Source organism: Chenopodium album, chromosome 18 (genome assembly GCF_948465745.1).
Source record: "Chenopodium album chromosome 18, dcCheAlbu1.1, whole genome shotgun sequence".
Taxonomy (NCBI): Eukaryota; Viridiplantae; Streptophyta; class Magnoliopsida; order Caryophyllales; family Amaranthaceae; genus Chenopodium; species Chenopodium album.
The window spans coordinates 29770202-29842290 of record NC_137851.1 but is presented as its reverse complement, the minus strand read 5'-3'; the positions used below and the strand labels follow the sequence as shown (position 1 = coordinate 29842290).

Genomic DNA, 72089 nt, shown 5'->3' with positions numbered 1-72089 from the left:
CCGGTACCCCTTCAAGGAGATACTCGGTTAAGACAAGTTATGCAATGCCTCATCAACAGCTTCCTGGACCTCTAGTAGCATCATGTGTAGGCTCCTTTTTGAAAATTCTTTAGACTTTGCAGTTACAGCCTAAATGGAAGTTGTTTTTATGGAAATTGCTACGCCGGGCTCTTGTAGTCAAGGTGGAGCTTCATCACAGAGGGGTTCTGGTTGTGGATGTGTTTTGCGATCTTTGTAATACTAAACTGGAGGTTTACAGTATCTCTGTAGGATGTGCAGTAATGCAAGAACAGTTTGGAGGGGTGGATGCCTCGATATTCACTCACAACTGCTCAACCAAGGGCCTACTTTACGATCAATACAAATTGATGGTTCTTGGTTCAAAGATTCTTACCATGATGGGATGGGGTGGTTCTTAGATAATGTAGACATGTTGGATGACCGGATCGTTGGCGAAAGTAACTTCGGCGCTTGCACTTCAGCTTTACACGCGGAGGCTATGGCGTGCTTGTATGGATTACAATGGGCTTCAGATACTGGGTTTCAGTCCCTCACAGTCTTTACTGAATCCTTTAATCTTGTTACGCTTCTTTGGGGGGATGGTCAGGGTAACATTGATTACATGTGGCTTAACACTAAGATTAAGTGGCTTGGCTCAACCTTTCAATATTGTCAGGTTCATAAGGGAGATCTTCAGCATGTTCATCGGGCTCATCAAATTGCTGGAGAGGTGGCGGTTAATTTTATTTGCTTTAATATTAATTTGTAGTTTGTTTTTATCCTTTGTCAAAAAATAAATAAATAAATAAATAAATAAAATTATGTTTTTTTATAGGAATTAGAGATAATAACAATACTTAATAAAAGTAAAAATAACAATTTAAATAGATGATGCTTTTTATAAGCTAATCACTTAAAAATAGAACTAAATTAGAGAGATTTTAACTAAAACAAAAGATAAGAGGAGAATTTTTTTTAGAGAGAATTCTTAGAGAGAGAATTAGTAGATTTTTTTTTTGGTCTCCTAAAATGACAAAATTAGGGGGTATTTATAGGAAAACAAAGTGGTTATTTGTAAATAAAAAAAAAGTAAATAAAAAATATAATTCAAGGATTTAAATTGTAAATATCAAGATTTTGGTTGGAAATCTTGATATTAAATTCTTTTGTTTTTATGTAACAAACTAATTAATCAGTTTTACAACACTTAAACTGATAAAATAAAGAATACCGTAACTAAATCAGACTCTAATAATGATATAAAAAAGGTTCTAAAATGCCATGGTATTACAAAAAAGAGGAAAAAAATATATATAACCAAGTCATGTCAAAACTCAAAAATACTCACGTGGTATACATATGAAAAAGTATCTAAACCTAGTAGGTGATTATTCATGAATCTCTCAATTCATTATATCACCAAGATACTAAAACAACACTTATAAAATAAAAATCTCCCTAAGATGTCTGAAAGTTACTCAAAGACATAAGGTTACAATACTTGTAAGGTTAGACAAAATATTTTCAAAGCTTAAAAAAATGATAATAACTTTTGCCCTTATTAGACAGTACATATAAATTTACAAAAAAACAGCTAACCATACGACAAAATCTTATACGCACGAGCATTACAAACAATGACTCTTACTAAAAAATTGAGGTATAAAATAAAGTCATACAACATAAAATTGACATGGTCAAAGTAAAAAAAAACATACTATGTAAACCATACCACATAAAGTTGACATGATTAAGAGTAAAAATTATTCTCTTAACCAGGCAACCTTGAAAAGTATAAAATTTTAAACTATCTCACAAATTTACACTTATCACGGTCGTATTATTTCACTTTGGGTGATTAAAAAAAAGATAAAAAGATATAAAACTAGATCAAAACAACAGAAAAGCGAATAAAACAGAGATCTAAATTCACGTCGGCGATATAACTAATCATAATGGTGAATAGTGTTTAAAATAGTGTCAAATTGTGTTTGAATAATGTCAAATTGTGTTTGAATAGTAATATGCAACATGTGATGCGTACGAAATCCAATTATTTCAATTACCGTTTGATAATTTTTTATACAGTTGGTCCAAATTGAAATTTATTGGATACAATATTAATCGTGGGAGATAAAGAAAAAGGTAGCATTATTTCACTATTGACGATTGCTCATCAAAATTGACGAAAGAATACAAAAACTAGACCGAAATAAGCAAGACATAAAAAATAAATAAGATAAAAAAAAATGGAAAAGAACAAGGAAAAGGAAAAACAAAAAAAAAAAAAAAAAAAAAGTAAAAATGGCAGAAGACCCATAACCAGACGTTATGGTGTCCACCAAAGAAACAAAAGAACAAAAAGAAAAAAAAACAAAGCAAAGTGAATAAATGAGAATCAAAATGCAACAGAAAATGAAATCAGGCGTAAGATCCGAATTTCGCGCCGATGTTACTATTCCCATATACTTATTACTATTCATCTATGCGTTGTATTCATACATCCCACAAGTATTCTTCTTTTACTCTCGTTCATACAACACTCAATTATCCTTAGGTAAATATCCATGTGTTTGGTCCGAACTCATACTTATCGGATCAAGTATTAACTGCGGGACAAAAAAACAATATCATTTTAGTCTGCGGTAAAAAAAGTATATATCAAAGGAGGTCCCTTTAGTATTATGACGTGTAGTACTTTTTTAGGTGTGGCAAGCTTTATAGCAGGAAAGGTAATATTTGTCATTTCCCTACCTTGATTGGCCATGAGTCTTTGGACTAGTGGACTTCCTAGGTAAGCTGACCAAATAATTAAGTATTGCACAAGTCGTAAAAGTCACTAGATAAAATAAAAAAGTACTCTAACACTCTAAATGAACATACCAATATACTTACTATACTTTAAAGAGTTAAACAATACTTGTTTATAAAGAAAAGGAAAATTTGCCAATTACTACCCCGTATTAAAGTCATTTTGAAAATTAATACCGTGAATTAAAAATCTTGTAAATTATTACCGTAAAAAAATTTTAAAAAATTGATTTTACTACCAGACTCCACTTTAGACTATTTATGACGTTATTTTCTCCCCTAAACCTACGTTAACCATTGGTCAATTCTAAAAACGACCTAAAAAAATTTAAAATCCCCCCTAACCCATGGTTAACCCAACTAACTAACTCAACTAAAACCCCTATTTCCTTTCTTTCTCTCTCATAAATCTTTTCCTTCACCATTGAATTGGTAAAAACCTTTCAAGTTTCTTGCTCCAAATTCACACTAATTCTTCCCACCTATCCTTCAAAATCTTCAAAGTGCCATTTAATTTGCTTCTCATAAAGTTATTTTTATTGTTTTCGAATTTTAGGGTTTTAAATATTAGGGATTTTGCATTTTAGGATTTATAGATTATGATTTTGGTTGATTAACATAGGGCTTTTGTATTTTTCATTGAATTAAGCTATCAAATAAGTATAATTTGTGATTTGGTTTGGTACTTTTTAATCAAATTGTACTATAAATTCTTTCTTTTTCGGTCCTCCTCCATTAGTGGTCCCTCCCTTTTCCTCCATTGCTCAAATTTTCGGTCAATTTAGCTTTGTCAAAGATTCGTTGCAGATTAGAAAAGATGATTTTTCACTTTGCATACTATTCTTTGATGTAGTTTGAAGGTCAGAAGGTCAAAGAGAGGAAGTGGGAGAGAAATGTGGGTTAGAGTAGTTGGGTAACCATGGGTTAAGGAGAAGATTTTATTTTTCCTTTTTTTGGGTAGTTTAAATGGTTAACTAAGAGCTTAACGTGGGTAAAAGGGAAAGAGTGAAGTTATAAATGGTCTAAAATGGAGTCTGGTAGTAAAATCAAATTTTTAAAATTTTCTGCGGTAGTAATTCAAAGATTTTTAATTTGCAGCAGTAATTTTCAAAATGACATTAATACGCGATAGTAATTGACAAATATTCCCCTGTCGAGACAAAAATATTGTACTTTTATACTATATGATTGTTATATGTATACAAAAAAATACGGTATAAAATACCCATTTTTTACTATAAAAAGAAGATTACCCTTATCCAAATCTCCATTCACCACTTATTTCTTATCTTCTTCTATCTCCCTCCTTCCCGAAAAACCAAGCAAAACCACCATTAGTTTCGGCCACCATGTTTCAAGATAACTAGGAAGATCAGCGTGTCTTCACCTTCAAGGAAGACATGAGGATGATAAGGGTGTACTTCATGTACATTGTGGGGCTAGTGGTCCTCCTAATGACTGCATTAATTTACTTGCTAATCCACAAGTGAAGCCCGAAATTACTTCGGTGGAGAAAGATAAAAATACGTGTGGTGTTAGCTGTACTTCAAAGTTTTGTAATTTAGTAGTTTAGAAGTACAAATTGTAACATGTATTTTGGAAATTATGAAATAAAATCATTATTGTTACTCGTTTTTTTTTCGTTTTAAATAATTTAAAAAAAGAGTTATTAATTTATAAAAATATTTTAGCATATAATTACCATATAATTAAAAATAAAAAATAAAAAAATAAAAATAAAAAAAAGCAAAATAATGATAGTTATTGCAAAAATAACAATTATACTGATAAAAATAATAAATAATAACATAAATGGTAATAATAATAATAATAATAATAATTAATCACAACAATAAGATCAAATTTTAGTGTCTATAGTTACATGGACTTAATTTTCGTTCTTTAATCGCTGCAAGGTTCTCTGCTTGTGCCTATACGTATAACTTTCCAATTGCAACCCATAAGCCGCCTTTACTTCATTTTGTATTAGAAGTAATGTTCACACTTTCATTGATGGAGCTTGAAACAAGCGCCTTATCTTCAGCTATATATATATATATATATATATATATATATATATATATATATATATATATATATATATACCGATGCTGGAAGGTCGGAGGGAAAATTGTTATAAGCTTTGAATGGAAGCCCCAGTAAATGGCGGCAGTAACTCTAACTGTCCTAAGGTAGCGAAATTCCTTGTCGCATAAGTAGCGACCTGCACGAATGGTGTAACGGCTGCCCCGCTGTCTTCGACATGGACCCAGTGAAATTGAATTCTCCGTGAAGATGCGGAGTACCAACGGCTAGACAATAAGACCCCGTGCACCTTTACTATAGTTTCGCAGTGGCAACCTTGATCGAATATGTAGGATAGGTGGGAGGTGGTGACACACAACCATTAGGGTCTTTTCCTGAAATGCCAACATCATCATCGAAATCTTCTAAATGTTGAGCTTCCCCGTACATCTTCTGTTGGAGAAGTAGTGCTTCTATTATTTACTCCAAGGGATTGATCCATGGGTCAGGTGTAAAATGTTAGGACATCCGAAATAATGGGACAGGTTGTGAAGACGAGCTCCCATTAAAATGATGAGAAGTTTGAGATGTGTAAATTGGGTTGATAGGTTTTGTTGGCTACCATACCATGGCAAAGCAGCTTGAAAATGTGATTATTGAAAGTATTTGGAATAAAAGGGGGAGTGTTTGAATTGTATTGAGAATTTGGATTAATTGGAAAATTTTATATTATTCCTTCCATAGTTAGGATTATTTAGATACATTATAGAAGAAAATTTAAAAAGAGAGAAAAAATATGAAAATTTGAATAGCATAAAAAAATGGCCAAAATTAGGTTCATTTCGCAGAGAAAAAAAAACTGTTGGTAAAATCGGGGTTTTAAAATATACAACCGTTTGTTATTAATTATCGTTATACTCCGTAATATTTTTAAGCTAGTAAAATCTTTTTATTTTTTTTAGGAATTAAGCTAGTAAATTCTTGTAATAAATAGGAACATATCACTTGTCATGCAAATCAGTTTTAAAATATCATCGTTGCACTTCTTCTAGCCATTTTGATGTTTTAAGGGAAAGGGAAGAGGTGAGAAGGGCCCCCCTTCAAGTGTTAGAGGCTTTTACCTTTATTTAATTTATTTAGCAAAACTCAGTCATTTAGCTTGTACATTACTTCAAATGGTGTATTTTTGTTATTTTGCATCATCATTTCGACGTAAGACGAGGTGGAGAATCCTTTATCAGTTGAGGATTGTTGATCATCCTCTTCCCCTTGAGGATCCTCAACAGTAACCAACATCAAAGAGGATATGTCTAATTAAGCTAAAAAGCTATATAAGAGGATAAATATTCCCTTTAATATTCATGCTCTTAGCTCTAAAGCACCTCACAAGTCACCCTTTTAATTGGTGAGGTAACTCGATAGAGAGAGAGAAAGCGAGAAATGGGGTCATGGAAACAAATTTCCGGCCGTTCTGTTATGGAACGGGCGCTTTGTAATGGGTTTCAGAGAGACCGAACCGAAAAACCCCGTTTTATAACGGTGAGTCAAAAATCGAACCCAACACGGTGCATTTCCCGTTCCATAACGGTGGAACGGCATTCAGGAACCGTTATAGGCATATAACGGCCGTTAAATTTCAGAAATTCATACTATACTATTTATACTTTTGCGATTTCGTGGCTTCAAGCTTTTGGAGTTTCATAAATGGCACAGAAGAAGGTTGAAGATGTGTCACAGTCAAAACACTCAGACTATTCAACAGACAATAATATAGAGGAGAGAAAAATAAAAATGAGTGGATGAAATATTAGACTATGACCTCACCTTCAATTTAGTTCCTTTTCTTTTAATTTTTAATATTTGTGGACCACACTCCATTATCACTTTTTTTAATTTAATTTTTTTTAACTAGTACAATTATTTTTACTACTAAGCAGTATATCTTTATTGCACTATTACATGGTCTACATCATACAGTCTATAGTAAACTAAATATTGTTACGTCTCAGTAAATATTTTAATTACCACTAAAAATATGATTTATCATATGACTTTAATTAAAAATTAATTGTAAAAATCGTGTTTAATTTACACCTATAGAGTATTTTATTATAGTTTTGGCTATAATATGTTATAAAAACAAAGAATATAGGTCTACAAACTAAAAATTCTACTTATGTGAGTTTTTTTTTTAAAAAAAAAATTCACGCCGCGAAACCCGCAATCTATTCTATTTAACCGTTACAAGTCGTTTCCGCGACAACGCGACCGTTCCCGCAGATGCGACCGTGAGTGCGTTTTTTTTTTCCATGGTTGGGGTAGGGTGTGAGTTGTACATTTTGTGCGCTCTAATTTTTGAAAGCATTAACATAAACTGGTATTCTTCTTCTTACGGTCTTTTCTACCAAAAAATGTAAATGTCCATATTTTAGAATGCTTGAATTTTGTTACTCCGTCTGTCCCTTTTTTATTACCCCATCCCAATTTTCTACTGTAATTTTTAAGGCTTGGTAGAAGGAAAAAGAAGAGGTGGGGACCAACTACGTTAATTAACAACTTTGAGGAGAAAGAATGGGTCTAATAAAAAAAAATAAACCCACCATCCCAAATGCTCTTTACCTCCTAACCACCGGAGCACTTGCAGCTTCAACACCACCATATCTTCTCTCTCCTCCGTCAACCACTAACTAAACCACCAACAACTTACTGACCCACCACTGCTATTATTTATGTCATTTAGCATTCAATTTTGGTAATCATCGTATCATATGAATTAATGGTGGGACAAATTGGATCTTAAAAGAAATCAAAATGAAAAGGGAGTATTTTCTCATATCTTGGAATAAAAAAAAAAGGAATTACCAATTGAGGAACTGTAGGGAATATTTCAAGAATCTCACACTTGATCCCCACTATGATCATACACTTAAGTATAGTGGCGTCCAAAGGGAAGGAAGCTAGAGCAAAAGAGTCACCAACAAGTTTTAGAAACTTGTAAACCGTTCACCGGGTGAAGGTTACACCCCATCACGATCCAAGAGATCGCTAACACCATAATGGTCCTGAACCATGACCGGATATTCGGGGATGAAGGTACAAATCCAACCTAAAAGAGATTGGACCTGCCCTAAATAGGCCTCTAATTTATTCTTCTCATATTCATGTGCGATTTCCAATTAACATATGATCAATATATTAATCCTAAACCTGTTTAATCTACGTTGGCTGATTATTAATGCACAAACAAACCTATTATTGGTGATAGATCACTTGAATTAAAATCATATTAGCCTAATTCAAATTATTAATTATCTTATTAAGCGTGGTTTCAAGTACAAATTCCCTTTAAACCTACAAGAGAGGGCGTGATCAAGCAACAACAAATAATATATCAAGCAACATACTAATATTGATAAAACAAATCATCATCATCATAACAATCTCAATCTCATCAAAGCATAATATTATTAGCAAGATCCTAGGCGTGATACTTACATGATTAATAACAAATCCTAGCATGTCACTAAGCATTAAAAATTAAAGCTTTAGTCCTAACATGATATAAGAGACAAGAAGTAACCTAAACATGATACTAGGAATCAATAAAACAATCTAAGCATGATTTCTATATCAAAAGAATAATTAAGAAGTAATCTAATTACTTACTTTGATGCCTCGTACCTCTTTCTATCAAAACAATACACACGTTAGTAACTTCAATAAAAATATTAAATAAACAATTAAAAATATTAATTGAAATTAGCTTTGGGACCAAAACCTCATAAATATCAACCTTTTACATCTAGGGCAAAGGCAACTTCGAGCTGGGCTAGGTGTGTCTAAGTCTCGTGATGGACGTATGGTGTTTTTGAAAAGGCTAGGCTTAGAAAGAAAGAGAAAGAATAAGCTTTAGCTTAGAGAGAGAAGAGAATAGATTGATGATCATTGATGATTCCAAAACGGGGAATATCGACCGTATTTATAGAGAAAAATCGTCCATAAACGATAAAAAAGAGTCAGAATTTCAATCGGAGTAAAACTGGTCTGTCGCGATGCAACAGCTCTGTCGTTTAGCGATAGGGTTGTCGCAGCGCGATGGTGCTGCATGATAAATTTCCGTATGGTGTCTGTTTTCCAATGCAATTGGGTTAATAAGAGTCCGTACTTATCTTTAATTAAAATCATATTCAATCTTGTAAAACACTTATTTTATTCCAAATAAAATCCTTTATCTTTTCAAAATCAAATAAAAATATAATTAGTAATCCTAATCCCATTAGAACTTAGAATAACCTCCTAGATTATTTTAGAAGATTAAAGTAATTCCTAATGACTTTAGAAATAATAATTAATAGACCCTCCATATGATCATTGGGCCGTACATAAAACTCACTTAAGATCCATTTTAGTATTTTTGTCATAACTTCCTCATTATAACTCAGAATTGGGCTTATAATATATCGTTGGAAAGTTCTTTTTAAGCCCCATCCAACTACACAATTATTGGACCCATATTATGAACCAAACTAAGACTGGACATTTTTCATAAATAGGATACGAAAAGAAAAATTTTCGAAAACAGAAATAACTATTTTTTATTAAAAACAGAGGGATTCACGACACTCTTTCCCATTTCACCTCGTTCGATAATTAATGATGTGAAAGGTACTCATCACTGGGTTTCGTTTTTTGGGAGACACAATCAGGTGTCCATAGAAGCCCCCAGTTTAACTGAGTTTGGAGAAACGTAAGGTTCAAAAACAAAAGTCAAAGTAGCGATAGGGACGGAGAATGATTCAGAACATTTTGCGATCCCAAATCATTCTTGTAAGGCCAATACCTGCAAACTAGCGTTAGTAAAATAGGTAAGAGAGTTAGAAACGCGTACTTGCACCGTCGAGCACACGTCTCTGAAGTAACCGATTTTGTTGCTGCATTTTGTCGTGACGATCTTCCACATCCTAGGGAACACCATCTGAAGGTAACAGTGCCTCACTATCTTCATTTTTTGTGACAATCCTCCACCGTTCCTCGAGAACATCGTCGAAGGTGACTGTACCTCGTCATCTTCAGTTTGTTGTGGTCGTACCTCGCCACGGCAGTGCTTCGCCGCTTCTTTTGTTATTGTGGTCGTGCTTCGCCACAGCATTGCTTCACCGCTGTAGACAATATCCTCTGTGCTTCGGGACATCGTCGAAGACCGCTGCTTGTAGCTATCTTCAAAATCTTGTCTGTGCCTTGACTCGATCATTTGATTAACGATTTTCCCACCCTAGTGAAAGTCTTCGAAGACCTCGTTGCCTTGTGATCCTCGGTTTTGGTGATGCTTCGTTTGAATGTGTGCTTTGGGTGTGGTGACAATCCTCTTTTTCTTTAGGAACAGTTGCCAACACAACTCTTGAATGATGAGCAACAATCCGGTTTAGGGAAAGTTATCAATGCCGTGCAACCCATGTTTTCACGATGAAATGACAATCCGCATCTCGGAAAATTTGCCAAAATCCAATTTGGGAAAAGTTGCCAATGCTTCGTAACAATCTGTCATAAGAACTTTGCTACGATCGACAATCCACGCCATAACTCTTGAAAGCAATCCATCTTGGAATTTTGCCAATGCTATGGGACAATGTTTGAGGAGAATATTGCCACCATCGACAATCCACGTCTTGGAAAAATTTGCAAAAAAGAGTTGACCAACAATTCGTCTCGGGAAAATTTACCACTCCTGAAATGAATGACAATCCAAGTTGGGGAACCTTTGCCAAAATATTAAGATGAATAGAGACCTACGACAATCCTTTGGGAAATTTTTCCACAGGAAACTAGGTGTATGACAATCCAATTTTGGAAAAATTGCCAAGGATTTTATGAATGTATGACAATCCGAATCTGGAAGAAATTTCCAGAAGGAGCACGACAATCCACGCTTGGAAACATTGCCTGTTTGAAATGACAATCCAATCTTGGAAAAATTGTCGAAGACTTGATGGATGTATGACAACCCGAACTTGGAAAAATTTGCCAATTAGAGAAGGAGCACGACAATCCATGCTTTGAAACATTGCCAGAGGTGACAATCCAATCTTGGAAAATTTGTCGTTGAAGAAGATGCGCGACAATCCACTCTTCGAAATATTGTCAATCGGGATGACAATCCAATCCTGAAAAAATCGCCGTATAGGTGATGTGCTTGAGCCCTGCAAAAAAGATCAAATTTTTGCCAAAGGACCTTGACAGTTGATTGGCTTGAGGTTGACTCAAGACTTGGTGTTACTTGACTCATTGTATAAGACTTAACGTTTTTGCTTGACTCGACGTGTAACTCGACATGATTCAAAGTGTACATGACTCGTGTTCGTAGACTTAACTCGATGTAATGACACGGCATGCCTCAATGTTTACATGACTTGTGTGCGCATTTTATTGTGATTGTGCCGTGCGACTGAAAAATGTAGAAAAACAAAAAATTTCCATCATTTTTGTGGAGGGTACCGACTCTCTCCCGAAAAAGAAAGACGTGAAAAGAAAGAAGTAAAGTATTGGATCTTCCTTAAAAGGAAAAAAGATGCGAAGAATTGAATCAAGTGATGATGCATGTTGAATGAGCTTAATCAAATGTATGCGTCGATGTTTATCTCATGGTGCAAGGATTGTAGCATCCTAGCTTATCTCAATTGATGACTCAATGATGAAAGTATTTGGATAACTTAGGCGCGGAGGCTAAGTACTTCATACTTTGTGATGTAATGATGATTATGATAGTGAGTGACATTGATACGACAAGGCATGCTTCAAAGTTGTGCTAAGATTTCATGACCAAGGGGTTCCTAAAGGAAGGATTATTTGGTCAAGAATATGTGATGTGTGTGAAAGTGACACTAAAGTTAGGCCGCAAAGGCTAAGTGTGTGGAAAAGTATTTTGAAAAGAGCCTAATGATGGTGACTCTTAGGCTGGGTTGGCTAATGACGTAGGGATCAAGCCCCTTAGTCTAGCTCTAAATGGATAGGGATGAGCATTGGAGATCCCTTGATACCATCATGTATGAATGTGAATATGAATGTGAATGCAATTTTAGTACGGACGCACCCCTATGTGAGGTTGTCTTCGTATCCATTAGGAATTAGGCCAAACGTAGCTCTAGCCAAACCTCGCACAAGTGTGTGAATACCTCAAAGAGGTCTTTTAAAGGTTGTAACGGGGTTAAGCTAAAGGTTGAAGAAGAAAGGGATAAAGGCTCAAGACCCTAGATAAGCCCCCAAAGGTGTGCAATCTTTGTATGTGAATCTTAATGTTTTTATGCTTGAGGTTTCTGTAGGGAATATTTCAAGCATCCCACACTTGAGCCCCACTGTGATCATACACTTAAGCATGGTGGCGTCCAAAGGGAAAAAAGGTAGAGCAAAATAGTCGCCAACAAGTTTTAGGAACTTGTAAACCGTTCATAGGATGAAGGTTACACCCCTTCACGATCCATGAGATCGCTAACTCCATAGGTCTGGAACCATGACTGGGTATTCAGGGATGAAGGTACAAATCCAGCCTAAAAGAGATTGAACCTGCCCTAATAATAGGCCTCTATTTTATTCTTCTAATATCCATGTGCGCTTTCTGACTAACATACAATCAATAGGTTAACCCTAAACATGTTTAATCTATGTTGGTTGAATATTAATGCACAAACAAAACTATTATTGGTGATCACTTGAATTATAATCATATTAGCCTAAACAAGATTATTAATTATCTTATTAAGCGTGATTACAAGTACAAATTCCCTTTAATCCTGCAAGAGAGGGCGTGATCAAGCAACAACAACAATATCAAGCAACATAATAACAATCATCATCATCATAATAATCTCAATCTCCTCAAAGCATGATAATATTATTAGCAAGATCCTAGGCATGATACTAACAAGATTAATAACAAACCCTAGCATATCACTAAACATTAAGAATCAAAGCTTTATCCCTAACATGATACTAACATAATAGATGGAAAAAATAGGAAGTGTAATGGAAACATGCATGATATTAGAAATCTTAGTTATTACCCTAAACATGATACTAGAAATCAAAATAATTTAAGCATACTTTCTATATCAAAATAATAACAAAGTAAATTACTTACTTGGATGCCTCGTATCTCTTTCTAATAACAAAATACACAAGTTAGTAACTTCAAGAAAAATAATAAAAAATTAAATTAAATAATTGAAATAGAGATTTGGGACCAAACCCTCAGAAATTATCCAGCTTTCACGTCTAGGGCGAAGGCAACTTCGAACTTGGCTAGGTGTGTCTAGAACTTGTGAATGTGGAATTTTGTAAGAGGGGAAGGTTTAGAAAAAGAATAGAGAGAGAATAAGCTTTTAGCTATAGAGAGAGAATAAAGAGAGATGATGGTTGTGAATGAATAAAAACGGGGAGATTCAACCCCTATTTATAGAAAAATAGTCCGAAAACGATAGAAAATACTTCAAGTTCTATACGGAATAAAACTGGCATCTGTCGTCAGGCGACAGACGTTAGCGCCAGGATACAAACTCTGTCGTTTAGCGCTAATTAAAAGATAAAACGCGCTTTGTACGGAATCATTTTCTTAATATGATTAAGCAGCAAATTTCGTGTTTATCAAATTAAAATCGGATTTATCATAAAACACTTATTTTATTCCAAATAAAATTCTTTAAAAATATAATTATCAATCCTAATATCATTAGAATTTTAATGAACCTTCTAGATTAGTCTAGAAGATTAAAATCAATCCTAATAACTTTAGGAATAATAATTAATAGACCCTCCTCTAGGTCATTGGGCCGCATATAAAACTCATTTCGAGCCCAATTTAGTATTTAGGCCATAACTTCCTCATTATTCATCGGAATTGGGCTTATAATATATCGTTGGAAAGCTCTTTTCAATCCCAATCCAACTACACTATTATTGGACCCTTATCATGGACCAAATTAAAATGGACTGGCTATTTTCATAAATAGAGTATAAAAAGAAATATTTTCAAAAACAGAAAGAGAGATATTTTAATAAAAACAACCACATCACTAGACTTTTCACACTTTCACTTCGTTCGATAATCAAATGACGTGAAAGGTATTCATCACTGGGTTTGGTTTTGGGGAGACACATTTGGGTGTCTACAGAAGCCCCTACTTTGACTGAGTTTGGAGAAACGCATGTTTCGAAAACGAAAATCAAAGTAGTGATAGGGACGGAAAATGATTCAGAACGTTCTGCAATCCTAAATCAATCTTGTAACGTCGATACCTGCAAACTAGCATTAGTTAAACAGATAAAAGAATTAAGAAACGCATATCTTGCACCGTCGAGCACACGTCTCTAGAGTAACCAATTTTGTTTGACGATCTTCCTCAAGCTAAGGGACATCGCCTGAAGACGGCTCCGCTTGTAGCTGCCTTCAATTTCCACATCTTACGGAACACCATCGAAGATAACTCCGCTTGTAGCCATCTTCTATTGTTTATGACAACTCTCCACATCCTAGGGAACGTCGTCGAAGGTGACTGCTTGTAGCCATCTTCAGTTTTACTGCTGCGTATGTTGTGGTCGCGCTTCGCTACTGTTGATGCTCACTCGTCTCTGAACAAAAGAGCTTCTTTTTGAGGAATGGTCACTCGTCTCTGAACAATGGAGCTTGAAAGGAATGCCCACGCGTCTCTGAACAAAAGAGATTTGATAGGATGCCCACGCGTCTCTGAGCAAAAGAGCTTGAAAGGAATGTTCACGCGTCTCTGAACAAAAGAGCTTAGATAAGATGCCCACGCGTCTCTGAGCAAAAGTGCTTTATGATATGTCCACGCGTCTTTGAACAAAAGAGCTTTATGATATGTCCACGCGTCTCTGAACAAAAGAGCTTTATGATACTTGAATGTTTGTTGAGATCGTTCGGTTGGCTGCGAACAGGAGCTTTGCTAAATGGTTGTATCTTGTAAAAATCAAAAGATTGCCAAAAGACTTTGCTGGTGTTTTTCTTAGGGTTGACCTAAGGTGATTGACTGACTTGAGGTTGACTCGATGTGTTTTGACACGTGTGTGACTCTTTTGTGGTTTAATGTGTTTTGACACATGTGTTAGACTCAATTCGAGGTGACATGACTCAACATGCATGACTCGTATATGCATGTACTTGACTCAAAATGCAGAAAAGCAAAAAATTTCCGTCATTATTTGTGGAGGGTACCGACTTTCTCCCGAAAAAGAAAGACACAAAAAAGAATCGAAGTGTTGGAGGTGCATGTTGAATGAGCTTAGTCGAATGTATGCATTGACGTTGTATCTCATAGTGCAAGGATTAATTCACCCTAGGCTATCTCGATTGTTAACTTGACGATGAAAGTATTTGGGTAGCTTCGGCATGGAGGGTAAGTACTTCATACTTTTTAATGCAATAAGAATTATGATAATGAGTGATCTTGATATGATAAGGCATGCTTCAACGTCATGTTAAGATTTCATGACAAAGGGTTACTAAAGGTAGGATTATTTGTCTATGTATCTGTGATGTGTGTGAAAGTGACACTAAAGCTAGGCTGCAAAGGCTAAGTGTATGGAATTTTTTTTTTTTTGAAAAGAGTCAAATAATGGTGAATCTTAGGCTAGGTAAGCTAATAATGTAGGGATTAAGCCCCCAAGTCTAGCTCTAAGTGGATAGGGATGAGCATAGGTGATCCCTTGATATGATCATGCATGAATGTATATATGAATGAATTTTTATTACGGTCGCGCCTCGATGTGAGGTATTTCAATCATCCCACACTTGAGCCCCACTATGATCATACACTTAAGTATGGTGGCGTCAGAAGGGAAGGAAGCTAGAGCTAAAGAGTCGCCAACAAGTTTTAGGAACTTGTAAACCCTTCACAGGGTGAAGGTTACACCCCTTTCACGATCCAAGAGATCGCTAACTCCATAGTGGTCCTGAACCATGACTTGATATCGGAGATGAAGGTACAAATCCAACCTAAAAGAGATTGAACATGCCCTAAATAGGCCTCTACTTTATTCTTCTCATATTCATGTGTGCTTTCCAATTAATATACGATCAATATATTAATCCTAAACCTGTTTAATCTGCGTTGGTTGATTATTAATGCACAAACAAACCTATTATTGGTGATCACTTGAATTAAAATCATATTAGTCTAATTCAAATTATTAATTATCTTATTAAGCGTGATTTCAAGTACAAATTCCCTTTAAACCTGCAAGAGAGGGCGTGATCAAGCAACAACAAATAATATATCAAGCAACATAATAATATTGATACAACAAATCATCATCATCATAAAAATCTCATTCTCATCAAAGCATAATATTATTAGCAAGATCCTAGGCATTTAATAACAAATCCTAGCATGTCACTAAGCATTAAAAATCAAAGCTTTAGCCCTAACATGATACTAACATGATATAAGAGACCAGAAGCAACCTAAACATGATACTAGGAATCAATAAAACAATCTAAGCATGATTTCTATATCAAAAGAATAATTAAGAAGTAATCTAATTACTTACTTTGATGCCTCGTACCTCTTTCTATCAAAACAATACACACGTTAGTAACTCTAATAAAAATATTAAACAAAAAATTAAAAATAATATTAATTGAAATTAGATTTGGGACCAAACCCTCAGAAATATCAACCTTTCACGTCTAGGACGAAGACAACTTAGCTTTGAGAAATTAGATTCTGGACTAGGTGTGTCTAAGTCTCGTGATGGACGTATGGTGTTTTTGAAAATGCTAGGCTTAGAAAGAGAGAGAAAAAATAAGCTTTAGCTTTGAGAAAGAAGAGAATAGATTGATGATTGTTGATGATTACAAAACGGGGAATATCGACCCTATTTATAGAGAAAAATCGTCCGTAAACGATAGAAAAGAGTTAGAATTTCAATCGGAGTAAAACTGGTCTGTCGTTCAACGACAGGCCTGTCGCAACGCGATAGGCTTGTTGCTGCGCAATGGTGCTGCATTATAAATATTCGTACGAAGTCCATTTTTCAATGCAATTGGGTTAATAAGAGTCTGTACTTATCTTTAATTAAAAACAGATTTAATCTTTTAAAATACTTATTTTTATTCCAAATAAAATCCTTCATCTTTTAAAAATCAGATAAAAATATAATTAATAATCCTAATCTCATTAGAACCTAGAATAACCTCTTAGATTATTCTAGAAGATTAAAGTAATTCCTAATGACTTTAGGAATAATAATTAATAGACCCTCCATATGATCATTGGGCCGTACATAAAACTCACTTAAGATCCATTTTAGTATTTTGGTCATAACTTCCTTGTTATAACTCGGAATTGGGATTATAATATATGGTTGGAAAATTCTTTTCAAACCCCATCCAATTACACAATTATTGGACCCATATTGTGAACCAAACTAAATTGGATTAGACGTTTTTCATAAATAGGATACGAAAAGAAAGATTTTCGAAAACAGAAATAACTATTTTTATTAAAAATAGAGGGATTCACTAGACTCTTTCACATTTCACCTCGTTTGATAATCAATGACGTGAAAGGTACTTATCACTGGGTTTGGTTTTTGGGGAGACAGAATCAGGTGTCTACAAGAACCTTCTTCTAATTTTCCGTAAGGGGGTGGGTATGAAGGAAAGAGAGAAAGTTGGTACTTTAACATTTTGTTACTACTACAATAGAGTGTTGCTTTTTTCAATGAGCTGCCACAATAATCTGCTCAAATAAATCAACACTCATTTACTAATTCTCAATTTTCTCCTTAAAATTTCAAGAAACTAACGTTTAATGAAAGGAGGCAGCAAGGTTGGGAGGACGAAGGATAGAGAAATTGTGTTGTTGGTGGTGGTGGTTAAGAAAAACGATAGAGGTAATACGCTGGTGGTGATGGCTAAATGAAGAAAGAGAAAAAAAATGTGGTCGTGACGAAGGTGAGATAAGATATGGCGACAGACCTGGTGGCCGTAAGGTAGGAGAAAGGAAAGTGGTGGTTGTGGGATTTCCTCCGAGAATGGGTGGTGGCTGTGAGAGAGGAGTAAGAATTGAGGTTATGATATTAACAAGTATTAAATTGATATTTAAGGGGTTGATTATAATAATTAAATATGTTTATAACATACTTTAACGGTGAGGACAAAAGCCCAAAAAAGAATGGGACAAACAATAAGAGACGAGGTTTTCTAGGGGTCTAGGAACTTTGGTCCAAGAGGTCTCTATGGAAGGGCATTTATGTCATTGCCCATTTAATTGAAGAGAAAGAGACAAATGCTGGACCCTACTCCTGAATATTGTCGGCTGTAATTCAACAGTTAAAAAAAAATCAAAAGCCATTCAAAAGTTAAAAGTTGGGGGTATATCAATCACAACACTCTGTTCTGGGTTTGGCATTGCAGAATGATTAGAATGTTTAGAAGAAGGAGCAAAGGGTTGAAAGCGGACAGATGAAAAAAAAAAAAAACTTGCGAGAGGAGAGAGAAAAAGAAAAGAAAGGGTTTGAAGAGAATTTCTCAGTAGAAGCTGCGAGAGGAGTGAGAAAAAGAAAGAGTTCAAAGAGGACTGGGATTTGGATCTTGGTAGTTGAATGTTTGCGATATGAAGCTTGTGAATCCATTTGACTAAATAGCAAGAGTGTATAGAGAAAGCGAGAAGACAACCATAAATCCCTCAAGAGTGATAGTCGAAGGCAAAGTACTTAAGTTATAGGTCTGCATTTGTAATTTGGGTCTCAATTCGAAGGAAGTCAACGCCAATAATTACTCTACTTGTCATAAATTGACACTAACAAGTGTTTGCTGGTATATTTATACCCCATGTTGGTATAGAATTTGTACCAACATAAAGGCTACAAATACCAACAATCTTGCTGCTATTTTTAGATCTCATGTTAGTATAATTACTATACCAATATGAGACGTAATTATACCAACAAGACCTTGTGAAGACAAGAGTATTTATTATTTCAGACAACCTCCTCAATTCCTCCCTTGTTATTTCGAGGAATTGTCATCCATTAAGTAAATATATATAGTTGGTAAAACAATTGACACTTTAAAAATATCAAATTCTCCTTCGTCGGAATGTAAATACATATAATTGGTATCTCCTCATACCACAGACATCCATTATTTGTTACTAGTGTAGAATGAAGTTGGTATATCATCGGAAAGGAGTTGCGCTTGTTGAGATACCATCGTGTAACCTAAATGTGTCATTAGGTTCAAAACTCGTCACATGCCAGTAGCGATTTCAAGTAACATATTACTCAAGAGGGGAAATTATAAACACTAAACAAAATAATTCTCACAACGGAAAAAATTCAATGGGAAACCAAATTATTTTGCTGATTTTTATTGTTTGTAAAAAATAACAAATTTTGAGAATTATAAATTTTGTGAATTTGGGGGGAAGAATGAAAAAATTCCAGCTATCAGTTAATTTTGACGGAAACAATAATATATTTGGGACATATTATGACACACATGACCACAATACTGTCGACCATTTTGACTTTAACATTTCCTTTTTTAAAAAAAAAAACTTTTTAATTGTTGATTACTGCACACAAGTGAGGCCTACACTTTCCTAAATTCCTCTTGGACCAAAGTTCCTATTAGCCTGAGAATTTCTCATAAGGAACATCTCAAAATGGCAAATGGAGCAATAAAAAAGGAACAGAGGGAGTAATAATTATGTTCAAGGCTTTACAATTGTTGAAGCTATAAACCTATATATATTTGGTTATACCAAATAAAATAATTAAAATAATAATAATAAAAAAAAAAAAAAAAAGGTCTATTAGGCTACTTGGAAATACCCTCTAGAAATCGACCAGGTAAAACAACATGAATTGAACATTTGAACATTTATAGTACTCATAATGTCCACGCCTCCACGGTTAAGCTTAGCAAAAATCACTCATAGTTTTGGCTGGTGAAAGTTGCACATTTGCTTCACAAAATGCAGAGAATATCCTATTGCCAAAATTATATAACTCGTAAATTTACTGGTGAAATTGCACACATTTGCTTCACAAAAAGCAGAGAATACTTGCCCTCAAAAAAAACAAAAAAAAGCAGAGAATACTAGAATTTGGCTGCTAGTCCAATAGATCTCCAAAAATCTTGAAATCAGACAAATAATCTGACCTCTCCAGAGATGGTAACCAATAGCTTGGCATAAACAACACAAGAGCCACAAGTTGGAATACCAGGCCTCTAAGCACTTTGAGCTTTAGCAGCCTTCTTTCCCTTATTTTTTGAGGTCTTCTTAGCTGGTTGTACCCCAACATCATCTGAGTCAGTAATGAGCTCAATCCTAGCAAAGACAGGTTTTGCATCAGGCAAGAGATGCCCAGCCTTTAGACCGCCCCATTTAGTATCATTCTGCATATGCAAAATCCAAACCAATTCAGTATGTTCAGAAGCCATTAGCATGGGGAGAAGAAAGGGGAAGCAAAAGAGATACAGACCCAAGTCAGAGCATTGTAATCATCTTCTGTGTAGCCAAGCTGAGAGTATATTCTCCAACATAGGCTTGGAGCAACTGGCAATAATGCAATGGCAATGATTCGCATAGTTTCCAATATGATTACAAGATCCTGCATTTGTATGGCCGGATTTATAATTATTCGTACAGAGGATTTAATTTTACAAACTTGAATGCAAGCAAAAAAGTCACAAGTCACATCATACAGATTTGTACTGTTTTGTAGTTCAATACAATCAGCTTTTAGTAAACAATATCTACTCCCTAGAAGCAGATTTAAGAAACTATTTTTGGGGAAGCTTTGAATTTTCGGCCACTTAGTTTCAAACGTGCTTCAAGTAATTTCTGAAAGGCATATATTGGTATATTTAAACATATCCTGTCCAAGAGGACAAGCTGAGTGATCTGGAGGCTCCACTTTTTTAGCCATAGCCCAAGAATCTTATGTTACTGCAAAAATTATGTACTTGGTTTAAGAACGAACCTTTTATTATGGCTGAATAATGAGGTATTTATAAGTGCTTTTGATTTTCTATGGTTGATCCTCATAACCACTTGATTATGAATTACCATGGATCATATCTATGTGAAAATTGGTTAGGTGGAACCTAAATTCCATGTATTGGTGCGGCGTTTTGGTGGAAATATGAATTCAGCAAGTGATCTAAATGAATAATGAGCTTTGGGTTTACATTCGTTTTGTAAGGTATAGAAGCAACATAGTTAAGATTCAGTGACATGCAGTGATCTTATAAGTTTTGCCGCAGCTACAATTACAAATTGACGAAACAGAGGACTTAGATATTTAGAATCATTTTTTAAGCTGGCGGTAGCTACAATTAGGATCTTAGATATTATTCTAGCAAGGGGACTTCAAATCACTATTTTTCTCTTTATATATGTATACAATTTATGCTTAGCTTTATCAATAATAATGAGCTGGTAGCCTGTTTGCATAAGCAATATACAAAAGGACAATCCTTCACAATCATAGCAACCACTCTCACAAAATGGTTTATTTAGATTTAATTCATATACATTTATCAATCGAATATCTACTACCAATTGTAAATTCTTCAATGAATCTGTCTTATTTGTGTATCTGTGTATAGTATTCCCAGATTGAGGCCACCACCTTTTCAGGTTCATGGGCGACCATCACACAGCACAACCCAGCACTCTTAATATGGAAGGCACAGTCAATCCTAATCCTGCTAATTACGTATGGATACAAGATGAGCTCATTTTTGGTGTACTTGTTGGCAGTCTTGGCACATTGAGTACTTGTTCCTCTCATCCTTGAAGCCTCAAGGTCCTTATGAGGCATGGAAAAATCTTGCCTATGTAATATTAAGCAAAGATAACCTTGAAAGATCTCGAAAAACACACAAACAATCTTTGAATGAACTCACTCTCCAATTCTCCATGGAATTGCCCACAAGGACTTCATTGCTAGAGTATCGATTCTTATAAACCTACCATTGACATCATGGGATTGTCTTGGCATTAAAAATATCAATGACATGTTTATAGGAGTCGTAATTGAAGACTTTAGCTATGATGTCCTCATGAGAAATAGGTTTTCTTGTGAAGGAAAGGCCGAGTACAGAGTACACACCTTGCAGAATCACATACACTTGAAGATTGTTTTTATGTTTATTGAGATGTTTCAAAGTTATTCTTTTCTTTGTATAAATTGTCACAATCCAGTAAATACACTTCTTTTTATTTCTAGGAGAATGTTAAGTCTTGAGACTTAGTAGTGATGATAAGGGCAAACATTCAATATGTCAACAAGCACGCAAAAAATGATCTTATCTTGTCGTAGCAATGTGAAATGGGTAGGATTAGTATTGGTCATGATTTCACATGAAGAGCGGCAGGTTGTAAAATGTGAATGTCATCCATTAGCTAGATTAGATTGTCACCATATAGCTGTTTGATGTAGGATGGCCTCAGTTTGGGTTCTCTTTGAGGTGAGTTTGATTAAGTTAAGAAAATGGATGTTAATGAATGGTGAAAGACTAGATTAGATTAGGAGTTGGAAATGGAGAGTTAGAAATGGTTATATGTATTAGTAGCCATATGGTAGGAAAAAAAGAATGGAAGGATAAAAAAAAGCAAGGTCAGGAGGGGAAAAAATGAAGGCTTGATACCATATAAGAGGAGAAGCTTATATACAAAATTTAAGCAGGTATAAACAGTGTACAAGATAGTAATACAAAACTAGGAAATCTACTACAAAAAAGTTATATATACAAGAAAATATATGGGAAGAAATCATGATTTTGCGCGATTGCCTTGGTTACCATGATCCCTAATTTGATATTGAGAATCTAAAGGATTACGAGGATTGTCTTTTACATGTTTAAGCTTGGAGTTAAAGCAAACAAGCTACCAGGTCATTATAATAAAGATGAGACAAATGAAACAACATATAAAAGGAAGGAGATAATCTCTTGCAACATACACAATAAGAAAGTATGATTTGGTGTGACTGCCTTAGTTATTCTTGGTTTTTTTATTCACTGCAGAGTAAGCCTTGCAAGTTGTGACAAATTAATAATATTTATATTTGGTATTAAGAAGTAGTACACAGGTTTGCCTAGACGTTTGTCTGTTTTCCGTTGACAAGCAGTCAGTGGAGCTGAAACCTTCAAAAACACTGTGTTTGTTGGTCAAGCCAATATGTCTGATAGATAAAATCTAGAATAAGTGAAGTAACAGAACCTCACAGGCTCACACTAAACCCTTGAACCTATTTCTACTAAATGAAGGCAATTGGAATTCTATGTTATTGCATTCCATACACATTACTTCTATTTCTCAAAACTGAGAAGCTTGACAAAATGGGTTAATGGGGTCTTCTGCCCTCTTCATTGCTTCAACGCCACCATCTCACTAGAAATGCAACTAGGTATTTCCTCTCAACCACAAACAAAGCTAATTTTATTGTAGTATGTTTCTTTAATCACACATAAGATAATCTAATTCAACGACTATAGATATAGAACAAACAAACCTTAGCAGCAGCTTCTGCAGCAGTTCCCCCTTGCTTGAAAAGAGACCATGGTGCACGCTCATCCAGATAAACATTTCCAGCATTCCCAATTTCTAGTACAGCTTCACAAGCAGAAGACAATGAGAGATTTTGATAGTGAGTACAAGCCTTCTCAACCTGGCCAAAAAAAATTAAAAAAATAAGTTCAGAACATCAGAAAAAGCTCAGACAGGAGTTGACACACAATATCTGAAATTAACCCAAGAAAATAGGTTCCTCTTAGCTTCTCTAGTCCATAAGCTAAGAAATACTGCTACTGCAGCCGCTCAATAAAATTAAGTAAAAAAAATATAAAAACATTCAATAAGGTACATAGTTAGCACAAAACCCAGTCAGGCATTGACTCAACAGTCTGAATTACAATACTGAAGAAGATGGCCAGTTGGCAACCAAAAACAGGATCTGCAGATGCATTTCCTACAACCTTAGATACTCTTTACGCTACATTCAGTCATTCATATTGATGAACATAAATGTATGGACCACGTCAATGAGCCGAAATAGGGATGCTTAAATAATACTTCGTATTATATACAAAAACAAGTTACTTCTGAGAAGAGGTAAATTGCTACTGTGAAAGTATGTGACCCATCTACTACAGAAAAGGAACATTTCAATCAATGTATTAACCTTATAAGTACATGGCAAGTCCATTGATCAGCACTTAAAAGTTATTCTCGTATCAGTTTCAGACTCAGAATAGAGAGAAAGTGCTAGAACTTATAATAAGAAATGACATTGCTGGGGAAAAAAATAACATTTATATGGCTGACTAGTATCACATTGATAGTTGATCATGGAGTTTCAATGTGCCACTTCATCCATTCAAATATGGATTGGCATGTTCTGGTGTTAGCTTCCCATTCCAATAAAAATTACAAATTGAAATTGAAAAGACTTAGTTTGCAACTTTAAAGTACTTTAATTTCAGCAGCCTCACCAAATTTTCTACTTTGAGCTTGATTGAGTTCCCTTCACCAGCAATAGCAGAATCAAAAGCTAAAGTTGATTGGCAATTCTTTTTGAGAAGCCCAAGTGTACGATTGAGAAGGTTCCCTGTATAGAAATAAAGTCAACCTAATAACCACAACTATACAACCTTCAACTACAGGTTTTAGAAAGTATAACTAGAAGCAGTTGAATCACCAATAGTGTTGGCAAGATGTGCATTAACAATATTGATGAAACGATCCTCTGAGTAATCCCCATCACTTCCAAATTCAACTTCCCTCAGGAAAAAGTATCGAACTGCATCAGCTCCAAACCTTTGCACCAACTCATTTGGCTCTATAGTATTGCCTAAAGACTTCCCCATCTTCATGCCATCCTATAATTTAAAATAAAAAGCATCGCTGCATAACATGAAAATTTATACATAAGAAAAACTATTGACACATGCAACTAGCCAACTTTTGCAATATAGCATCCATCATATATATTCATATGAAATCCATATTAGATATAGCCTGCAATGCATAGGCGCAAATAGCATTGTGTTTGGAATTTAATTCTCTCTTCATCTACTTGTTGGGATAGCAACAGCATGCTATTATGTATAAGACCCAACTATTACAGCTAAATTGTAAGTTCACATTAAGTGAGCTTCAGATAATCATTTTGTTTCTGTTTGTTCCTTCTTTGAATAATCAAGTCACATAGTCTGACAAGATAAAGGCCAAAAATCAATGTATATATCAGCATAGTAAACTGCAGAAGAAAGGCTCAAAAATTTGTAAGTAACAATAAGATGAGTACAAAGATCCTACAAGGCTACAAACATAACAAAATCTATGGGCTTTACTTGTTACATGCTCTAAGAGCAGCTTCTTGTTCACTATTTGCTAGCAACATAACATTGCACCCCTTAACCTACAGCTTGAGTTCACATCACTATGCTTTTAAGTGTTTGAAAGTTGAAAGGTTGACATCTATCACAACCTTCTTTTGAAATAAATACCTAGGATCCTAGATCAATAATGCGTTAGCAATAAGGCAAGCAATAATACCTTTGTCAAAAAACCATGGCCAAAAACCATATTTGGAAGACAGAATCCAGCAGACATCAGCATGGCTGGCCAATACACAGCATGAAACCGTAATATATCCTGTGAAATAGAAAAAATGATTATTGTAGCTTTCAGCATTATGGAATGCATATCATCGAACAATATTCAGCACTATTATCTGGAAAACATGCTACCCCCTGCGTCCCAATTAATTGTCACACTACTCTTATGTCAGTCCCAAGCTCCCAATATTGATCGATTTAATTTCAATACAAAGATAAGATATAGAAAGGTGCTTTTGCATTAAGCATAACTGAGCAATTCCCGGTCTTGAATCAGCCATTTTAATCTCAAGGAAGGAAAAGAAATGGAAAATCAAATTCGCATGAACCCTACGCAATAACCAAAAAATAAGCTGTAGAAAGGCTTATATGAGTGCAACAGGGGGAAAGAAACAATAGGCAAGACCAGCTGGGTTGTTCTAGTAAAAAAATTAAAAAAATTAAAAAAATTAAAAAAAAAAAAAAAAGATGCTGAACAGATCACATCGTATTCTGTCTTAGATATGTAAAAAGGAGAGCTGCACCCTCAAACCAATGATAATGCACTTGGAAACAGCCTTACCTTGCCTATTAAGTGAAGTGAAGCAGGCCAGCCAAAAGCAACTGCATCTTGTAAACTAGATTGCTCCTCATTCTCCAATAATGCTGATATATAGCTGGTGACCGTGGTAACAGATGTATAAAAACATTGCTTAGATTTTGTTTAGAAAAGTGAGCAAAAGTGAGAAGGTTAAAAAATAAAAAAATAAAAAAAAACAAAAAAAAAAAAACAATTCATTAGCAAAAACAATGACAGACTAATCATTGAAATAAGCATGTTCCGCCTCAAATGAATGAGCTGTGTCTTAACCTATAGGGAATTTATTGAGTCCATTTTCCCATTTGAGTATTTCCAGATACCATAATCAAGCCCTAAACCTTCCAAAGGTACAAGTACTCAAAACTTTTCCCAAGGAAGAACCAAAAAGGATAACCTAGGCGGCCTTCTAGACTAAACAAATTATATAATCACCCCAAGGCGCCCAAGAGGGTCCTTCCCCAGGCAGTGCAAGGAGGGAGGTCAGATATAGATACCCTGATCCTATATTAATTGCTACCACTGCTACCACAGTGCACAACAAATTACATCAGAAAAATATCAGAAAACCATCCTCAATATAATTTCTCTTTTCCCTATCAAAAGTAGTGGGAGACTGAAATTGTTATCCTGAATGAAAAATCATCTAAAAGTAAGGGCAAACAATGACAAGATAGGAGAAAAAGATTATCAGTAGATAAATATTAATCAGATGAAACCTCAAACTCAGAACTGAGGAAAATGATAGACCCTTCATCACATGAAGCAGCAATTTAATCAAGGAGAAGCAAAGCAAAGTTCATCCGGATCACTTGATTTACTCCTATCAACTTTCATCATGAAATAAGAATTTCTCAGAGATAAAGTTACCCTCCAAGGCTTTAAATAATAGGTCAAATAAGAGATAGGTAACAAGGCATTAAGAGAATCTAATAACTGTTAAAACAGATAATCCTTATTTATTTTCCCACAATAGAGCAACACAAAGTTAAGCATTTCTGTTCGCAAAGCAAGAAGGTGATTGATCTGATCCACGGGCCTATTTTTCAAAAAAAGATAACTAAGATATTAGACCTCAAACGTGAGAATCAGCAGCCTAGGATACAGGGACTTAGTTTCTGGGGAGAAAACAGATTAGACAAGGTATAGAATTATAGATAGCTAATAGAAAGATGCTCAGAATGTTTACTCACAGGTGAAATCTGAAAATCATAGGTTAAGAAAGACTATAGTAAAACTAACACCAAATACTGGGTGGCTAATGCGTGATGCGCGTGCCACAGTTAGTCATGTCCAGAGCGTTCTTTCACTATGGCCTCACAAAATTAGTTGGCAACATTAATGAAGGAAAATATGTAAATAAATATTTTTAGGGGTATAAATGTCTGCACATTATTCTTAAAAGTTCATAAAAAGAGCTAATTAATATTAATAAGGGAAAATAAGTAAACAAACATATTAAGGGGTATAAATGTCCACACACTATTCATAAAAATTTGCTTGAACTTTTTAGAAAGTAAATAAATATTTTTAGGGGTATAAATGTCTGCACACTATTCTTAAGAGTTCATAAATAGAGCAAATTAACATTAATAAGGGAAACTAAGTAAACAAACATATTAAGGGGTATGAATGTCCACACACTATTCATAAGAGTTTGCTTGAACTTTTTAGAAAGTAGGGAAACATGAGAGAGAGAGAGAGAGAGAGAGAGAGAGAGAGAGAGGCAAATAGATTAAAGATATCCCCTCCAAGGCTACAAGTAATACAACAAATAAACATTTTAAGCAAGGATCATGTAGATGATTAGTTAAAAACATCAAACCAGAGAATATTAAAGATCAGGAAAAAAAAAAAAAAAAAAAAAAGTTTTGGAACATTAGAGAGAACCCTACCCAAGTAATGCATCAAACCAAACATATATGGTTTGTTTAGGGTCTCCAGGAACACGGAAACCCCAGTCAACTGCTGCTCGGGAAATTGAGAAATCTTTCAAGCCAGTCTTTACCCAACCTTGGACCTAAGATACATATATCGAGTTGTGAGTGCATGATTTTTTGTGACAAACTAAATTGAAAGAAGAAAATCCAAAATAATCAACAATTTTAGTGGGCGGTTTGATCAACCGCCCGTTAACCACTAACGAGTAATGCATCAAACCAAACATATATGGTTGGTTATTTAATATGTGACAACTTAATTGAAAGAAGAAAATCCTAAAATAATAAACAAGTTTGAAAGGCATGAAAACATAAGGTCAAAAACCATAATCCTGGATTCCTGGTCATAATAAGGAAAAAAACAAAAAAAAACAAAAATTCCCATACTGGATATATTTAAGAATCATCAAGAACTTATGATGAAAAGCTTTTTCTCCAGCACATTCTTCATGCTATAGCTTAGGACTAGATCTGGTTAATTGGCAGTTGGATCAAAGTCGCTGCAGGTCAATAACGGGTCAGGTCAAAAGAGGGTCGCCTTTATTGTGCCAAAGTGGATCAGGCCAACTGCACAGGCTTCAAAACTCTACTCTTTGCCATATAGAAGCAACGCAGCTAGTTAACAAAAGGTAACAAATATTACAGGCAGAAGACTAAAAATAAATAATCTTACCTCATTCAGACGAGCAGAAGGCTGGACAAAATCAGGATACTGCTCTAAGAGATCTTCCAGTTTTTTTTGGTATTTCGATAAAGCAAAGAAGTAATTGTCTTCTTTCCTAGATATACAAGGCTTAAGATGAATAGGGCAACCATTATCCTCATTCAATTCATTTTTGTCCTGAAGATTCAAGAGGTAGGAGTAGTTAGTTCAAACATATACTACAAATACAATGCAACCAAAAGAGTGCATTTACATTTTTTTTTTTCTATTACAATACAATATTTTTAGCTATCTTTGAAAACAAAAACAAGGTCAAACACGAAGTATGTGACATGTTATTATAGCTTTCAATGACAATAATAATGGTCGTGACCTAATTTTAAATATGGACTCTGAAGCTGCTGTATGAGATAAAGGGGACTGATACCAAAATGATGGTATGCGATGAAGAAATTCATTATGCTTCAGTTAACAAATGGTTCAGTCACTATAATACTACATTAAAAGCTGAAGCATAAAATAGCAAGCAGAAAGTAAGCATAAATAAAATACCAGCCATACACCAGGGGAAAAAAGGTTCTTTGTTTCTGTTATGAATGACTTTTATATGGAATAAAAACGAAGAAGTAAAACTTAAACTTTATTTGCTAACTAAACTTTTTCCTTCAGCAGACTAAACAAAGAGCTGTCGTTCTAAAGCTAATGACCCATCACAATGACATATATCACATAAAAACAAACCTTATACTCTTCGCAATTGACACAATATAAACCCTCATAATCAGCCTGGTAAATGTCACCATTGGCAAGAACTCTGGTGTAGAACTCGTTAACTATTGCTTCATGCTTGGGGTTGGTCGTGCGAATGAACTTGTCATAAGAAATATCAAGCTGCAGAGGGATAGAATGGGATAACAATCTTAAGGGAAAAGCACTTTTTATGTAGCAATACTAGAAAAGAGCAAAAAATACAAATAGAAGTACATCTTACACCTCTTTCCAGAGTGATCTATATGCTTGAGATATGGTATCGCAGTGTTCACTGGGGCTAGAGCCAACTGCAGCTGCTGCAGTAGCAATTTTCTCTCCATGCTCATCCGTGCCAGTCACAAATATGACTTTCTTTTCCATCAACCTCTTACATAATCAACCAATCAAAACAACACAAAGTCAAATTTCGCACCGTTATAAAATCATGGCATGCCATTTTCACATTTTAACAGTAAGATTAATACCAACCTTATTCATAATCCTAAATAAGATCAAATAGGGAAGCGATACATTACTCACACTCTTCATTTCACCCAAACTTCTCGTATTGGATATGACTAAGACACTTTGACACGTCATTTTGAACCAAAATCACGAAATACTTCCACAAGTTTGTAGTGTCTCTAACACTTGAACACAAATTCATGCCTAACACTTCTAGTTAAGTTTGAGTAAATGGTGAAGTGAAACATAACTTATGAATCCAATCAATGGTGAAGTGAAACATAACTTATGAATCCAATCATTATATCAATGTGACTTTCCTCCATAATCCCTCTACAATTCTCCGTTACCAAATCTCTCTCATGATTAGTTGCACCACACATCCTACCTCTACTCCCACCTGAACCTGGTTAGACCATTTCCTTTATAATCCTATATCCTGCAATTCCAATGCCATAATTGAGCAATGTATAATTGGTTCTGCTCCCATAATATTAACATCCCTTAATAATTATCCATTTCCTACTTAAATCAATCAATCAAAGCCTTAATCCCATAATTGGAGTCCGGTACATGAACCAAAGTGATTATTCCGTTTAGTCATCCATTTCCTACTTAACAATAATGTATTTAACATATAAGTCAACCTAAAAATCTACGAATTCTTATACAAATACAATGCATCAAAATAAGTTCAATTTTAACCAGAAATTCATCACAAAAAAGGGGGAAAAAAAAAGTCAATCATAAAAGATAAAACCCCATTACTCAATAACAAACAAATAAAAAGATAATAACACTTCAGAATTGAGAAACCCATTATTTTCCGAAAATAAAGTACAAGAAAATGCCCCCCAAATTTCAGTATTTTAACAGATAAATATGGAAAATGGAGAAACCTGAAATCGAGCAATGGCATCAGCAGCAATGGTGGTGTAAGCACTACCCATATGAGGAGGGGCATTGACGTAATAAAGAGGGGTAGTGAGGACAAAAGTGTCATTCTGAGAATTGGAAGAAGAACAGGTGCAAAACATGACTGATTTTGATGAAGATGAAAGTGGGTTTGTGCGAAACAAGGCAGTTTTCTTGAGAAAATTGAGTTTGGGGTTGATGGAAGAGAGAGGAGAGAGATTCCACAGATTGTTTTGCAGAGTATGGACTCTTGCTGCCATTTTGGGTGTTTGTTTTGCTCTGTTTTTGTGTTTTGGTATTGCAAAACTCTTGAAACTGGATAGTCGATAAATAGAGGAGGGGAGTAAGGTTTTCTTTGGTCGTTTTGGGTAGCTTCTTGAGTCTTGACAAATGGGGTGAGCATAAAAATAAGGTACCCGGTTGTGGATCCGAAATCGATTTGGATTCGCTAGGTTCAGACCTGGAATCGGTAATGTTGAGACTGAATCCGGTTCTAATATCTTGGAACCGTTTTCAACTAATTCCTGTTTGGTTGTTTCGGTTCTGGGTTTTAGGACTTGGTGCCTGACAAGTTTCTGATTTTTTTTTTTCAATGGTAAATATTCGTAATAATATACACTAATTGTTGAACTTATGTAGTGTAATTAGACTTATCAATCGGGTCGGTCGGGTCGGGTTTGGATCGAATCACATGTTAAGAATTATTGAACCCTAAACCCAAATTTTCGGAGAAAATACAAGTTGGCATCCTCTATTAACAAAAATTGTTAATATCAAGGATAATTTTGTCAATTCACAACCATGTCACTTTTCTCTCTCCACTATCTACACTACCGCACCCTTTATCTCTCCTGTGTCTACACTACTGCACCATCGCACCACCGCAGACCACCATCGTCACCACATAGCGACCATAAGTACCACTCGCTCAACCACTACACAACCACTAGAACCACCATCCAACCATCGCACGCCCATTAACACCATTGCGCGACCACTGCACGACCTTTAGAGCCACCCATCGCACCGCATCACGACAGTTAGCACCGCCGCACAACTATTAACACTATTTCACAAGCAAATCCCTTTCCATAAGGGGTTAATATGAGCCCACTTTACATGCTTTGCAACTAGGGTGTTTTTTTGTTTGGTCAGCCGGCCAATTTATAGTTGCCAAGGTGGTCAATCGCTGGCATAGCCATGGGAGGAGGGCAGAGTGAAGGAAATATTGGTGGTTGTGGAGGAAGAAGATTGTACTTTACTCGTATTTTGGAGGAAAAATTGGTTTAACATAGTTTGTTAATATAGGATATAAACTGGGTTCGGCTCAAAGTTTTGGGTTCGAATAGGTTAAATATAGTTTAGAAGGAATTATTTTATCATATCGGATTGATTTTTGACACCTCTAATCGAGATAAGCTAGGTTTATAAATTGTAACTCATAAAGGAACAAGTTCGATTTTAACCATCAACATCGTAATAACAAATACATTATCTATATATATCTTACAATACATAAAATGAGAATGTCGATTCACTATTCAATATGAATAACTAGTTTTTTTGCCCGGGCGATGCCCCGGGGTCATTCTTTGTAAATAAAAATAATATAACAAAATAAAGTAAAATAAATTGGTGGTTTAATAAAAAAAAATATATCATTTGTTAATTTTTGTAAATATAATTGAACATCATAATTCATTATTTAATATGCAGTAGCGTAAATGTTATATCAAATCAGTTTGTTTTATTTGTTAAAGGAAATTTTATTTCAGCTATATATCATAAAAAATTTCTTAAAAGTAACATATTTCGTGGTTAAAAGAAAAAACCTGAATTTAAAATTTGGGTTACATATTTTAAATTCTTAACTATAACCTATATGAATTAAGGTTGAGTAACTAAAAGAAATGAAATTAATTTTATAATCATATTGTTGTTAAAATATACACATATAAGTGGGCAATTTTAATTTTAGAATTTATGAACATGAATAACTCTTTTTAATACAACTTTATTGTCAAAAGATTTGTTGTTGGAGTGGTGGTTAAAGTATAGATTTAATGAAGATGAAATTATGGGTTCAAATATTAATACTAACAAATTATAATTTTTTGGGTGGAAACATTGGTGATTAGTAATAGTAGCTGACATGACAACACGTGGCGAGATTTGACAACATGTGGCAAGATAACAATGCTTGCCATTGAGTTTTAATATATATATTGATATTGATATTGATATTGATTGACAGTAGACTATTTACTTATTTTTACCCCTTCAATTCTTTTTTATCACTCTTCCAATTTTGCCCTTCCCTCTTATAAATTTCATTTGTTATTTTTTTTAATTGCGTTTTAAAGTAGTGTTTATTTATAGATAAGAAAAGTAAGGAAAATTTGCCAATTGCAACCATTTAAAATTTATATTTTGTGAATTGCAGCCATTTAAAAAAAATTGCAAATTGTAGCCCAAAAGTTCTTATAAATTGTAAATTGCAACTCAATTCAACTTTTTCATCGGTTTGCATGTCGAAAAAAATTTGGTTAAGGTTTTAGGGGCCATTTTACTTCTTAAGGAGCCGAAATGAGCTCGAAATTAGAAAAAAAAATAACGTAAGTGCCTCGTTTTACGTAATAAAAATGGATTGATTTGTGGATAACTATATTTTGTTGTAAAAACGAGGCATTTATGTTAATTTTTTGCCAATTCCGAGCTCAATTTGGGTTCTGAAGGGATCAAAAGGCCTCTAAAACTTTAACCGAACATTTTTCAACACGCAAATCGATGAAAAAATAAAAATAGATTATAGTTTACAATTTATAACAACTTTTGGGCTGCAATTTGTAATTTTTTTTAAATGGCTGTAATTTGCAAAATACTAACTTTTTTTTTGGGAAACATGCAAAATACTAACTTTAAATAGTTGTAATTTGCAAATTTTCCGAAAAGTAATAGTATTAGTTTTTTTACCCCTTACTTTTTATTAGTCTTCCATTTTTGCCCTTCCCTCATATTTAATCCATTTTTTTTTGTTTCTTTTTATTTTTTAAAAAAGTTTTTATTTTTATTTTTTTATGGATTAAAAAAGTAGTACGAAGTATTAGTTATTTTTATGTTATTGAAAATACCGTAGTTTCAAGTATTATGAGATTTGTTGAATATTTTCTATTTAAATTGTAATGTTTCAGATAATAACTAAGAATAATTTTACAAATTGGATTATTGCTCGCGTAGCATGCGATAACATAACTAATATACATAAATACAATTCCTTCTATTTAAGATTAACAAACATGACATAATTTAAATCAATCACTTGACAATCATATCTAGATATATTGGTAAAACAACATCCATATCTTTCGCACTCAATATTTTGACACGAAAACACAACAAAAAACAAATAACCAAGCTCAAAGACGAGTCTTTGATAAACAATAAATCAAGCTCACATAGAAATTTACAAGTTTATTCACAATTTGTCACCTAATCTCCTTGGTCAAGTGACGAAATCAACAACATTTCATTAGACACGGTCTTACAAATGTTGATATAATTACAACGACGTCATGCTAACAGGATATAAACCGAGACTTCCTCTTTAAAGACGAGGCTTAGCCTTAATCACATGATCATCAAAATCAAGTTCCAAACCTTCCTTACTACCAATCAAATCCAAAACATCTTTCAACAAAACTTTCCTATTCTCACCATAAACAACCCCATCCCAACCCCTCTTAACCAACTCCTCCCCCAACTTAACCGCCCCTTCCACCGTCGCCGCCGCTCCTTCGAACACTTCATACACAACCCCAATCTCTCTCTTCCCTCTCTCCGCCGTCACTTTCTCCGCCATTAACGCCACCTTCCTCATCCCTTCCCACCCTCCTCCAATCTTACACTTCATCACAACCATAAACCATGGCGGAATCACCAACCCAATATCCACCTCACTCATATACAAATACCCTCTTTCTTTCCTCATCATTACGAAATCGTGCGACATTGCTAGGATAAACCCAGCTGCTGATGCGTGCCCATTAATGGCGGCGATCGTCGGCATTGGAAACGAGATTAATTCAGCAATTAAGGCTTGTAATTGGTAATCCATGATTTTTTTGGAGAGTTCAGGGTTTGAAGAGGAGTTTATCCAGGCGATGTCGTAGCCATTGGAGAAGAATTTGCCGTGTGCGGTGGTGATTAGGGCAGAAGGGGTTTTGGATTTTAGGGATTGGGATTTGATTTGGGAAAGAGATGATCGGATTGAGCTGATTAAAGTTGGGTTTAGACGATGTTCATTGTCGCCTGTTAAGGTTAAGATGTAGAGATTGCCTCGTTTTTCAACTGTGCACATCTTCTCTTCTTTCTAATGTTCTCTCTCCTCTTGATGATTTCACTGCTTGTGTGGTATGGAGGAATGGAAGAAATGAAGGATTAGTTAGTATTTATGGTCAATTGTTGAAAATAGCCAATAATAGTGGCAAATGACGTATACGAGATTTGATCTTAATACCCAGTAATCAAGCACTGTCTCGCCTTTTTATTACTTTAATCAATTTAGTTGACTTCTGTTTGGTAAACTTGATTGTGGTTGGGTATTGTGTTTTTTTTAAAGAGTTTGATTGACTAATTACTATATTTGCTATATTTTTATTGGTTTAATGTTTTAATTAAGAGTGGCAGGAAAAATAAAATGAATGGAGCCATGTTCTAGAAGTCTTAGGTTCTAGAAGTCTACTCTTTCAGTCCGTTTTCTTGGCACCATGGGCACACTTGTAGCAAGTGTTTTTTCACTTTTTGGGTCAATGGTGCTAAATAAAGGGAATAACTCTTTCAGTTTTCTTGGCACCATGGGCACACTTGTTGCAAGTGTGTTTTGGGTCAAACGGCGCTAAAGAGAGTTATATCACTTATATGCAAAAAAGATGGTCAATTTTGGCATGTAAAAAAAAAATGTTAAAAAGAATTTCAGAAAAACAATTGAAGATAAAAAGAGAAATTCAGAATTTGGCTTGGGTCAATGTTGAAGGATGCGTGTCTTGTAAGAATAGATAATCTATATTCATGACTAATTGAGTATTAGATCATTCTTCTGGCTGCCGTAAATGAAAATGGCGTTGTTGAAATATGCCTTGTACATGAATCGACAATAGTTTGTGCAATGTACTTGCTGAGTTGCTGATGGATCAATATAAACCGGAAAGGCAATGTGTTTTCATAACCTGATATCAAGCTTTGCCTTGAAACATTTCACTATACAAGATGTCAAAAATTACAACATACTTGGTGAATAATTTCCCAATGTACGTCAAAATTGGATATGATACATATGAGAGGAAAAAAAAAAAAGTAAATAACTGGATTGCCTATTACAAAACTGCATCAGGAATAAAGGCAAAACTACAAATTTACAGCGCAAATCAAATGAATAAATTACATGGGTGTCAAGGAAAATATGTGTCAGGCATATCATATTGATGCTGTTTTTCTGGTGGAAGCAGCCCCTTAAAAGCGGAGATGTGCACCCTTCCCATCTATCTCTAACTTCAAAGTTGATCATTATGCTACAAGAAGTCATTGTTACAAGCTGTCACCGAGTTCCACTAAACTTTTATTAAAATTGTCAGCCAGGGAGGCTTCACCAGGCTAATAAAAATCGCCGTAAGTAATCTGGAAATATATAAGGGTGGGTCTCTTTTTCCAAGATTCTCTCCTTCCAGTGTACAATTAACAGAGGGTATTACTCAGGCAATCACTCTCCAAAAATGAACCAAACATCGTATCCAGATCTGGGAATCCAGAGAATAATTAGAAACAACGTTGAAAACACCAAGTAGTACAGATTTTTACAAGCAAGATTGTGTAAGTTAACAGATATAAGATCTAAAACACAACAATCAACATATTCAATCTACGGGAGCAGTTGACTCAAAACAACTCATGAACAGAAACATATAAATAAACAAAATGTCTGGTTGACTTTCTTGGATTGCCAACCACTAATTGTTTCAAGGTATGCGTGAGGCTCAAGATCATTTCCCAAAAATGACAATCTACAAGTTTTGTCAACGGAAAATAGATCTCACTAGAAAAACAAAATTTACAAGAATCCACCTGCGCACAAGGCCACAATAAAGTGTAAATTAAACCAAACAAAGACGATCAAACAAAAATCTATCATTCTCATTTGTTGAATGTCCAAAAAATCGTGTAAGAGTCAATAGTCAAATTTCAAATATTTAGCTAGCTCATAAACAAATGCCCTTTTTATTCCAACCAAGTAGGTTCTCTTTGGGTTGACCTAGAATGAGTAAAAAAGAGGTTCTCTTCGGGTTGACCTAGAATGAGTAAAAATATCAACCAAGTAGCTATTAAGAAACCCTCCTCATGAGGGGAATTCCTAATGAGTTATTGTAATTCAATATGATAGTGGCTTTACCTATTATAAAAAGTATATATGGATGTAGTTCAAGTCTTCACATTAAGTCACGACCTAATGTCAGCCTTTTAACTCCTTTTCCTAACAGCACATATACAATAGCCTTTCTCTAGCCTGGAGCCTGGAAAAGCAAAGTCTGATCTAAGAGACGGTAAGGCCCCTGTCCTGAGCCTTGTTTTCTAAGCGGACTAATAGTCCAAGCCTCTTGGTTCAAGGAAGGGAAAGCCTTACGAGGACCAATCAGGTCCATTTTCTGGCTGGCTAGACATGTTGTAAGAAGAGAATAAACAAAATCTATTTGATTGACTTTTTAGAACTCACTTTTGGTTTGCTCCAATAGGTGCTTAGAATCCTAGTAATTTCTAAATCAACTACCCTTGATTCAGGATTACTTGATTGAAGAAACAATTCAGGTGTTAAAACCAAAAATGATTAAAAAAATATATATATAAATTAAAATTAAATAATAAAAGAAAAGAGCACTTTTTGCAGAGTAAACTGTGGAAATATCATATCTACCTGAAACGACTAACAATTATCCAACTGAAACAACTACATAGGAAGCAGAAATACCTGTGCAGACGAAGTCGTATGTGAGTGAAGCAACCAAAGGAATGATGAACATAAACTAATGTGAGCTACTGATAAACTTTACAGCAATTCTGCTCACAATTTCAATTCATAATTGTATCCTTAATCCTGAACTTCACCCCAATGTTGAACTTCATTTTGTTTAGCTACTGAAGAGTAATCAGACCTTATATCATCTTCATTGATACCTCTCACCCGAAATGTGGGAGCCAGAGTAGGGTATCACATCCTAAGCAGCAAATGGTCAAAACCAAGACACAATTTTGCTCCTAACCCCACATCTCAGCCACATTCTCTGCTTCTTTCAACAACAGAAAAGAAGACCAAGAGCATTGAGAGACAAGCAACATCTCAAAATCTCTTTCATTACAATCCACTTCCAAAATCATTTGACAACTGAAGTATCCCACACATCTGAAGATATGGGTTCTCCAACAGTTTTTCATTGTTGCTCTGCAGTATAGAGTTAAAAAGAAAAGATAAGGACAGTCAAGCCAGGTGATAGATCCATCATAATACCAAAACAGGAGATAAAACAGAGTTGCATATAGTCACATCATGCATGCAACCACGCGTACTTATTTTCTTTATCCTTGGTAATACAACAGCCATTCACGCTTGCCAATGCACATATTACATCATTAATATCTTTTATTATACATTCGTAAAAATTATAAAATAATTAATATTGTGGAAGTATAAATCAAGCCAAACCTAACAAGATTCCACATGACTATAGTTTTCTAACGTATAGTTCAAAAAAGGAGGCTAAAGGAGCTTGTGTGAATAGTTCAAAATCTCAAACGCTGTGATTAAAAAAAAATGGAGGAAGTAGTTAGACTATACCTGCTGAGCCCTAAAAACAAGTTGCTGAAGCCTACGTTGGTAATTTTCAAAATCTGCCGTCATCATCCTCTGCAATTACATATACAGAACTATTTGTAAATATTAAACATAGCTATTTCGAAGAGACTAAAGTCACACATATAAAAGAACAATTAGACACAAAATAAAATTTCTTGCCTTCAAAAGGAAGGCAGAAGAGCAATAAGCCACCCTCGAATCCGTATCATCCAAAAGTTGTCTGCAAAAGAGAAAGTGCTCATTTCTTTGACTTACTCGTGGACAATATAAATCTCTTACAGAAAAACGAGATATTACCTGAAAAAATCTTCACCATCAACTTCTTGAAAAGCATCAGAATCTGCTGTGCATTTTGCAATTAGAAGTAAAAGAAGGGCAGCACGAATATCTGACGTTGCGCCCGGGAGGTTTCCTCTTCCCTTGCTGCCAACAGAAACTCCAAGAGCAACGTTATCTGTCGCAGCACCAGCAAGTTGAATCAAGGGCCAATAAAATAAAACAGCTGGAACACGTGCAACCAACTGCAGTGGAACAACAACACTTCCTTGAAGAAGCAAAGCGGCCATCGATGATGTCTCACAAACTAATGATCTACAGGAGTTATCAACATCCTCAAGTCCTCTACGATGAATAGTCTCTTGCAAGGGAACACATTCGCCTAAATTGGCCTTATTGTTAATATCCATGGTATTAGAACCTCCACCAAGATGACCTGCATCTGTAGATGCTGGAGGGACTTTCAGGCAGAGCTGGGAGAATAGAATGTTACACATCTGCACAGAGATGGCAAATAATCATATTCCATTTTAAACAAACATCTTCAACATCGTTTCCCATTCATGCCATATTAATAGTAGCTTAGACTACACAAACATAGAATACAGCTACACAGAAGAATTAACTATTGTAATTACCGCTTGAATAACAAAGAACACATCCCATGAATTCAAAAGGTTCCTTCAACCTAAATACAGGCACATCATTTTCAAATATGTATAGCTGTGGGCTCAAAAAGCTCAGTGCAGCAAAAATCAATATATAAAGCAAAATTTCAAAAGTTCTGAAGCTTTCTTGGGTTTTTGGTGAAAGATGATCAAATTAATTCAACGAGTAATAAAAGTTCAGTGGGGGGGAGGGGAGGGGGGTGTGGGGGGCTATAGCCAGGTCTATGGAATACAAAAGCTACTCTAAAGTCTATGACTTGCTCTTTGCTGATGACACGGAATTTTAAGTTAAAAAATAAAAAAAAGCTTGGATAAGAGGAAAAAGGATCTTGTCTAGAAATTTTTGGGTCAGATGTTCAAGAAAAAACTGATTTTATTCCCTAAAATATACAACAGATATTAATGTAGATTATATAAGATCAGTTATGAAAAAGCCTAGAAAGAAAAAGCAACCAAGTAGTGGTACAGATATAGATAGCACTTTATTCTTGAAAGATATTTGTTTTTTCAATAAAAATGGGCTGATTCTTTGAATCAAAAACTGATCATTAATATCCAAGTATAGTCGATATGATGCAAGCTACAGAGAAACTTGAGGTGTTGCCCTCAAGTATTTGAGAAGATCAAATTCAATCAGCTCTAGTTGGCTTGGAAATGTAACATTTGTGTTTTTTTTAATTTATTTTTTTTAGGTTCTATGGGCATAAAATGCAGCATCTTCAGCAGTTCCATCTTCTATGCAGGTTTTTATATTTGGGGATGCTTCTCAGAGAAATAAATTTTGAGACCCAATTACTTAGAAGATCCATAAAAGACACAAAATTGGAAATCTTACCTTCAATCCAAAAAGGAAAGATTGACCATGGCGAAAAGCACATTGTCCAGCTGGTCTTTGCATTTAGAGGAATACAAAAAGAGAAACCAGTGGACCTTGAGGTATTTCTTTATAAGTTGAGCCAAGCTCTTGATCAAAGTAAAACACTAACACCTCGGTTTCTTTATTTTGTATAGGACATTGATAGCCATAGGTCATTATCAGGGACGGCGTTTCACATCAATTAGCATGACTAATCCCGAGACTAATCATGATATATACTGAAATAAAATGGGAATATGATGATCTCAGAGCCTAGGATCTTTCACTATGACTCTAGCAGATAGAATGAGAGAAAGAGAGAGATAACGTATTGAATAGAAATCTATTCCTTTTTGTCATTCCAATCAATGTATCTACTTCTACTATGCATTAGAAACCATTTGCTCATAATTCAGTTCACTAACAAACCAATGTTCTTACTGAAAATTTTCCTTAATAATTGATATGAGACTCTTATAACATAGGACAGAAGAAAGCTATTTGTAATGGAAATATACAATTACCAAATCCTATCCATCTAAATCTCTATACTAATCAGGGGGCCCCTTTGGTTTCCATGAATTAAGAAAATAAAAAGGAATAAATACCCTTATTTCCCATAGTCAATGTTATAATCAAGGTGAATCAATTCAAGATCTATTTTCCCTATTTAAACCATATAAATAAGATTCAAAATCCTTTTCTCGATGTCTTAAATCCTTTCCCTTCATGTTCTCTTAGTTTTTTCCCTTTGCATGTATGAGAGCCAGGCGGCTCTTGACTGGAGAAGCTCCCAAAAATATTTAATACACTGCTTCTCCCAACCCAGAAGAGAAAAAGGCTTTACTCATTTGTTACCATAGGATATTTGTTGAACTATAGAATTACCAGAATTATTATCTACCACTGATACTTTGATCCTTTCTAAACAAGTTAAGGGCCAATGTGCATAAATGGGTGGAATTTTGATCTTCAAATGCTGAGTCCCCAACTTAAACCTATTAGTTCCTAAATTAAACTTCATTTCCTATGGCCAACATTGATGCATTACCAACCCTCACTTGATCTAACCCATTTCAAACATGCCACAAGAAATAGTGATTTGCACATATATAGCAATATTATTCTTTACCCCCTAAGATAGTATTTCTTGACACAAGAAATAGTAATAAATCATGTTTCTGAGTCTAACCAAGATAGTTTTTCTTGACACAAGATATAGTAATATTATTCTTTCACCCCCAAGATGGACTACTAAGATTGGCATCACCAAAATTTGCATAGTATTTTATATTACAAAGCTAGAGAATTTTTAGTGTCCATGAAACCAGCCCCCAAATTTATTTTTTTTTTTATTTTTTTATTTTTTTTTTTTTTTTTGTGAAACGGTACCATGTAAGAAATAATAAGAATCAATGACAACTATAATGGTGGCAGAAAACGTATCTCTTTTTGCACAAATGAGAGCAAATAGTTTACTGTCCCATGTACACGATTCTTTGAAAACAACCAAAAAAGGAAAAAAAAAAAAAAAAAAAGGAAATATACAATTGTTGTTTTTATCTAAAATTTCTACTACTCACATAAAACACTAGAAGCCTATCGTATCCATAGTGTTATTGTATCAAGAACACCATGGTCAGGTAAACAGGTTAGTGGACAATGATTCACAAATTTATAACTGACATATCAATGCAGCCAGGATTGAGTATAAAAGTAGGAGCAGGATTGAGGAGTATACCTTCAAAATGTTGAAGTGATCAGTCTCATTTATCTGAGCCACTAAAGACAAGCAACTACTCATGATGTCTATCACTGAATTTGCCTTTTGAAGGCAATGATCTGGAAGACTATCGCCACCGTTTCTGGTTGAACCCTCAAGCTCATTCTCATCCAAAAGACACTTGCATCGCATAAGAAGTACTTCCAAAACAAACAGGAACCCTGCTCTGATTGTGCTGTCCTTTGACTTCAGCAAGCCACACATAAGCCAGATAGACATTGGAATATCAGAGAGAGCAGAAGAATCTTTCAGGTCAACTAAGGCAATTTGCTGCTGCAAGCTGCTGATGCTCAAAAACAAATTTCCATCACTCCCCTCACTAATTTCAGAAACAAGCAGATCACCTAACCAAATATATCCATTCTGACGGCAAGCTATTCTATCAGAATGAAGAAGAGAGTGCAATGTAGCCCACGATAATTTAGCGTCGTTGCTAACATTCCTTCCTATGACTCCATCGTCAATGCTTTTCAAAAGTTTATATGATTTGGTGTGCTGTCTCATGTCGGAAAACTCTTTCTGTAGGTGAGTAAATGAGCTTATAATTGAATCAAACTCACTCATAACCTTCTCGAGGATCTGGATATAAGAAGGCAATACCAAAATAGATTAAAATGCGAACATCTTGAAGCTTAGATTTGTAACATTTGAACAAACAGCCTATAAAGGCCAAAACCATTAACAAACCAGCAACGAAGTAACAGCTTCAGAATTTCTTCAAGAAAACGCATGGCTAATAAGTCTCAATTAATATTTGGATAATATCACAGAACAAATACTTTAATTCATATGAACATTTGCAGATAATAAATCATACAAGATGAAATAAGGAGGGAAGCAAAATGAAGAAGATTACGGTGTTCAGTTGTTCACTGTCTGAGTATCTGGACAATGCAGAAGAAACTGATCTTCTCAAGAGTTCTCCAATCCTATCAACTCCTAGATTAACAGAAATATGGAAAGCTTCAGGAGCATTGGCAAGAGACAGCAAAGTCGCAAGGGGTTGAATCTCATCAACTAAATACTCAGGGCCTCCAGTAGCGATATTTGCCACATTAATGTGATGCAAAACATAGTCAAAAAGCAATGAATAAAGATTTCTCTTCTCCTCCCTTGTTCTAGCAAGTGAATACTGCATTGAAAAGTGACAAAACAAAATTAGAAGGGAAAAGTGCACTTGGAACTCAGAAGTACAGAATATTGAAATACTAGAGCGTACATGAACATCCTTGACAGAAAATGTTAATCTGACAGTGAATTTCTTTTGCTTATATCAGTTAAATTTGGAATAAGAATTTAATTTTAATTAAAAGACTAATTGGCTATCATTTTTTTTATCTCAAATATCCTATCAATGGCTATGATGCAATGCCCCAATCACGCTCAAAGGATAATGTCAACAAACGAATTAATAATTTGTCTATTCCATCTAAATACAGTACACAACTACACATCACATCTAACATATATATCCCTAGCAATTAATAGGGATACCTTTAAATGTAGAATTGGAAGGAAAATAAAATATAAAAAATAAAAATTATTAAAAGGGTGTTTAATCTGCAGTCCGAGTGTCTGAATCATCAAAACTCAAAAGAGAGAGATCAAATTTTTGGCAAAATATTGAACCGATTATAATGGTTTATCAACAATAGAATTTCAAGCAATTCTACAACTAACAAACCATTTGATCAGATCCTTTCCTTATTTAGAAAAAAAGGGGGGGGGGGGGGGGGGTGAGACAAGCACACATGGGGAGTTAAGATCCTGTACAAATGACAGCATACCTCCAGGAAGATAAAATCAATCCCTCCAATCATATCAACTTGCTCTGCAAGAAATTTGGGGGTACTTGTAGTAATTGTACCCTGTTCATCAGGAAGATCATAGAACATCCTTGCTAATATTGATATGAGCTTTGAATGGACAACTTCCGCCCATGAGCTCATTCTACTAACTTCTAACAATGCCTTTACAACCTGAAAATGGATAAAAACAAGAGATACCAGTCAACAGATTAAACCATTGAGAAGAGCATAGGGTAATTTAATCCATTCTCTCGATTTTCGATGATGTAGGTAGGTAATATTTGAAAGTATATATATCCTCCGTGTCAAATGTTTTACTTTCGTACTATTACTATACTAACTTCAACTGCATAAATTTACTAATTACAGAGAAGCAAATGTTATCAAGTATTATAATAGCTTTGACAGCATATGTTTACTAATTGAGAAGCAACTTTCATCAAGTAATAGTACAAAACTAATTGCAGCAATTATAGTTTCGTACCACTCTGCATTAATAACTTTATTAATTAATGAGAAGCAAATGATATCAAGCAAAATGTTGTTTAATTAGTTTCACTGTCTAATTCAAAATATCAACTTTTTAAATTTTCCACTTTCAACAAAAATATCCCCCCCCCCCCCCCCCAAGAGAGAGAGAGAGAGAGAGAGAGAGAATAAAAGAGGAAAGCTGCCATCAGATAGTTTCTTTCAGCTAATAATTTCAAAAGGGCATGCAGCTAAAAAATTCAAAGCAAAATATAGATCCTATTTACGGAAGCAAACGACTCACCCTTATATCAAGGCCTTTCAGTCGAATCCTTCGTATTTTGCCTCCATCACAAACAAAATAAAGCAAACAACTTAAAGCAGATGCCCAGACAGATTCTTGTTTCTCTTCTATCTGCGAATTTCAAAAACATAAGATCACAGATGTTATAAACCAAAAATTCAATGAGGTAGTTTAACAAACTAAAACAAGTAGGATACATCATTATTTCTCTATCTAACTAGCTACAAGCATATATGACAACTATACTTCGGCTGCTTGCGTTACTAGCACGTATTTATCAAGTGTCTTTAGAGAACAGAAGATAGCTACAAAGGCATATCAAGGAAAAATATAGCTTTTCATAATATTATGAGAACCCTCGACTGAGACAAAGATGGCTAAAAACTTAGGGCTAACTTAGCATACTGAAGTGGTAACCAAGCATACAACCTAGTGATAGGGTGTAAATGCACTAGAAAATGTCCTATGTCCAAAGTCCAACCCAACCTAATCAACAAACAAACGCTTTCACCTGCTTAACCTTAGCCTTTCAAATGGAAGTAGAAAGAGGAAAAAGATGACAATAATGCATTTTCAATAGGTGTTCTAACAAAAGGAGTCGCCAAAAAACTTGTTGAGGGAAATAGTGTTCTTTACCAACAAGTCAAATACCCTATCTTGTTCTAGAGTATTAAGGGGTTGCCCCTATTGTTACTAGTTTTAAATGATTGATAACCTCGCTAACGTAACACAACAAAACAGTAAAGAAGTTATCCTCAAATAAGTTAAACAAGTTAAATTGCTAAAGAAACGAATGGGTAAACATATGACAAAAGATGCAAATGCTTTCCATTATTTGAGAGATAAAGTCAAGGCTACAACTGTATAAGTCGAAGGAAAGACTATCTCCATGTTCATACAATTGGAAGGAACGGCCTGATCTACAGCACATACTAAGGTTTTACTTTAAAAAAATGAAATGCTTTGTTGATTGATTTGCTAATACTTCTTTCCTGGACATCTTCCTCTATTTATAGACACATATAGTGCGATTTATCCCACTAACTCCAATAAACACCACACGGTTATGTCTCTTGGCGCCGGTCTTCATAAAATTCGAAATGTTCTAGTTGCTTCTAAACCAGCTCCATTCTGTCCTTAGGGCTTTCCATTTGGGCCTTGTAGTTAAGTCACATATTCCATCGTTGGACTATATCATTTATGAGTCAACCCTTTGTTAGTCAAGCGCCAAAGTCAAAATAAGTCGAGAAATTTAATTTGTGTGTAACAAATGCCCCCTAATTTGAGTGGTTGATGGCGTTTGAAACCAGACAAATCATGACTTAACTTGGCAAAATTATAAAAGTATTGAGTGTTTAAACGCTAATATTAAGAAATATAAAAAGCATTCAATTTAACTTCATATAATATATATTTAAATATGTACAAAAGAAAGAGCATTAATTCCCTCACCAAACTCTATTCAATAGAAGTTACTCTCTCTTTACACTCTGATCATATAGTTTCTCACTCCATCTTTCGAAAACTTAACTCATTTTCTCCCAAATCACAAGAAAAATACTTTCAATGGCTGAAGATTTAATTCCTATCTAAAAGAAAAAGAGAAAAAAAAATAAAAAAACCTTAACACATTGGCGATGATGAAGAAATTAAAGGAGTCGAAGTTCATCACATGAACCCAGATCAAATTGCAATTTTCATGCCTGGTCTAGGGCTGACAAATTCTGGTTATGTGTTACAAGAATTTGGTACTTGAATGTGCAAACCACCATCTGCGTGCGGACAGATGCTCTAAGTGGAGACGAAACTACAGGAACATGAAGAGAGATAGATTTAACAAAAGAGTTAACAAGCGATGGGTCCAATCCTGCCTTGGTTTGCAAAGGTTGGGCAAGGAAGTTAGGCTGTTTATCTACCTTCTTTGGATAAGAAATTGCTGGATAGAGCGATTTCATTTTCCAGCAAGTACTATAAGAGATACACACAATGTTGTACAAGTGCACATGCTAGGAAGATGAAATCATCTATCACAACAGAGTTAACCGAAAATTGCTAGAGCCTAGCAATGATGAATTTGAAGGGTATTTTGAAAATCCTAACCTACAACAGGTGGTGGCTAAAATCAAAGATAATGCTAATTACTAGGAGGCCTCTCAATAAATATATTTCTGTATATATTTAGGCCTTTATTCAAAAGCATTCATGATTCAAGACTCTTATGTTTTGAAATGCTCTTTCTTCTGAACATGTTTAATTATATACTACATGAAGTTATGTTGAATGCTTTCTGTATTTCTTAATGTTAGCGTTTAAACAGACTCAATACTTCTATAATTTTGCTAAGTTAAGTCAATTTATCTGGTTTCAAACATCATCAACCACACAAATCAAGGGGGCATTTGTTACACCCAAAATTAAATTTCTCCACTTATCTTGACATTGGCACTTGACTAACAAAGGGTTGACTCATAAAATGATATAGTCCAATGAAGGAAAATGTAATTGAACAACAAGGCCCAAATGGAAAGCCCAAAGGATTGAATGGAGCCGGTTTAGAAGCAAATTTGTTGGATATAATTATTACCCATAAGGCGTGTATCAAACTTTCCTCAAAGAAGAAGATCCAACAAAATACTCCTGGGAATTACAAAAGGAGAATAATACCCAGCCAGTTTTTAAGGTCCCCCAAGTTCCTATCAAAAGTGTTGCTCCAAAAATGAAAACTCCAAGAGAAACTTTTACCATTCCTAGCCTTAAAGAAGGAAATAGGAGTAAAAATGAGCAGATGATTGAACATAGAAAGGAGAAAATTATACTAAATCCACGAAGTACTGTACACCTGCCCAAGAATTCTTCCAAAAAGCATTGCTCTCACCATTACCACCTTACAATCAGCCAAGAGAAAAAAAAAAGATATATATATATATATATATATATATATATATATATATATATATATATATATATATATATATATATTGTTTTTTGTGGAAAGTGGTTGCAAGGACTAGTGAAAGGAACTGTACCCCTTGCTCAAGAATTCTTCCACAAAACACTCCTCTCTCCATTGCCACCTTACAATTAGCCAAGGGGAAAAAATAAAAAATAAAAAAGAGAAAAGAAACTGGTGAACTAACTGCTGAGGACTAGTGAAAGGAACCAGAAAAGCTGATAGTGCATCCATCGATTCCATCCATTCCATTGAATTCCATATTTGCTCCATATCACTTGCTTCCCAGAGCAGAAAGCAAAGCAATCACTTTCCACAAAAAACAATATTTTTCAACACCAAATTACCTAAACCCATGCCACCCTCTTACTTAGATCTACAATCAAACTGCCATTTTACATGATCATCCATCCTCATCCACCTACCCCAGCAGAGCACACAAAATCCTCTCATAAGCCTTTTTAGTCTTTTAGCAATACCCAGAATGTTAAAAAGGAAAAGGAAGTGTATAGCTAGATTAGAAGTAACTTTGACTGAGATTAATACAAACCCCAAGGCCTAAAGAAAAGCAAGCACCTCTTGTCTACCAATATGAAAATCTAACCAAACTCTACTCCCCTACGATGCATCCCACTCAAGACATCAACTACCAAAGAAACAAATAAGGTGAACGAAAATCACCGTGCCTCAACCCAAGAGAAGTAAAACCACTACCTAGGAAACTCATTAGATAAAACTCAAAAATACACAAAAGAAACACATCCCTGAATCCATCTCCTCCACTAGAATCATTAGATTCAGCTTCCAATAAGCTCAGATGAAGCGTGCCCGCTGGACACTTTCCATTTTCAAGCTAGGGGTCATTTTTAGTAGCTATTCCAATAATGTTAAAAAAAATAAAAAAGAAAACAAAAAATAGCAAAGCACGACAGAACAAACCTGAACTAGAAGCAAAAGAATCTCATAGAGGATGTTTAATATCCAGGATTCAAAATCATCAATTGCTGAGGAATCCCCGGCGTTTTTGTTAGAATCTGTTCTCTTTCTCTGACTCCCCACTTGAGCCTCGCTGTCCAAGGATAAGTCTTGAGGATAATCTTCGTCAATAGTTGTAACATCATCCAGCACAACAGGCTCCAATAGGTGAGCATGAACAGCAAGATTTAATATCAAGTCAAAGGCACGAGTCCTAGAAGACAGTCTGGGAGAGCAAACCATATCCTGAAAACATGTTCCTAGGGTTATAAGAGGCACAAATACCAATTTACAAGAATACTATAAGAAAGGTGTATCCAGTCAATAGTGTACCTCAAGCATAGATAAAGTGAGAGGAGCAGCAGATCCAGGATCCAAAATGTACCTGCAAACAAAAAAGCAAAGAAATAATTTTAGTCCAACAAAATAAGTTAGAAGCAGCAAACAATCACATATAACTCACAAACGTTATAGGTGGTTACTAGGAATACAATAATCACAAGCCGTGAATCTACAAAAAATTGACACATGTTGAATGTTTATATTACTTGTATGTTATATGACAATTGACGAGCAGTGGATAGTAACCTATTAGTGATAATACCCTATAATTCATGATAATGTGAAAAAATAATTTACACAAGGGAAAAAAATTTTATATATTGTACAAGAAGATAAAAACAGGATCTCCCTTTTTATGTGGAAAAAAATGATGAAATTAAAAGCAAAATTATAAATGAAAACCAAGTACTCCCTCCGTCCCATAATATAGTTCCTGTTTTCCTATTTTGGAGAACCAAAATGTTGTTCCTATTTCTATTTTTGGATAGGATGTAAAGACCATTATACCCTCACTTTTTAAACTTTATTTATTGTACTTCCTAATTTACCCTTGAATTTTGCACGTGCTTTGTACCTTTTTCCACTTTCTCTCTCTAACTTTTGTCTATGATTGTACTTTTTACTTTTATTTATGTACTTTATCTAATTTTTCCTCCTATTTCTTAAATACCGTGAAAAAACACAAACAAGAACTTAATTATAGGACGGGTGAGTATAATTTTCTTTTAATCTAGAATATATTTGATGATGATCACTCTATAGGTGATAAATAAAATAAGCATTACTAATATGTATTTAGTATTTGCAGAGGAAACACTAAAATCTAGAATGAGAATCTCGTTAAACCAAAGACCATGTACACCAATAAAAGTAACATAGGCACTGTCCAAAAGATAACGAGTGAGAGAACTTACATGTCAATAACTAGTTTAATAAGGACACTGACAGCCACGTCAATGGATGGCTTTGCGCGATGGTTACTCAATCCTGTTGAAATTGTCATTAGATTTGCAGTTGGCATGGAGGTCTCTGAGCAAACAGCTGTTATGACCTCACCCACTTCGGTAGGATTCAGCTTTAGGGGCTGCTGTTCACTGAATCATGCAAAAATTACAAACATTCAGTGAAAACTCTAAATAAGCATGGAAGTTCATATAACCTTTCTAGTTTTACGGCTTTTACCTATTAATTTTTAAGTAACATTAATTTATATGTAAAGCATGCTATATATTATCAGCAAATAACAAGGCTTAACAATCTCACAGCCTCACACGCACTCAAAAAGACCAAAGTAGAAACATAATTCAAGAGTGACAAAGTGGTTCACTATTGGGACATGTTATGTGACAGTTTTAATCTACTAAAGTTTGGTTAGGATTGACTACAACAAGAAAGACCCTATTGTAAACAGTTTCAGCAACACATTTGTCATTCAGATATGGATAAGATGTATTTTCTTAAAGAGGAAATAGCCATTAGCATAAAAGATTCCAAGCTGATCCTAAAGTCTGAAGTTAGAACCCAATAATTATACCACATTAGCAAGCAACTCAGGAGAGAGCAGCCAAGAAAATTTATCACCTATATGATGATAATATAAAATCAAAGCATGACAATGATAGCCCTTTGCACTTATATAGGTGATAAAAAAATATAAATACAATAAGGGTGAATTTATCATTCTATCTTGAGCGTTTTGTATGTTCGTAAGTATTTCTTATTTCTTCAACACCCCCCCCCCCCAAACACCCCGGATAATATATATAAACAAACAGGATTGAACACAGAGTATTGAGAACAATAAAGAGCTAAGGATCATTAGATGCATTTCATTTTGGCACGTATATGGAATAACAAGGAAGCAAAGGATATGTAAAATATTAAAATGCCCTCTACTTTACTCCCTCACATTACCCAACCTACTATACTCTTCGAACAGCCTCCAGGACCAAAATTGGTCTCCGTCTTTATTTGATTATTTGTTTTTTAATCTCTCTCCTCTTATAAGAAGACCCACTGCACTAAATCCACATATTGGATAGATAAATAAAAAATAAATAAAAAAATAAATCAATAAAATTAACCTATAAACTTCTAGAGAGAGAAAAGAAGATAATAAAGAAGCTCGAGACTCAACAATGGCAGGCACTATTATTCAAGCAACTCCTTTGATTTTTTTTTTTTTTTTTCGCAATTGCTTTTTGGCTTTATTAAACTTCAATCCCGGTGGCTTCAATTGGGATGGAAATTTAGAAGTAAAAAAGTATTTTTCAATAAATTTGCGGTTAATGAAAGGGATGATGCTTTTAACGGAGTAAACTATATTCATTGTTATTGTTTGATGATTTTGGAGAGTAAAAAAACATACAGAGTAATGAATTGATAAAAGAAACATAGAGGAGAAAGAGTGGATAGAGGGGAGAGAGAGGGGGTAAGGAGGAGAGAGAGAAGGGGTTTATTATGTGGAAGAGAGAAAGGGGGAGGGTATAATTGTCATGTAACAATACAAAACTTACTCAAACAAGAACCATGACAACTAAAAACATAACTTCCCTAAAGGGAATACGTGTCAACCAAAAAAAGATGGAAGAACTTTTTTTCATTTTTTTCCCCCGACAATGTTTCCCAAGAAGTCTTCTGGAAAGAGCTAAGGCATAGCACAGCAGGATCTGTAAAAGTAGTAGTTGTTGATAGCATATGCAAAGTATCCCCAATGAAACAATACAGACCATCAGTATCGTCATCCTCAACAATTCAAAATAAATGCAGCACAATACAACCACATGCATCTGTTCATGTAATCAAGAAAGCATAGAGATTAGAAACACTAAATAATAACCATGAAAAGACAGCAATGCACCAAATGAGAACCACCATCATCACAATAGGTATTAGGAAGAGACATTTTGCTTCTACGCTAGAGAATAAAGAACAGAAAAAATGAATTACAGTCATTATAGAGCCAAATAAGACTCAGATGCATCTCTGTATGGTAAGGAGAAAGGAAGCAACTAAACAGGCAACATCATTCCACGAGTGAAGGGCAACTATAAGGTTTCTGATAGCACTATTAAGCAAAGATGAAGTGGAAATAGTTCAGCAGAATTGAGATTTTCAGCACTTATGCCCTACCTGTAATGACGATATTGAAACAATGGTCGTGCCCGTGGCCGAAATGTGCTCACTGAACAATCCTCCCTGATTAAAAAGAAGAGAACCAGCTATGAGATTCAACATGAGTTACCAAAATTAATACTTCAAACACCTGCACAATGAATATACATTTCAAGGTATTTGTGTTGTTTTAAACCACCAGCATTACTTGAGCAGATCATTTAGTTATTCAAAGATCCATATTTACGGTTTGAATTAGATAGATAGAAAATTCATCCTAGACTTCTGTGCTCATAAATTTCCCAGTTAACGTCATACCAATTACAAATAAATTTGACTCTAGCATCACTAATATATACCAGAAAATAAACTTTATTCAGCCAAACAATAGTAAAATTCAAATGCATTCATCTTAAAACCACAGCAGCTAGTTTCACACTCCCCTAAAGGACCATTACCCCCCCCCCCCCCCCCAAAATTAAAATAAAATAAAATTAAAAAAAACACACCACCACCGCCTTCAACTAATCTACTACACATTCAACTCCAATGTTCGTAAAAGGCAGCAGAAGCAGTCACCATAGTCTAACAAAAGGTAGAAAGTACCTCATCCACCTCTCATAGGATTTCGGACCATATGTAGGTTGCTATGTAATAAATTGTTTGATTAACCATTAAAACTTTTTTTATTACGAAACCTCAATTCTTGATACGGACCATTACGATACCTTGTCCATCTTCTCATAAGATTTGAACTAAATAAAGGTAAATACGTAACAGTATTGTCGTTTTTTTCAATAAAACAATCTTCATTACCTGACCACAATCTAAGTACAGGCCACATGACTTCCTCTTCAGGAGTTACAGTTCACTATTGAAATATAAAACCTTAAAACTTCAATTTTTTTACATTACTTCACTCATCTGTCATCTCCATATAAAAGAGACACCTTAACTCTTACAATAACAACTATATCTTACAAAAATTGAAATAATTTGTCTAGCCACAAATATATTAGGAAATAAAGATAATGTGATTAAAGTGCTAACTTAAGGTTCATGTGGTGTTTCTACCCTCTGAAAGTGGCCTGTTAATTTAGGTCATTTCAGCACTTGGTAGCTTTCGACTGTCCACCATGTTTGGCAAGAAATCTAGCAATTCAATTATGTTCGACCCATGGTTCCCTAGCTGCCATGGTTACTCCAACACCTTCCTTAACCATGGGTGTCGCATGTCGACACGACACGACGCGCGACAAGACCCTTGACACGGCTCCGGGAAAATGTCGACTCGGGGATCGGAAAAGTGTCTGAAATAGGTATCGATTTCAGATAGTCAAGATTTATAATTTAAAATTTTAGGGTTTAATTCAAATTTTTACCAAAATTTTGTGAATTACTGATTTGCAGGACACATATAGACAATAAAAGTATAGGCTTTTGGTCGCCTGAAAATTCCGATTTCACCGATGTATTTTCTGGCACATTGAACAGATCGCCGGTGAGTTGTGGTTGCCATTTGTGGTGGCTGGCTGTTGAATGAAAGGATAAAGAATGAAAGAAGTGTTTGCAAAAATAAATGACATGCTGCCTTTGAAATTTGAAAGAGAAGAGAAAGAGGGGATTAAGTTTAATTTTGCATGCATCTGAATATCTGATTTAATGGAGGAGAGAGAAGATAGAAAGAGTAGAATACGTATAAACTAGAAAGAGAAAGGAACAAAAGAAGACAAAAAAAAAGTGTATTGGAATTCCCTATGTATTACTGACTCCGTATTATTATTTTTTTATTTTTTTGAGAAAAATGTTCCCTATGTATTGTTAAGCGTGAAACATTAAAACGTTTATTTTTAAGCGTCGCATTAAATTTTTTGGATACTTTACACAGTAGCCGTATCCTAAATATTAGTCAAGAAACTCCCTTGACCGTGTCGAAGTGTCAACCAAAATTTAGGACTGAGATGTCGAACACTCCGACACCTTGTCGGACACGACACTTAGAGACGAGTCTGAGTAACCATGCTAGCTGCAATATATTGTAGTTTAAATAAAATTATAGCCGAAGGAATTTGTTCTGACAGGGAGACCTTTAAAACCTTCCATCATGCATTATCCAATATCACTTCCAAGACAGAACTAACATCTCAGACAAACTTGAAAGCTAAGGCCTCAAAGTGCAATTAACGAAGAAAAAGGATAAGTATACAAGAGATGTCTCCCACTGAATATAGTAGTTGTCAAGCTTGGCAAAGGATTAAACACTTAAATCATGCTCAAATGAAAGGCATTTCTTACAAGAGCTTATAGTAACAAAAAATGTCCAAGCAACATGCAAAAAACAACATTCCCTACATTGCAAACCTTAGACACAAGAGGGCATTGATAAAATAAGGCATGACAGTCGATACCTATGTTTCTCTGCAAACAATACAACCATCTCTAAAGGAAAGCTCATAACTCACAATGCAAAAAACAATACAACCTGGAGTCACCAACTTAACAAGGACATAAAGTCATAAACAAATGTGTGTAATTGTAGTTTTATACTTATGCTAAGCCTATTCAAACAAGTCATCCATGTAAAGCCTCTTTTTTTTTCCAATTTTAAATAAATTCGATAAAGTTTTTAGTTCAGTTTCAGCAACAAGAGCCTCTTTTTTTCCAATGGATGATTTAGCCAACTAGAATCATATGTCACGTATTCTCACTCCTCTAGTTTCTTCTTCCTTCATGAAGTTCAACTCATCCAAAAAAAGGAAGAGGTTAACATTTAGGTGATGATAACACTTATAGCAGGCTATTTTTCTCTCACTACTACCAAGGTTCTTTCTCACACATCCAAGTTTAAACCAAAAAACTCTTGGGGAATTCTTAGATCCCTCTTGAAGTTTTCATCGCTTTTAAATCCATGGGTTATGTGCTTCTGTAAGTAAAACAATGAGAGCACACCATATATATATCTTCCTTCCTGATCAAGAGACAAAAAGGGTGGCCACAACACTAATCCTAACTTGGTAAAATAAAGGAAGAAGTGTGTATAAATGCAGATCATAAATGCCTTTACTTCTGTATAAAAGATTAAAAGAATAGACATAAGAAGATAGACAAAAAACCAGATTTTGGGGGGGGGGGGGGGGGGGGGGGGAGCACTTCCAAAAATAACTTGCCATATCTGCTGAGACCCAGATTTGGTCCGTTTAGATGCTGTTATAATTCTCAAGTGATGACGAGCAGAGGCACTGTTGGTGACTGAAGACATTGAGGAGGGCTGCAACAGTTGATCAAGATAAGGCATGTCAGCAGTACCAAAGTGCCTCCACGGTTGGCCTTTTTTTGTATCCAAGTCGGAAACAAGTAGGGCAGCTGCGCCTACGTCAAGCAAAGTAGATCTTGTCAAGTCTTGGGCGTTAAAGTATTTATCACTGCACCAAAACAAATATTATGATTAGGTCAACAGTTATACAAATACCCTATAATGATCTCAAACTCTTAATTAGAGACCTACAACATGCAATAATACCAGCTATGACTAGATATATACAACATAATTAATTACCCAACAATTAACTTAGCAGCAGAGTCTTGATCACTTCTCCAGCGCCATTTTAGAACATCAGCAGTAATATATTCTAGGTCTTCAACTCCATCAGAACTTTCAATCTTTCTTTGGCTAGGAACAGATAAAGTAGTATCTATCCTTCCTGATGATTCTCCATCACTTGCAGGACTTAACTGAGAATTGAAAGATCTACTCAATAAAGATGACAGCGAAGGAAGAGTCTGCCTTGGCACTGAAGGGGCTCCAGCAAAAGCTGCTGGTTGAAATGACCGTCTTGGAATATGTTGTGCCACCAAGGAACGAACATAATTTAGTGACTTCATAAGTGATGCAGAAGCAAAGCTAGAAACAGGCACAGGCGCACCATTGACCGGAGCCTTTGCAGCACTAGATTGCTGGTTCAACGAGTGTGACCATGGCAACAATTTCCGACTCAAACCAATATCACATTCAGCAATTATCTGTACACAAAATTTGTCAATCTGCAGCAACGTCTCTTCACTAGGCTTATATCTGAACATAAGACAGGGGGAAAAAGGAACACAAGGTTTTAAGTCAAAAGCTGTATCAAGGAACAACACTCATCCTACACCTAAGACAAACATAAGAAAAAAGATAGGGCGGATCAGAACAGTACCTAGCTCTGGAACAATCAATCAGGTAAATAGTTTATAGCCTTTGTTGCAATTATTAAAATTTTAAACTATTTTTATATAATGGCAGACTTGTCAGTAATCTCTCCTTAAGCACTAAAGATATGTTCTGGCTGACAACCGATTTCATGAATGTCATAAATTGCTGTGACCCCCCCCCCCCCCCCCCCCGGGGAAATCGGACTACAATTTGGAACCACACTTATAGCTTGAGGTTTGTTAAATTGTTAGCATTCCAGACATCTGGGATATGTGAACTGGATCTCTCAAATTGGCATACCAACATTGAAAGTCTCCAACATGGTATTCTATATATGCTTGATAGATCTTTTACCATGTGAAGGATCAAAATATCTTTTACCATGCTTGATAGATCTTTTACCATGTGAAGGACCAAAGAGTTTAAGACAAAAAGAGGGTGCTACCCACATTCAAAAGGCAAGCAAGAAGCAGAGTACATTCAAGTGGAGAACTAGAAGCAAAAACAATCACTCTTCGGTTAATAGATCCACAAAAGCAAAAGACTCAATTCACGGGAACAAGGAAATTTTGGCTCAAAACATGTAGACGTAAATACTTAAGGCTACTAAAAAGCTCCAGGATACAACAATCACATCGAAGATGTCAGCAACTAACAATAACTTGTGTAGTTCAGAGAGCAAATTTAACTCCATAGTGGAATTAAGCGTGCAAAAAAAAGCTTAAAGTATAGGGACAGAGAAGTGGACAGCTCTCTTCTTATTCTTCAACCATCAGATATTCTAACCAACACTTCCTTCTTTTCACCTAAACACTCCTTACCTGGACTTCAAACTAAATTTGCCACTATCTGAAATTCTAAGTTACAGTTATAGTCGTAAATTGTTTTGTTAGCTTTTATCCAACTTTTTTTTCCTATATTTGACCTAAATTTGCCAGTAACATAAGATTTAAAGGTGAAAAGGACTAGGAGTACATATTTTGGAAACCTTTAAAAATTATAATGGAAAAAAATGTCTTAGTAGTGCAGCAATTAGAGGTGTCAATTCGGGTGTGTAGGTAGGGTTCGATGAGGTTGGATCAGGTCTATTTTAAATTTGAGTCATGCTACCTTAATGCGCCCATAAAAGTTGAAACCTGAATTTGATTTTAAATTGGGTCTGTAGCTGCAATTCTATCATATAGTGGGTAGAAACACACACAAGTATATTATCATATAAAACAAACAAGAGAAGATAAACAAACCTTAAGAGATGACGTTTTAAGAGTGCCACACACCTTGCAACAACTGCAGGGCTGCACAAATAAAATAAGAATCAGTGGCTAAACCTGTCATTGTTCTCATCAAACCATAGATGCCTGATGTCTCAAAGAAGACAATTACATATCACAGGGTGTAACAACTCATAAACTTATAGCCCTTACATACTGCTTTTTTCTGACATGTTGATCAATAGAGCCAAAAATAAGCTCAGACATATTCTTGCAGAAAATGCACTGACTATATGTTTTTTTTTATTAGTTTATTAGTTTAACAGTTTTTTTAAAGTACTTGTTTTTTTAATGCAACAGAATAACTAATATTTAGTCATGTACCAATTGACTTAGCCTATACCTATGTAAACATATATTGACACAACCTACAACAAAGACATTGAGGTTATTAATGAATTAGGCATTGTAAAATATATTCAATATTTTGAGATCATAACTTTATTTTGATATATTATATTGAAATGATGTAACATTCTACATCAATTAGTCATTGTAAAAAAAATGTCTGATATTGTGTTCAAATTCTATAAATACAAATGTGTACTTATAATCAATACACGCAAGTTGTTTTGTATATGATGAGATGGTGAGCAAAAGTAGCTACCTGCGATCTCTCTCGGCAAGAGTATGTTCTAATATAATACAATAGGCAAGGTCAGTCGTCGATGGAGCGGCCAAATAATCCTGATATTCACCATGAACATCAGTTATTTGATCATTTAACATGTTTCATCTCAACAACAAAATTATTTAACATGTAAGCATAGGTATAACGCATATGTAAAAGCCACAAAAAAAGATATATAAATGAGCTTTAACAGAAGCCGCAATTCACCACTAATATAATAGCCCTGTAAGTACAAAATATCAAATCACATAGAAGAAGATAACTCTCAACAATTGACCAGGAGTAAAAAGATAGAGAACAAGCTATCCTCCTGTCCTCCAACAACAGCAACTATAACACCATCACCCCTTTTTTTTAATATATGAATATGAGTAGCTCCTGCAAACCATAACAGATATAGTCTACAAGGAAGATAAATTTCACATTCCCAGAACATGAAATAGTCAGCAAAGCATTGCTTCCAAGCTGCTTTCTTCCTAGCTCTTCTAAACCTCACCAGACGCACCTGCATTCCAAAAATGAAAGAAGCAAAACTTTCCCCCAAAGATTGCACACTACATGACAATGAAGAAAATGCGGGTAGAATCCACAACTGGTTCCACAATGCAGGCAAAGATCCAGTGAGATATAAGGGGCCTGTTAGTATTAATCCTGGCCAATGCTAGAGTCCCAAAAAAGTATCTGCCTTTCGTATTCTAGAAATTACACACACCATCTATTTTCCCTAGAAGAATAATTGAAACATAAGAGCAGAGTTAAATAATAATTAGACAGGTCCATTGCAATTCACTACACACACCATCTTTTTCCCCTTCCCTTATAACGCAACCCTACTTAAATAAAAGAAAAGAATGGGTACTAGTAGAAGTAAAAAGTCCTTTGGTTGTGAGGCACACCAGATATTGCTAAGCTCATAACCTGATTAAAACAACCTTGAAAAACAGGTATTCCCTTGTCAGATTCTCTCTGACTACTACTCTTTCTTCAAGAACTTTAGCAACAATTGGTGATAAATACATCAAAGGATATGTGGACTTAGGACTAGGAAGAAATGAAGATATGCCAGAATACTAATAATACAATTTCTTGCTGCATAAGGAAAATAAGTTCATCAAGAATAGAGTTTTCTGAGATATTATTAATCAGGACAAATTAAATTCTTGCTTTTCTCCAGACTGATACAACTGTTTGGGGGGTAGTGCAAGAGCTGGTCATGAGAGTGGTGAGGAGGGCTCTGGCAATGAATTTGTTTGAGGAAGGAATGAAAGATGGTGATTTTCTTTTACTATAATTTAGACATCTTTGTTCCCTGATTCCCTAATAGGGGGCAACTCAAATACTCAATCAGTCATTCCCCTAGAATGGGGTGGGGAACTAGGATTCATGGGTTTGGGGGTTTTGAACAATTTTAAGTGTTTTGTCAAAAAACAATTGAAAGTGTTTTGTCAAAAAACAATTGAAAGTGAAGAGAATATCACAAAAATATACCATAAAACAGCAATAAAGATATATAAAGGTGTTCACTTTGTTTTTTTCTTGATTCCTTATAACCATACATCCTCAAAAACTATATCTTTGCCCTCAATAAGACCTACTGTCTAGGAATTGATTACAATCCTTGATGACCACCTATAAATTAATAACTCCTTTGCGAGGTAATTCTTCCAATGGCAAAACTCATGCTTATTGCTCATACTCAAAACCATCAATTTACTAACAACACCATTCTGCATGCTTACAGCCACGATAAAACTTGGTTGGAGAAACATATAAATATACTGGTTACCAATCAGTTTCTTTATCGACCGTGCTTCATAAATACACCAACAGGCCTCCAAAACAAGATGCGCATAACATGCACAACAGGTTGAAGTCGTAGACTACAGAGTAATTTAAAAAGCGAATATAAAAGTCCTACTCTAACAGCTCCTGCGAAAGAATAGTACACTCTGAAAAAGCTCCAGTGGCACTAAGACAAACACGGTCCATGAACCTAGGCACAAAGCATTCTCTAATAATCGAAGGTTTTGTCACTCTATGAGTAAAACTGAAGAATTAATGATCAGTCTTCATGTCGCAATACTAGAGTCCCACATTACATTCCCCTACTTCACAACCACCCTGACTAACTACGAAAACTCAGCTCGTGCAAATTAAAGAAGCTCAAAGCACTAAGATTCACATCAAATCAATCCTCAATTGCCACAATTTCAATTAAGCACACAATAAATCCTCCCAAAGCACTCACTTTTAACTTCCAAACCAAAATTCTCAACAAATGTAAACAAACAGTCCAATTCATTACATAACAAATCAACAAAATACATCCACCACAACAGAAAAAACTACAATTAAAACAACAATTAACCTAAAAAGCAGAATTCTAAACAAGCAATTCAAAATCAAAATGCAGACAAAACAAACCCTAGAAAACCACGAAAACAAACCCGAAGAGTTCGCGAAGCTTCGGATGCATGAATAGAAGGACTACTAGAAGGATGATGAGACGAAAGAGCAGAAATTGAAGAAAACGAAGACGAAGAAGACGAAGAAGAGAGAGAATCAGCAACAGCACGACGAAGAGGTTCAGGAGGTTTCTTAATCGACGAAGATCTCAGCCTTGAGACAGCACCAAGCTGCAACCTCGCCGACGCCGAAGCCGCCGTTGTTGTAGTGCCTCTTCCAGGGCTACGAGATGGGCTATTGTAGCGACTCGACATTGAAATTGAAGGTCCTTCAATGGCGGAATTTCTGCGATCAAAGGAATTTCAAGTATGGTAAATCAGTCTGCATTTGAGGAAGAAAGAACAAGTGTTTATGGTTTTTTTATTATAAAAACTTATAATGTTATTGTGTTTAAGGAAGGATGAATGGATGAATGAGATATAGAAATTCTTAAATTTCGGTGTGTGAGCACGTATTAGCTGGCAGGCGCTTTGGGGGAGGGCCGAGGGGATTTCTTGTCAGTGGGAAAGGGAGTGTGATTATGTGAGGTTTTGAAGGCTATTTTTGTCATTCTATGTGCGGGTCTTGATGATATTTAAAAGTAAAAATAATTTCACTTCAATGAAAATAAGTTTACTTCATTAAAAAATAATTTCAGTGATCTAGCATGAAAGATTATGTACAGGGTAAGCAAAAATTATGGGTTAGTGAAATTGGAACCGAAATCGGAGAATTGGCGGGCTCAGAACAAGAATTGGAACACTGGGTCTAATTTTGGATAGTAAATTAAGCAATCAGTTCTCAAAATTGGAATCGGAATCGATTAGGAACTGGAGGAATTGGAATTGGAATACTAGGTTCAATTTTGTCTAGTGACCGATTCCAATTTCAACTCTCAATTTTTTTAGAAGCGGAACCGGTTGGATATCCAGTTACCCGGTATATGTTAAAATATGTGTATTTTAAAAAATAAATATGCGTTGAATGTATCTTATTATTAATAAAATGAAAAAAAAAAAGTATAATTAAAGCCTAACAAAGATAAAAATTGTTTAATATGCTTCTAAAAATATATGTATTACAAGCTTATGAATGAAACTAGCCTTATGGCCCGTGCAATGCACAGGTTGTTCATAGAAATTTGCAATGAGAGATGAGTGAGGATATACCAATAGATCATCATGGGTGTAATGTGTAACCGAAAACATGATTAAATTAAAGAAATTAGATTATTAGAAGTTTAATTCAAAATGAGACTTGAAAAAAGGAAGGTAAAGGAACTAAAATTAAAGAGAGAAAAGTAAAAGGTTGAATAGAGTAGGGGAGATCAAGATGAAGTGTTTTATGAAAGAGTTGAGAAAGATAATGTGTAAAACAAATTATAAATGTAAGATGACATGTGGCACATTGCGTTAGAAAAAAAAAAAAGATAGAGAATTTTTATAGGATGAGGACAATTGTCTTTCCCAGTTTGAATTTTTAAATACTAAGCATTTTTTATTTAAAGGTAGCACGGACCTTATTTTATATAATAAGTCAATCGCCACTAAAGTAGCGATACTTTGCAGAAAAGAACCAATATAGAATCTTTCAGCGTTATGTAAGTACTCAAAATGTGTTGTTAGGGCTAGTATAGCTGAATGTCACCCCTGCTGCTACATAGTGGTCTTGCCACCCCAAAACTATATTAAATTGAACGTTGATGCCCATGTCCCAGGTGTAGGATGGGCGGGGTTAGGGTAGTTGCTAAGACCATAGGGGTGAGTTGGTTGTGGCTGTTGTGAAGAGAATCCACCTGTCAAGCAGAGTTTGCTGAAGCTAGCAAGGAGACTTGGGTTTAGCCATATTTGGATAGAGAGTGATGCGCAAGAGGTTGTTCATGCTATTAAGTCTAGAAGCAATGAGGTCACGCCTTTTCACCCAGTTATTGAAGATGTGGAGAATAATAGCTTTGATTTCAATAATTGTATTATTTTTTTTCTCATGTTAGACAGGTCTGTAACACTGTGTCTCTTTAACATATTTTGTGAAGCCTGCAGTAACCAACACAACACATGGTTGTTTACCTTTGAAGATAGCTAAGCTGCGACATCTCCAAGCTGCCCAAAGTTGCCCTGCGGTCAGCCTTAGTTCACTAGGAGAAAGCTCATGCATGAGCCATTGCCATCTATCACGAAAAGAAGAAATTGGGGCAGCTTCTACTTTATCCTTCAGGTGACATTCATTCCAAATTTTTCTAGCAGCAGTATATAATATAACACCCCCAATCTACTAACTAATAATAAATGAAAAAATAAACAACCTTTAAATAAAATTGCGAAAGCATACACCTAAATCGGAGGTATTACTGCCACACTCGACAACCTGTCAAGTGTTAAGGCTTACGAAATCCCAATAATTACAACCTAATAAAATAAGTGAACTATTTATACAACTTTACAAACTCATTATAGCATACTAATTGAAACACTAGAGCTCCTTTAGCTACGATCACTTGCTTAACCTGCTTAGAAAATCTTGACTGCTCACCATTAAGGACAAATTCCAAAATAGATTGTCGTAGGGCCACCATAAGAAAAAAGACATGGCCGTAAACACAAGTAGCACAACAAAACAATACACACGTCAACAAAAAGCTGAGTAATCATCACATATCAGAGTATAAAGAATAATAGGATAAGCAACTTACTAGCTCAATTAAATGATGTAGTTTAAAACTACATTACACATTGTACACTGGAAACAACCTTTGTCAAATCCAACCTCGAATAAAAATACGAACCTTTGCTCAACTCATTTATCCCATAAGTGTGACACGCTCTTTGTTTTATACCTAGCCTTGGACATGAGTAATTTGAATAACAATCCAACAAGTATAAAAACTTGAATACTCTCAATAACTAGAAAAAAAACACCTTGAACCAGACCACATACGGGTCAAATCCACTGTAGGGGACCATAAAATAATAAATAATAAAGATTGTACCTCATTCTTAACTCATGATCATTATCTCCTTACCAACATGCCAAGGACTTAGGTCTATAACACCGAGCCTCAAATCAAGAACAAAATAATAATTTTTTAACCTTTTGATCTCATACGTGATCAAATAACCATTCACATGATAATAAATAATATCTCAATAATGGCACATGTTCCCAAATAACATAATAATTCGATTCATAAATATCTCAACTTTTAGGGAAATAATGCTAATAACCCAAATATAATCAAATCTCAAACCCAAAATAATAATTTATGAGTAACCCTAAAAACTCAATGATAATACTCCCTAGAGCAACAACATTAAAAAATTGATAGAGTATATAACACAATCAATCAATACGGCAATTAAATCATATAATACAATACACTAATAACATATATATATAAATCTAAGTTATACAAACAACAACTCATTAAATTTACACATGATAATACAACATACAACCAATACAAACGATAATCTATAATCAAACAACTCCAAGAAATCGATAGAGTGATTACATATAATAAACCATACAATCAAATTATAATCAAACAACTCCAAAAGATTGATAGATTACAAACAAAAATATATGAATATACGATTCCTTATTGATATAATGTGATTACCATATAAAACAGGTCTAATAGAATGGCGCAATGCCGCAATTACACATGACATGATTACTCCAAACTTGCTATTGCTTGATCATCACTATGCGCATGATTCAAAAATATATACAGTGGCGGAGCCAGAAATATATAACCGGGGGGACGACAATTAAACATCGCATCATTTGACAAAAATATTAAAAAAAAAAACACAAAGATAGTTTTATAGTAAATATTTTACAACTAAAAAATCCATAATATATAATTAGTCCTACAATTTAAAAAAAAAATACGAAAAAAATTACATAAGATTAATATTAAATTACAATTGCATCCTTCGAGTCTTCATATTTTGAAAACGATCAATGATTACTTCGTCGAGAACTTGTAGGAACACCTCCTTCTCAATAAAAGTGACCAAAAAATCATTCATGAGTTGATCACCCATGCTATTTCGCAACTTACTTTCACTACTAGAATCAGGTCGAATTCCGACGGAATGGTTCGACAAACACGTAAATCCGTCGAAAATATCGAAATTTCCGACGGATTTTTATTCTGTCGTAAATTTCCTACGGAATTAACGATTCCGTCGAAAATCCGTCGGAAATTTCGGACGGAATATAAATCCGTCGGAAATTATGCACTTTCCGACGGATTTTTCCTTCGAAAAGTACATTTTCCGACGGATTAAGAATTCGTCGAAAATTTCCGACAGAATTTCCGTCGGAATAATTTTTTTTAAAATTTTATTTTAATAAACCCTAAGAGGATAAGTTGTTCATAGTTTGTTCATCCGCCTCCTTTTTTTTCTTTTTCCCTCTTCTCCTTTTCTTTCCCCTTCTTCTCTCTCCTCTTCTTCTTCTCGTTCTCTTTCCTCTTCTCTTTCTCGCCTGTTTTTTTTTCCCTCTCTTCTCCTTCTCTCTTCTCCTTTCCACTCTTTCTAACTACCACCGCCAACACCCATCATCGCTGCAACAACACCTACGCCACATAAATGACAACACCAACACCGCATGAACAACAACAAAGACATCAACGGTGCAATTAAAACGAAGGTTTTCTGATTTAGAGTTTTCATGGTTGAATTTGGCCTTATAAACCCAATTTTGAGGTTTTGTTTAGTCAAATTAAGGTATGTATCTTTTTTTTTTTAATTTTGATTTAATTTTGTTGTTTTTTGGGATTTTTTTTGAAAATTTATGGTGGTGGTGGTGGTGGCGACTATTGGAGTACAGATCTGGGTTGTGGTCGGGTTTTTTTTTTGTGTTGTGGTGTCGTGATTGTGGGGGATTAGGGTTAGGGTTGGGCGGTGTCGATTCAGCCTAGGTTGGGTGGTGGTGGTGGGGGCGGGTGGTGGTAGGGGATTAGGGTAAGGGTTTAAATAAGGGTCGAAGGGAGGGAGGTCAGTGGTGGTTCTGGTTGGGTGGGGTTTGAATAGGGGCTGAAGGGAGAGAAGTCAGTTGGGGTTTAGATCGGGCTTGGAGGTTTGGGGGTTTGGCGGTGGGGGCAGATGGTGGTGGGGGATTAGGGTTAGGGTTGGGGCTGCTGGTGGTCTGATAGGGGCTTAAAGTTAGATAGGGGTTGGAGGTGGTGATACGCCGTGCCAGTGGTGGCACGACGTATTTTTTTTTTAATTTCTGTGGAAGCGGTTTTCGACGGAAATTCCCTCGCAAATTTCCGACAGATTTGTGTCCGTTGGAAGTTTCCGATGGATTTTTCCGGTGCCAAAAAATTCCTTTCGACGAATGATTTTCGTCGAAAAAGTGTTTTCGAAGGAAATTCCATCAGAAGATCCGTTTTTCCTACCAACCCTTTCCCGACAACCAGTTCTGACGGAATTTCCGTCGAAACCCCGTTTTCGACGGATTTTAGGGTGTTTCCGACGAAATTTTTTCTGTCGAAAACAGGCTGTTTTCTAGTAGTGTTTTAACATATGTCATTGCGGAGAATACTTTTTCAACACTTGCCGTAGCAACAAGAAGAATCAACATCAATTTGATAAGCAAATATACAAGAGGATATTTCTTATCCTTCTTGGTATTAACATGCATCATGGAAAGAGAGTTAAGATCATGCAAATTTTGAAATCTTTCATCATTGTGCATATTTTCCATGGATATATCAAGTTGACTTTCAAGTGTCGTCAAATCAAAACTTGAAAATTCTTCGGGATAAAAAGAGTCAAGTTTGAGTACCTTTTCTTTGTTGAAAGATGAAAAATTATCTTTAGGATTTAAGCAAGCCATACAAGTAAGTAACTCCATGCTTCTCTCATTGAACCGATTATCAAGTTCTTGAAGATGCAAATTAATTACCCCCAAAAATATTTCAACTTGAAAATGATGTAGATTTGTCACTTTTTTTACAAAGCGTTGTGATCTTCCTTGAGGAACATAAAGAGAATCCATAGTGGGAACATCAATGCCATGTTTAGTGCAAAATAAAGTAACCTTATTTAAGAGAGCCTCCCACCCTTGTTCCCTCATTTTTTGCAACACACTTTTTGTGAAAGTAACTAGTTCCATGACATTTACAATATCTTGCTCCTTTCTTTACAAAGCAATACACAAATCATTAGTGTAACTAAAAATAGTCAACATCAAGTAAGCCACAAAAATAAAATAAAATGCCTCTAATTGTCCTAAAATAATTTGAGCTTTAAACTTATCTTCCAATGCACCATATTTCCCAATGTGAACAAGTACCTTAACAATTGTAGAAAACAAGCGGATGATATTGACAAGACACTTGTAATGAGATCCCCAACGAGTTTCTCCGGACCTCTTCAAACCAAGCTCTTGATTCAAACCCGATCCACTCAAAATTTCCCCCACTTCCAATGCTTGAGCAACTTCTTGAGCTTGACTATTACAAATCATTTCTCTTCTCTAGCAAGAAACTCCAACAACATTCAACAAGTTTGCAAGTATTTCAAAAAGCCAACCACACCTATTGTTCCTTTTAGTAACGACAACTAGTGTTAGTTGTAGTTGATGAGCAAAACAATGTATGTAGTAGGCTCTTGGAGTATCATTTATAATCAAAGTCTTAAGACCATTTATTTCACCCTTCATATTACTAGCCCCATCATACCCTTATCCTCTTATCATAGATGGACTCAATGAATGTTCCACAAGTAGAGACATAATTGCTTCTTTAAGAGATAAAGCGGTAGTATCACCAACATGCACAATGCCTAAAAATCTCTCCATTACCTTTCCACTATCTCTATCATCAAAGTGCAAAACAAGAGCTAATTTCTCTTTTTGGGACACATCACTTGATTCATTGGCAATATAGCAAAGTGATCATCACCAATTTGTTCAATTATGCACTTAGTTGTTTCTTTTGCAAAACAATTAATAATGTCTTTTTGAATCGGAGGAGAAGTCATTTGACAATTTCCGGGTGCATTTTCAAGAGTATGCTCACCTTCTTCCTTCACTTTTTCTCCTAGCCATTTCAAAATTCCAATGAAATTACCCCTATTATGAGACTCGTCACTTTTATCATGCCCACGAAATGCCAAGCCTTGTCCTAAAAGAAACCTTAAGCAAGTTAAAGATGCATTCAAACGAATATAATATTCACTTTTAATCACATTACTTGCTTTTTCTAACACATTCACAATTGATTTATTTTTCCAATCTCTTAAATTCACATACTTCTCATAGGCAAGATTATGAGCACTCTTAATCCCACCAACATGTCTCTCAAATCGTTCGGGTTTATTCCATTTCCTAAACCCACCATCAACAAATGCATCACCCACCATATTACTTTCAACTTCACCCTTGAATAAATAACATACAAAACAAAATGCGGCATCTTTCTCAACACTATATTCAAGCCAATCCCACTTGTTAAACCAACTTACACTAAAACGGCGCAAAATCGGATACTTATCTTTGAGGGAAGTTATGAGTTTTTGGTTGGCAAGGTTTTTTTTGAGAATATAAGCTCTTCTCACCGCATTTCTTTGGTTTAGGGGATAATACATTATGTTCATTCTTTTCCCGGGATCATGAGGAAGGAGTTCAACATCATATACCAACTCTTCTTCATTCGATGGTACATTACTAGTATTTGAACCACCTATTTCTACATTGTTCTCTTGTGTTTGGGGGGAGCTAAATGAAGGAGGTTCATTCCCCTGGGATCTCATTCGTTTAAATATTGAATTGCGAAGATTGGGTTGTTTTGTTGTCTTGGACTTGTTTGAATTAAGTGAATTATTCGACATATCCTAATTAGATTGAAAAATATGGATCAATAATAATTCAATCAAAAAAATCATACATACAAAACTATTAAACAATTTAACACACTTGACAAACTAATAACCCTAACAGTCTAACATTGAGATTTAAATAATAAACAATAAAATAATAAGGTTTAAACAATTAAGTTATTATAATAATTAAAAAATTCAGAAAAAAAACAATTAAAATTTGATGAACAAATAATTATCAATTATAAAATTGGGGTTTAATAAACAATTAAAAATTAGAAACTATAGTTTAGAGTAATAATTAGAAATTAGGGCTTACTTGTTTAATGTAAATTGGATAAAAGTACTTGATTGTTGCCGGAAAGATGTGAAAAGTGATCCCCTTACTCTCGTCAAATTGAACTGTGCCCTTGTGGGGTTGAATATGGGACAAAAGGACAAACTTCTAGCCTATTTTTGGCAATAAGTGTTTGCAGACTACAGGAATTAGGATAGTTTTGTTTGCTTCTCTATTCTTTAGTTTGTCGTTTCGTATTTTGCCTTTTAATTTTTTTTATTAATTTTTTTTTTATAATGAAAACTGATTTTTTTTTCGGAAATTTCACCAAATGCCCCTGAGTAATTTTTTCATTCACCATATACCCATGACAATTTTCAAATTCATCATATACACTTGAGTTTCACAAAATTATCACCAAATGCCCTTAATGACTAACGACAGTTAACTCCGTTAGTCATTAAGGCTAATTATGCCACGTGGCGGCGTATGATTGGTTGCTTATTAAATTAGTAAATTAATTATTTAATAAAAAAACTTTAAAAAAAAAAACAACCACCCACCATGACCCAGCCCTAGTCAACACCCTATCTCCACCAAACCACCGGTCGGCGGCCCGGCGCCGAATCTGACACAACCCCGCGCCAGCACCATCTTGATCCCGACACCCCGCCGGCGAGTTTGACCCTAAACTTGACCTCGACACCCCACTTTGCGACACCCTAAACCCCAAATCAATTTCCCCAAATTCAAAACCCCCTCCACTCCCCACAGTCGGCGTCCAAGAATCCCTTCCCACTCCGGCGAACCCAAACCGCCCCTTCCCCTCCCATTTCCATCAACGAACCACCACGCCAAAACCCCAAAATCGAAAACCCTTAAATCGAAATCTAGGGTTTCAATTTTGGGGATTTCGATTTTGGGGTTTTAGGGTGTCGACGATGGTGGTTTAGAGGGGGAAGTAGGTGGAGATGGTAGGGGGATGGGGGAATTAGCGTCGCTGGAGTAGGGGATGGGGGCTAGGCGCCGGTGGGAGGGGAGAGAGGTGTTTTTCGAGTGTGGAGGGAGGGGTTTAGGGTGGGGGGAAGGTTGTTCTGGGCAAGAGAGGGGCGGCGACGACATTGAATAAGGGGAGGGAGGGTGGTCGGCGGCATAGAAGAGGACATTGGTCGCCGGTGAGGTGGGGGTAAGGGGCTGGGCTGGCGTAGGGGTGGTGGTGCGGTGGGGAGACTCGCTGGGGGTTTGATTAATTTTATTTTATTTTTTTGTTAAATAAAATAATATTAAAAATGAACCAATTAGAAGCCACCATTAAGGGCATTTGGTGGCATAATTAACCTTAATGACTAACGGAGTTATAACTCCGTTAGTCATTAATTAACTCCGTTAGTCATTAAGGGCATTTGGTGACAATTTTGTGAAACTCAAGTGTCCATGGTGAATTTAAAAATTGTCATGGTTATATGGTGAATAAAAAAATAACTCAGGGGCATTTGGTGAAATTTCCGTTTTTTTTTACAAGAAAGGGGGGACAGTTGTCCCCCTTCCCTCTGCCACTGAAGCATAAGGATTTGTATGAGGATGAGGCATTAGATCGTAAGGGATGGATGAGAAAGATTTTTGTTGATGACTACAAGGAATAATCACTTTTGGTTCATGTAGTCTACCCCACTTATGGATTAAGAATTTGATTGATTGATGATATTTAAAGTTTATGGTCCATTCAATTAATATACTCCTAAATAAACTCTCAACCACATTTTAAGTGTCTTAAATCAAGTGAGGTCCACTTTTTCTTAAATAAAAACTTTGGTTTGGCTATGGGCCAGATAGATTTATTGCTAAAAATATCGATATTAAACCCGAAACTCTCGGCGGATGGCCAGTGACCCAAGAAAACAAAAGCATCAAAACCATATAGTCTTCCACGTAATCAGCAGAGGTGCCATATGTTATTGAGCTCGTATCCGTTGTGCATTTCTGCAATGTTGAAGCACCAAATCTACTAGTAGCATCCTGCCTTTGTTGAAAGAACAAATGACGTTCTTCCAAAGTGGTGTTTTTTATATGAAGAAAGACATGTTGCCTCATTCGAAATCTTTGACGGAATGAATGTGCAAGTGTTATTTCGGATGATATACTACAAGAGGGGGTGAATTGTAGTATGTTCCTAGTGCCTACTTTTCGCGGAATATAAAACTGATTGCTGTTAGGAACTTAGACAATGCAAAGCGGATTTTACGAGGAAACCATCCAGGGCCCAACTAGAAGTAAAATCTCGACCCTCCAAGGGATTTCAAAACAAACCAATCCACTATAATAGGGCAAACACACAAGTTATAAACCTATTATAAAACAGACCTTTACTCACAAGTTCCAGATTGAACTTGCTACACAACAAGACCCTATCTTACCCAACCTAAGTCCCACACTTAGATTCACTCTTACTCCTTGAGTACTACCCACTCGGCCTCTCACACTAGAAGCTCAATTGGCTGCACCCTAGAAGCTCACACTTTGCACTCATACAGTTATGATGGACTTCTTCTTGAGTTGCCATTATCCTTTTAGCTTTTCTCTTTTGACGAATCGATTTATCAAAAAGTAAGACTTGAACAAAAGAGTTGTCCTTGATTAGCCGCCCTTCTCTTCTTGACCAAGCGGTTAAATTAAATCATTTATTTTAATGACTTGACTCAATTTGACTTTGACTTTATTGGTTTTAAAAGGCAAAAAAGCAAAAAATAGGGTGCATATTTTTGGGAATTAAGTATAGGGTTTAAATGGGAATCAAGTATAGGGTTCAAACAAGTATAGTTTAATTGGAGGATTAATATCCGACTTACCCCCCTAAAAAAATGACGGAAAATACGCGCACACAAGAATCTCTAGATATGGTCAAGGTGAAACATACATGTAAAAAGTGTGCTTTTAATAGGGAGTGAAAGTGACATGCTTTGACACTTGTGTGAGACCATAGGACTATGTGTTTAGACTTAATTAAGGACTAAATATAGCTTCTGCCATTTAATAAACCGAGTATTTAGACTCAAAGTGAGGACTCGAGCAAAAAACTGGACCGTCGCTTAAGTAACGGGACTGTCGCGAAAAGCCAGGACCAGCGCGATGCGACAATGCTGTCGCATGACGCTGGATACTAGCGTGTCACACCGCATGCCAAACTCTTGCGCCATTACTGGAACATTAGT

At 35.2% G+C, this 72089-nt stretch overlaps 3 protein-coding genes and 1 pseudogene across 3 annotated transcripts; all 4 read right to left on the bottom strand.

Moving 5' to 3' along the window:
• Nucleotides 1–19481: 19481 nt before the first annotated feature.
• LOC145590760 (methionine--tRNA ligase, chloroplastic/mitochondrial-like) lies at nt 19482–31151 on the bottom strand. The gene is made up of 12 exons (XM_081647161.1): nt 30776–31151; nt 29655–29798; nt 29403–29552; nt 28671–28838; nt 27953–28077; nt 26043–26136; nt 25419–25517; nt 24559–24739; nt 24353–24468; nt 23374–23529; nt 20335–20463; nt 19482–20248 (listed from the first exon to the last, which is right to left on the bottom strand). The coding sequence occupies exons 1-12, from the start codon at nt 31049–31051 to the stop codon at nt 20081–20083; spliced, it is 1806 nt and encodes a 601-aa protein (XP_081503287.1). The 5' UTR covers nt 31052–31151; the 3' UTR covers nt 19482–20080.
• A 3047-nt stretch (nt 31152–34198) lies between these two features.
• On the bottom strand, nt 34199–35194 carry LOC145590759 (enoyl-CoA delta isomerase 1, peroxisomal pseudogene; annotated as a pseudogene).
• A 796-nt stretch (nt 35195–35990) lies between these two features.
• Nucleotides 35991–61171, bottom strand: LOC145592361 (uncharacterized). The gene is made up of 18 exons (XM_081648804.1): nt 60774–61171; nt 58303–58382; nt 57669–57719; nt 55789–56304; nt 55396–55654; nt 52251–52312; nt 50033–50212; nt 49110–49161; nt 48741–49022; nt 44852–44962; nt 44059–44250; nt 43128–43403; nt 42230–42850; nt 38986–39461; nt 38848–38908; nt 38671–38739; nt 37807–38277; nt 35991–36583 (listed from the first exon to the last, which is right to left on the bottom strand). Exons 1-17 carry the CDS (start codon nt 61044–61046, stop codon nt 38191–38193), a joined length of 3648 nt encoding a protein of 1215 aa, XP_081504930.1. The 5' UTR covers nt 61047–61171; the 3' UTR covers nt 35991–36583; nt 37807–38190.
• A 6454-nt stretch (nt 61172–67625) lies between these two features.
• On the bottom strand, nt 67626–68537 carry LOC145592045 (uncharacterized). Its single transcript, XM_081648510.1, has one exon. The coding sequence runs from the start codon at nt 68535–68537 to the stop codon at nt 67626–67628; it is 912 nt and encodes a 303-aa protein (XP_081504636.1).
• Between the last annotated feature and the right edge of the window lie 3552 nt (nt 68538–72089).

What these genes read in the sequence shown, in the direction of transcription:
- LOC145590760 (XM_081647161.1), bottom strand. Translation starts at nt 31,051, where the DNA reads ATGGCAGCAAGAGTCCATACTCTGCAAAACAATCTGTGGAATCTCTCT. An exon ending in TGGTTTGATGCATTACTTGG is followed by an intron (nt 26,137 to 27,952) that starts GTAGGGTTCTCT and finishes CACGGTCACCAG; the next exon opens with CTATATATCAGCATTATTGG. An exon ending in CACTTCACTTAATAGGCAAG is followed by an intron (nt 25,518 to 26,042) that starts GTAAGGCTGTTT and finishes TCTATTTCACAG; the next exon opens with GATATATTACGGTTTCATGC.
- LOC145592361 (XM_081648804.1), bottom strand. Translation starts at nt 61,046, where the DNA reads ATGTCGAGTCGCTACAATAGCCCATCTCGTAGCCCTGGAAGAGGCACT. An exon ending in TCACTTTATCTATGCTTGAG is followed by an intron (nt 49,023 to 49,109) that starts GTACACTATTGA and finishes ACATGTTTTCAG; the next exon opens with GATATGGTTTGCTCTCCCAG. An exon ending in CTTCTGCCTTCCTTTTGAAG is followed by an intron (nt 38,740 to 38,847) that starts GCAAGAAATTTT and finishes ATGTAATTGCAG; the next exon opens with AGGATGATGACGGCAGATTT.
- LOC145592045 (XM_081648510.1), bottom strand. Translation starts at nt 68,537, where the DNA reads ATGAGATCCCAGGGGAATGAACCTCCTTCATTTAGCTCCCCCCAAACA.